The following is a 72,089-nucleotide window of genomic DNA, read 5'->3' on the forward strand; positions in this document are numbered from 1 at the left end:
CTTCTGCCTGGTGGTCTGTCCGTCTGCCGAGGTGACTTTCTCTTTGTTGCCACCGATAACCAGAGCTTGCTCTTTGCCTTTCTGTGGCGTAGAGCCAACGGTTGCAGGCGGTGTAGCGATGCTGCTACTAGCTTTCTCTCTCTGATTAGGCGGTACGTACTTGCTAGAGCCAGATGGCTGGCCAAGAGAACCGAGGAGAGCATTAGGGTCCCCTAAAGCCTTGTTCAGCACTTCTCTTTCTTGGTTCAGCTCGGCTCTCTGCGTGGCCACCTCGGTTGCGAGGCTAGCGCCGTCCTTCCGAAGACCTGCCATATCTGATGGCCGCCAGGATCTCTTTTTGGTGCTGACTATGCTCACTAGCGACACCAGTGACATGAGCCCTTACTGCACTTTCTGATTGTGCGATCTGTTGTTGGGTATCTGCTGCATGTTGGGTGATGCGTTGGTCTAACTCGCGCATGCGCTGGTCCGTCTTCGCTTGTTCCCTTTCAAAATCAGCGAGTATCTTCTTGCGGTGATTTTCAATGTTCTCCATGATGATCGCGAACCTCACCTCCGAGGTCGCTCCTTCTGGAATAGGCTTCGCGACGAAAGCCTCTCTTCCTCCACTTTCCACTGTATTAGGAACAGCGGTAGTGATAACATTGACGGCAGCGCCGGCTTGTTGAGCAGTAACACTCTGGCCCTCAGTAGTGGCCGGGTGATTCTCTTCCCTTTCAGTAGGCATGTCGGATGAGAGAATCGTTGAATCACTTGTTCTTCAGAAAGACCACGACAGTTCGCGCGAGAGTGCGGTCTGTAACTGGAGGTCTTGTGTCTTGAGCAGTTAGCGTAAACCTTTTCGTAAGGGTTTTCGCTCGACTTCCCAATGGCTGCGTTCACGAAGAGACACTATTACAGGTCCCATTGGGCGTGCCAAAATGTTTGACACGAAAATCCTGTAGGTGTGCAAACTATCTCTTTTGAGCGTGTGTGCGCAGGCGTGCCAGCACCGTGGGGTGCAGTCGTCGGGGTAGTCCCTTGACCTGACTTCTTCTTCAAGCGCTGTGGACGAGGAGAGCACCAACCTCGTCACAGGGTTCTTCTCTAGCCTTCCGAGAAAGGACTTCTTGCCTTACGGATAAGGACTTTGGGTGTGATCTCTTCGCTTCACCGAATCGATACTTAGTATTGTAGACTAAGCAGAGCAATCACTGGGAAGTTTGGAGAAAGCACGGGTTTTGCTAAAGCGTGACTTTAGCTTCGCTGGTTTGCGAGGGCGTTACCCTTACTTCGCTGGTTGTATTGGTGGCAGTAGTACTAGCAGTCGACTCGCGAGGAGACTAGGACTGGAAGCACGGTCGCCGGGTTGATCTGGTGATGCTGACAGTCAGCTCGCGAGGAGACTAGGACTGGCGGGCGGTCACCGGGTTTCAACGAGGTTGAAGGTTTGCTCCGGGGAGGCTTTGTAATCGCTGGGATTAGTTGATTCGAGAGAACTCCTTCTTCTGTCCTTGAACCCTAGTATTTATACCTAGGGCTTTGACTGTTCCTTGCTATAGAAGGATTATTGATGAAGTTTCCTATTCAATCTCTGCTACTTGATTCCAATAAGGTTTCATTTTCCCTATGGATTACGGAATGGGCGAAGCTGTAACCCAAACCCAAGCAGGATTATTTTTGGGCCGCAGGTATCGGCCCGCTATGCTAAATCCACTAAAGGATCTTGCCAAAAATACTTTTGGGCTCAAACAGAAACACTAACATAATGTAGTCCTGAATTTTTTATCTCCTTTGGGGTTAGTATTGAACACTAGGACGCCATACCCTGCATGTACCAAGAAAACAGAAAATGGCCTTACTAATGTAAGATCACATGGACCAATTGCGTTGTATGATAATGATACACATAATAGTGATAATACTGTCCAATTTTTCTAAAAAGAATTACAGTATTACAAAAACATGTACAATTGGAAATTGCTACGAAAATTACAGATGATGAGTTGCAGCTGGCTAGTGGGGCTGGGCCCAAATAATTGCTGGCTGGAAAGTTGATGGAAAAGTTGATGAAGGAGGGCCTCAGTTATAACTTTTCACAGTGACATATATAATCCATGTTTCCTAGATGCATTGATTTTTAGGCAGTGTTTCACACTGTTTATGAAGTGTGTTAATTGGAATCTGGAAGATTTGATCATCATTCTTGAAAATGTAGCAGCACATTTTTAGTATTTTACAGGAAAACAAGTGCTGTTAGTAGTCATCATCCAAGATAAATATCTTACAAACTTTTACACGATGCAATAGTTTTTTTTTTTCCTTCTTTTTTTGAAAGAGGATCAAAAGGTTTCTCTCATACCCCCATGATAACTCGAACTCATGACTTCGTACATAATGCGATGCAATAGTTAAAATGCAGGGTTCAATCGAATCAATGGATTATGAATTGGATGCTTAAATTCTTTGATGATATTAATTCGGGCTTTAGTTATTGAGTCATTAAATTTGAGTTTTGCACATGTTATTTTGGATCCTCACATAAGAAAAGGTTTAGAAATAGCTTGGATTTTTATTAAAAATTGCTAAAGATTGTGCTATCTTTTGAAAGTCAACTAACATCGATGGAAGCCTCAAGAAGGGTTTAAATTTCTTTAAAATTACCGAAATTTTTATAATTTTTTATTTTTTTTATTTTTTTAGGAAAGTGACATAAGAGCTAACTCATCGCCCTTAGTCGAAATTTTATTAAAAGAGAAGAAAGGTACAAGAGGAAGGGGGAACTAGCAGGCCAAAACCACTTCCAAGGACATAATTCAACATGGCAAGTACCTATCAAAAGTGCTATTGAAAGGAGCAAAAACAAAAGAGAAAGCAATACAACAACAAAAAACCAATTAATCAAAAGCTCACTATCTGAAACGATACATAATGCCTGAGGACAAATCACGACCATAGAGCCTAGCAATGAAGTTGGGAACTGTAATCCACCAAACAGAACCTAGGTTGGTACGTAGCTCCATACTCAGCTAATTTGTCAGCCAAGCTGTTGCCTTCCCTGTAAATGTGGGTAACCTTAAATTGAATGGACCTAGCATATTGAAGGCTATGTAACCAAGCCACTCTCCATCTCCAAGGAACCAGATTGGGAGACTTGAAATAATGTAAGATTAGAGCCGAATCAGTTTCCAACCATATATGATTCCAATCTCGTACTTTAGCAATAGATAAAGCTTCAACAACCGCTAAAATCTCAGCTTCAACTGCACTCTGAACTCAAATATTATGAGCAAAAGCACCTTGAAAAATCCCATCAAAGTTTCTGAAGACGCCACCATAACCAGCAGTATGGGGGCCTCTAAATGAGCCATCTGTGTTAACTTTTAACCATCCAATTGGCGGAGGTTGCCAAAGGACACGAGTGAACTTTGGGGCCTTAAGCCTCAGAGATGAAACTCCAAGGAAACTAAACATTGGTACAGCAACTGAAGAGTTGGGATAAGGTGAAAAATAAATGGAGGCAGAGTCTTTAAGGGAGAGCAAGAAGAAATGCTTAAAACAAGATAAATCAAAATTACCGCCATTAAATTTCAACTTGTTTCTTTCTTTCCAATTGCTCCAAACTGCATTGCAATAATCGAAATTTTTATAGTTTGATATTTCATTTTATCAATATCAGAAATATACTAAAAACTAGTTTTTAAGTATCATATTCACCAAAAAAACAAAGAATAAGCAAATATTTTTCTTAAAATAATAATTTCTAAAGGCATAGTAGCTAGGGTTTGAGAGAACGCCTCCCATGAGTAGTGTCGTCTTTCCCTTCAAAAAAAAAAAAGTATCATATTCAACAGTATTTATAGAAATTTCAATAGGCACTCAAAATTTCTATTGAAATTCTTCTACATTCAAGTACCAAAATTCTCACTTGCATCGAAATTTTGAACCTCAAGTATCTTTTCTTTTTTGGTAATTGATGATTATTAGGCTCTCCTATCATCTCCAATTGTGGCGATCTAAAACAGATCGATCATGGTCAATTTTTTTTTTTTCAGAGAAATAGTCAACTAATATTGAAGTTCAGCGAAATCACACATAACGATTCGCTCGTTAGACCAGTCAGATAGAGCAGCTATCGAAGCAGTCCAACCCTTTTAACTACTGATGTAGCACATCCAGAAATTACCCTATACTACCCACAAGAGATTAGAATTGTGCAACAGTGTAACTACTCCTAGCGACATTTCTCCAACAGTAGAAATTGTTTTATAGTTAAATTTAGCTAAAGTTGTGAAATATAGCTATTGATTTAGCAATGTTGCTCCAACAATAGTAGATATTTATAAATAATAACTATATTTTACCAAATCGTAAACTAACATGTGGACAAAAGAAGGGAGAGAAATATAACTTTTGCTTTAGCTATATAGGATACTCTAACTAGATATAGCTAACCATTTTAGCTATAGTTAAATTTAACTTACCTATAGCTAGTCTGTTTGAGCTGAATTTTGCATTAGAAATAGCTATATATAGCTAAAAATTGAGTTTAGCTACTCTGTTGGAGATGGCCCTAACCTACAAACTCCCAACCCCTCCTTCCCAAAAAAAAAAAAACAAAAGAGGAATAATTCAAAAATTATCAAATTGAGTCCAAGCCCAGATGCCCAATTCTCCAACCCAATGACTAATAGGAAACCCTAACCCTGATCGTGTTGGTTGCAGTGCTGCAGTCACCACCACTCCGTCGCAGCTCCATCCACCAGTCCTACCAGCCATCCTCCACTGCGAAGTTAGCCACCAACTCGTCGTATGCTACTGTCTTCAATTTGAGCCACCAGCAGAGCAACCCCTGCCTGCTGATGTTAGCTCAGTGGTTAGAGCATCCACTATCTAAGATCAAGGTCCTGGGTTTGAGTCACCATGGGAGTAGGAGTGAAATCCTTTTATCCTCTTTAAAAAATAAAAACCATTCTCCAACAACAAATAACTTAAATCTAGGATCCATTACTTAAAGACAATGCATAATTATTTTCATAATGAAAAAAGTATGCATGTAATTTCAATAGTGGACTTTTAGAGACAAACAAAAAAAAGAGATAGAGACTATAAGAACTCATTTTTTTTATAATATTTTCAGAGGAGAAATGAAATCGCCACTAACTAGTTTTTCCGACGAAGTCGTGACCATTAGATGTGATTAAGGCAGGGGAAATATGGTTATGGTAAAAAATGTATATATTTTCGTCATCGTTTTAGCCTCGATTCACGTGGTCAACCATAAACCTTAAATACTCATCAAACTAAAATGCTTGTAGCCACTCCCTCGCAATTTATTTACTCAATCCTATCAACCCACGTAAACAATTGGATACGTTTATCTCCCCGTGATTCTGCTCCCCGTAGGGAAGCATAAGCATATATTAGGTTAACCCCTTTGACCAATATGAAAACGAAAGCCGATAGAGTTAGTTTTTTTACACGGTACCTATTTATACGTGTTAGATACATGGGTAATGCCAAATCGATCTATTTTCAGTTTGTATTATTTGGATCACACAAAATTCTTATATGCCTATTAGTGTTGCATAGCATGTTTATTGGTTGTGGAGAAAAGTATACCTTCCAAGAAGAATAAAGTGAAAGAAATAGACTGTGACAAATTTTACCGTTGGATGCGATCAAGGCAGGAAAACATGTATATGGTTAAAAATTGACATGTTTTCGTCATCGTTTCAGCCTCAATCCGCTTGGTCAACCTTATATTCTAAATACTCATCAAACTAAAATGCTTGTAACCACTCCCTCGCAACTCCTTTTCTCGATCTATCAGCACTCACACTCTTGCGAGGACAAGATGTACCAACCCATGTGAAAAGTTTGGGACATTTATCTCCCCGTGAGTTTGCTCTCCTTATGAAAACATAAACGTATATTTGGTTGACCCCTTTGACCAATATGAAAACAAAGGCTGACCGAGTTATTTTTTTACACGGTACCTATTAATACGTGTTAGATACATGGGTAATGCTAAATCGATCGATTTCCAATTTGTATTATTTGGATCACATAAAATTCTTATATGCCTACTAGTGTTGCATAGCATGTTTATTAGTTATAGGGAAAAGTATAACTTCCTAAATGAACAAGATGGACAAAATATAATTCGGCAAATTTGACCTTTGGCTGTGATCAATATGAAGAAATATGGCGATGGTAAAAAATCCACGCGGTCAACTCTAAACTCTAAATACCCATCACACTAAAACGTTAACAACCACTCCCTCGCAACTTCTTTTCTTGATCCTGCAATGCTCACACTCTCGTGGGGATGAGATGTATCAACCCATGTAAAAAGTTCAGGACATTTACCTCCCTATGATTCGGCTCCCCTTAGGGAAGCATAAACATATATTGTGTTGACTAATTTGACCAGTATGAAATGGCAGGTTGACCGGGTTAATCTTTATACACGACACTTATTAATACGTGTTAAATACATGGGTAATGTAAAATTTATCGATTTTTAATTTGGGTTTGCATATCGCTAGAAATACCTATGTGTCTACTATTGTCATATAACTTGTACATTGTTTATATTGTGACAAGGACTTTTCAAAAATGATAGAGTAGGAAGTTGAATTTCGTCAAACCAACCGTTGGATGAGATGATTGAAATATGTTATGTTTGTTGTAAAAAAATCAATCAATTTCATCATCGATTTGACTTCGATCCATATGGTCAACCGAAGACACCTTAATCACACTATTTATTAATTACACTCCTTTAAAGGCATCTAGGGAGATATCTTGGTAGGGTTAGAAGTCTTTTTGCTCCACAAAACTCGGAGTGAAAAGTAGGATTTTTTCGTTGGTTTTCCCTCGTCCAGCCGCGCTACAACGCTGGCAAAGGCTCTTTGCCTCGTCAGAGTATTGTAGTTGCAGCCGGATGGGATCTTAGAGGTTTCTGGTGGTGTAGGATGGTCCCAGGCGGGACTTTTACTTTATCTGTTTATGCTGCTGGGATAGCAATGGCGATGCATCTACATTGGGTGTGGTTGCGGGCTCATGCTTGGCTAGGTCTTCCTAGCCCAGATGTTTTGGGTTTTGACCCGGGTTGGAGGGCTTTTCGCCGGTGGGGTGGCTGGTGGTGTCAATCTCTTGCGCCTTGGCGGGTTAGCCATGGTGGTCTAGATTTGAACTGTGGACCTAGAATGTTGTGTGCAGTGATCTCCATGGGAGAGTGGTGGTGGAGAACTGGTGTTGTTGGTAGTGGAGGGATGGTACTAACATTGTGTTGGTGGCAATCTTCATGCTGGCAGTGGTGGAGGTTTGGTGAAAGGCTGGGATGGGGGGAGACTGATCCTGAACAGTTGGTACGAGGAGGATTTTTGCGGTTCATATCTGATGTGCAAGAGGTTGACGGCGTTCACACTACTCGGACGACGAAATCCAATGGTAGGCCGTTGTTGGTTTCTTGGCAAAAGGATATGGTTTGTGATTGTCTTATTTTGTTTGTTATTAGGTTTTGGTTTTTAGGTAGTTTGGTGTCAATAAGTCCCTACTCTGAGTTTGGGTTGTTCCCTTATTCTCTTGAGCTAGGGTTGGGTTTAGTTGTTATGCCATGTAAATGGTGTCATTCCCGAGGACGATTTGTTTTAAGCTTGGTTTATTTTAGTTGTCAATTTGCTGACGAGCGATCCTTACACGTGGTTTTGTACTTTTTGGACACGATGTGGAAGAGGGCGCAGTCTTCTGTGCGGTTGACTACAAGGTATTTCCGGGAATCTCAGAATTATGTGAAATTTGTAGCCTGGGAAAGGGGCGTAATGTGGTTAGAGTTTGGGCCCTTTGGCTCAATGGTACCTGTAACCGCGATTGTACTTGGGGTTTTGGTCTATGTCTCGCCCAATGTATGCTTTCTGATTGATTAATTGAAGGTTTTTTCTTTTCTAAAAAAAAAAAAAAAAAGGGCAACCCCATCAAGATATAAGACATTTGGAAAACTGACCGTTGGATGCAATGATTGAGATACTTTATGTTCATTTTTAAAATATTATCCGCTTTCGACTTCATCTCAACAACGATCCACTCAGTCAACTACGATATCTTCATATTACTAACACTAAAACACAAATTGCCAATTTGTCATTAATATTATGAGAGCACTCTTCATTACCATTTCTCATATGATATACCTAGATTACCTATGTACAAGAACTTGAGAGACTCAATATTCGCAGTTAGATTTTTTTTTTCTTGAAAATATAGTTAGTTTTTCTAAACACTTAAATTATACTAGCCTTTCTCCACACATGTTCTACATGTGCAAGTATTTTTTTTTTCTGAAAATAAAAAAGTAAATTGTTATTGTAGAGAAGAGATAATGGGAGAGAAAAGTGGGTTGTGAGTTATATATATATATATATATATTTTTAATAAAAATATATTTTATAAATGTCATAATTGTCCTTATGATTTAATTAATTCTCAAAGTTTATTAATTTTCTAGGGTCATTTCTATCAAAATTTTAGATTTTGGCTAACAAACAATCTTCTCTTAATAATAGTATAGATAATTAAAATTCAATCAAGTCAAAAATCCAATAAAAAATTTAATTTAATTTTGTTTTTAATTTTTTAATTTTTTTTTTCTGATTTATTTTTAAGTAACTATTGTCGTTTAAGAACAATAACTAACAAATTTAAATTAACAAACTTAGTTTATTATAAATTGGAAAAAAAAAAAAGGAGGGAATGAGGTGGCTCGATCTTGAGCTTCCACCCTGCACAATTCTTTGTGTCTTAGCCACCGCACCACCGTTGTAATTGTTAATCTGTGTGCTGCCTTCTATAGCTATTAAGCATGTCAGTGGAGGAGCTCTCACCACTCCTTGCTGTCTTCCCTGTAAGCATTGCAACTTATGGAACTTGTCAACACTTAGAATTTATATGATGTGTAAATGCAATACAAGTAAATGTAGTGTGGCCAGAGTCTAAAATACATATGTATAAGCTTTGAATTAATTTTACAGATAAGCTTATGCACTATTTAAATTCAAATAATATTGCAGTTGATTAGCAGTTGAGGGTTTGATAAAGCAGTTGAGAAAAATGACAGTTTCTTTATGGATGGAACTGTCATGTGAAGCTTCTATATTAATGTCAGAATAGTCCCTTCTGAAACACGAGTTTTTTCTCAAAATTAGTCCCATTACTAAGAGAATATCAAGGTGGATTCAGGAGAAGGCTGTCATGGACAATGCAAGTGCATCGAGTAAGTTTTCTAGGTTCATGTTCTTATGTTTAGTTTTATGCAGAAATCAGTTTCCATTGAGGAGGATTAGATCTGTCTCAAAGGGATCCGTTAAGGATTTTCTTCCTCACTTGGATCCATCTCAAGGGGATATTAGCTCTCTAAGATCTGTCTAGAGGAGATTTCACTTCACTTGAATCTTCCTCAAGGAGATTCTTCCTTACTTGGATTTAACTCAAGGAGATTTCCAAACACTGCTAGAATAGAATTCAGTTTTGAATGTACATGATTTGATCTAGTATAGGTTCTAAATTATGTGTTTGTGATTGTTTAAGCATACTGTTTCTAACAATTGGTATCAGAGCCACCATACATAGATCAATTACATGTAGAATGAATTAACTGCATTAAGTTATGAATTCTGGGAATTTTAATTACTTTAATCTGCATCAAGTAATTCATAAAATATTTTACTTGTATATTCTTGATCATAACATACTGATTTAGTAATATACATTAATTTTATGAATTTCATCTGTTCTTATGCTTTAGTTCGACAAAATATCCATATGTGGTTCATATGTGCATGACAAAAACTGTCAAATATTTGAAGATCCACATTCAAGTTCATATCAGATTCATATTATAGGCATATGCATATATATTCATTCATCTGTTATTGCGATTATGTGATGATTGGTGTGTGAATATGCTGATATGATAACTAATGTGAAAATAAATGCATCAAGTGCTGCCAAAGTGGCCTAAGAATGTTTTAAATGGAATTATTTACATCATTATGTTAATCTTTAAGAACATATGTGCTGTCAAAGTGGCTTTATGTCAAAAGAGAAAAACGATGTCAATGTTGATCTATTGCTAAAGTTGCAGGTTTTGAAACTTAAAATTAATTTGCACTGGTTTCCAAAGAAACACAGTTGCAGACATTTGGTTTTGAATCTGATATATATATATATATATATATATTGAGTAAATGAACATTCATATATCAACAGAGATTAGTACACCACAAAGGTTGTCAAAATCTTGAAATTGATAAAGTTTCATATTGTTGCATATATATACAACATTATTTGGGACATACAGTTTATTCTGGTATTGAGTTACACTAGATTAATCTGTTTGATCATTTCACATGCAGCTATGCACTTTCCTATGAGCATCAATCAGATTGAGCTTTTGAATGGCTCAAACTTTAAGAAATGGAAAGGGGACATAGAACTGAATCTGGGGATATTGGATTATGACCATGAGTTGAAAGAAGATCCTCCAGCAGCATTAACTGAAAGTTCTAGCAGAGATGCAAGGGACAAATATGAGAAATGGTATAAGCATAACAAGATGGCATTGATCATGATCAAGAAAAGCATGCGTGAAAATGTGAAGGGCAGTATACCTGATTCAGAATTGGCCAAGGAGTTCTTCAATTCCATTGCAGAAAAGTTTAAAATTTCTGATAAGGCTGAAGTGCAGAATTTGGTGAGGTCTCTTGCAAGGATGAAATACAATGGCAAGACTAGTGTGAGAGAGTACATAATGAGAGGTTCTGATATTGCTGCAAGGCTGAGAGCACTGAATATGGCTATAGATGATTCATTCCTGGTGTACATGATTCTGGACTCACTCCCAAATGAATATTCTCAACTCAAGACATTGTACAAGACTCAGAAAGAAAAATGGAGCATCAATGAGTTGATTTCACTGTGTGTGGAAGTTGAAGATGAAATGCAGAAGCAAGAAGGACACGAGGTGGCTGTGAATTTGATGTCCAAAATCAAGTACAAGAAGAAATTTGGCAACAACAAGAACTTTAAACCTGGAACCGCTGTAAGCACCTCTAAATCCATTGTGAAATCTGATCATGATAAAATGAAAAACAAACCTGCAGGTGGCATTAAGTGTTTCTTTTGCAAGAAACTTGGTCACTTTAAGAAAGATTGTGAAGGTTTCAAAGCTTGGCCGAAAAAGAAAGGTAGTTTTCTTTTAAAATCTGTTTTCAATTTTGAGTCAAATGCTTTTGTAAATGACAACTCTTGGTGGTTTGACACTGGTTCCCCTATTCATATTGTCAATTCATTACAGGGATTGTCAGAGATTTCAATCCCAAGAAAGAATGAGACAAGGGTGTGTACTGGAAATGGCCAAAGAGTGGCTGTGAAGGCTGTAGGGATTGTCAAACTCAAGTTTAGGAATAATTATGTATTAGTATTGAACAATGTGTACTGTATTCCAAGTATTAGTAGGAACTTAATTTCTGGTTCTCAATTTGTAGCAAACAATGGTTTCAGCTTTTCAAGTAATAATAAAGTTATGTATTTCTATCATGGTTCAAATTGTTTTGGAGATGCTGATTTGGTAAATGGTTATTGGTGTGTAAATTGTGAAAATATTGTAGCTGAAACTGATGACAGCAAGAAAATTTTTCTTTTAAGCAAATCAGGTTCAAAGAGAAAATTTTGTGATGCATCGTCTTTCCTGTGGCATAAAAGATTAGGTCATATCTCAAAACAAAGATTGCAAGAACTTGTGAAACAAGATATTTTACCTGCCTTGGACTTTACAGATTTTGAAACTTGTGTAGATTGCTTGAAAGGCAAGATGACAAATGCTAGGAACATAGGTTCAAAGAGAAGTGAACAAATGCTTGATTTAATTCACACAGATATTTGTGGTCCTTTTCCAGTTAGTACAATCTGTGGGAATTGTTATTTCATCACTTTCATTGATGATTTTTCAAGATTTTGTTACATTTACTTAATTTCATAAAAGTCACAAGCTTTGGAATTTTTCAAAATCTATAAGGCTGAGGTTGAAAAACAAACTGGAAAATTGATTAAGTGTATCAGATCAAATAGGGGAGGTGAATACTTTGGCAGGTATACAGAACAAGGACAACACAAGGGTCCTTTCGCATTGTACTTGCAAGAATGTGGGATAGTGGCTCAATACACTACTCCTTATAACCCACAGCAGAATGGAGTATCAGAAAAGAGGAATAGAACCTTGATTAGCATGGTGAGAAGCATGATTGTAAGGTCTGCACTGCCAAAATTTCTGTGGGGAGAACCTTTGAAAACAACAAATTATATTTGCAATAGAACTCCAAGCAAGGCTGTGCTGAAAACTCCTTTTGAATTATGGTGTGGTTACAAGCCTAGTTTAAACCATTTCCATGTGTGGGGCTGTAATGCAGAAGTAAGAGTGCATAATGTGGCAGATGGCAAACTTGATTCTCAATCAGTAAGTGGTTATTTTATTGGCTACTGTGAAAAATCAAAAGGTTTCAAATTCTATTGTCCAAACAGAAGCACAAGGATTGTGGAGTCGCATAGAGCCACATTCTATGATGAAATGTTTGACAACAATTCAAGAAAAGACGCAGAAAAGGAGATGGTGGCAATGCAAAATAGCAACAAAGCTTTTGAAGAATGGTTTGTGTACCAAGATTGCAATGCCTCATCAATCCTGGACCAGGAATGCAACAACAATTCAGTTTCAGAAAATGAAGTATTTTTGAATCCTGTTCCAGAAAATGAAGAGGATGACATTGCAGCACATCAAGTTGAAAATGAAGTGCAAAATGGTACTGGAAATGATAATGCAGTAGCAGCTGTTCAAAATGGACAAAGTATGAATAATGATGTGCAAGTACAGCAAGTTGATCAACAAGATGAGACAAATGCAGCACCAAATGTAGAAGTATCTCAACCTGTAGCCTTGAGAAAATCTACAAGAACCAGAAAATGTGCCATATCAGATGATTACAAGCTGTACCTGACTATTGAAGAATCTAATCTAGGAGATGAAGATGATCCCATATCAGTTGCAGAAGCTATGAAATCTGTAAATAGTGCAAAATGGAGGTTAGCAATGGAGGATGAGCTTCATAGCATGGCACAAAATGGAGTGTGGACTTTAGTTGATAAACCATGCAATGCTAAGCCTATAGGATGTAAATGGGTGTTTAAGACCAAAAAGGATGCAGATGGCAAAGTAGAAAGGTATAAAGCCAGGTTAGTGGCTAAGGGCTATAATCAAAAGGAAGGAATTGATTATAATGAGACTTTCTCTCCTGTCTCAACCAAAGATGCATTTAGAGTTGTCATGGCCCTAGTAGCACATTTTGACCTTGAGTTGCACCAAATGGATGTCAAGACTGCATTTTTGAATGGAGATTTGCATGAGGAAATTTATATGTTGCAGCCAGAGGGTTTTGCAGAAGATTAAAGCAAGGTTTGCAAGCTCAAGAAGTCAATATATGGTCTTAAGCAAGCTTCCAGGCAATGGTACCTCAAGTTTGATAAGGTAATCACTCAATTTGGTTTTTTGGAAAATAAATTAGATGAGTGTATTTATCTTAAGACCAGTGGAAGCAATTTTATTTTGCTCATTTTGTATGTTGATGACATTTTACTTGCAAGCAGTAATATTTGTTTGTTGAAAGAAACAAAGGCTTTTCTATTAAGTCAGTTTGACATGAAGAACATGGGGGAGGCACATTATGTGCTAGGCATAGAGATAACCAGAAACAGAAAGCAATATGCTTTGGGTTTATCTCAGAAAAATTATGTGGACAAGATATTGCAGAGATTTGGCATGCAGGGTTGTAAGTCAGGTGATGCACCAATATCTAAGGGAGATAGGCTGCACAAGGGTCAGTGTCCTAAGAATGTGTTGGAAGCAGAAAGCATGAAAAATGTGCCTTATGCAAGATTGGTGGGGAGCTTGATGTATGCTCAAATCTGTACAATGCCTGATATATCATTTGCAGTCAATATGCTTTCAAGGTTTCAATCAAATGCAAGCCATGAACATTGGATAGCAGGAAAGAAGGTATTGAGGTACCTGAAAAAGACTAAGGATCACATGTTGGTTTACAGAAAAATTGATGAGCAAGAACTTGAGGTGGAGGCCTACACAGATGCATCCTACAAATCAGACATGGATGACTTGAAATCAACATCTGGATACATATTTCTTCTAGCGGGTGGAGCCATTTCATGGAAAACTGCAAAGCAGACCTTGACAGCAACATCAACTTTTCAAGCTGAATATATTGCCATTTATGAAGCAACAGGACATGCATTATGGTTGAGAAATTTTATTTCTCATTTGAAGCTAATAAGCTCTATAGAAAGGCCTATGGTGATTTACTGTGATAATGCATCAGCAGTGTTCTTTTCAAAGAACAACAAGAGGTCTTCAGGTTCAAGGAACATTGATGTCAAGTACTTTACAGTGAGAGAAAGTGTTAGGGATAAAGAGATCGAGGTTGTAAAGATTGGAACTAAAGATCAGTTAGCAGATCCATTGACAAAAGCTTTACCAGTAGCTAATTTTGTCAAGCATGCTGCACATATGGGAATTAAAGACATCATCTAGAGTTGAATTACATGTCAGAATCATCACCAGTTAGTATGTACTATGACTTTATTATTGTTTAATTGTGATATGATCGATAATGTGCAATTATATTATTAAGTTTTATCCTATTAAGCATCTGCTAAAATCAAGAAGTACATGTACATATTGCAATTCATATGATGGCAATACATATATGCAGATTGTGGTAAAAGTTTCAGAATGAGATATAATTTGCTTTGTTTCTATTAATTTAGAAATTTTGGTAGGACTTCAAGTATACTTGTGATTAAATGCATTTATAGCACAAGTATGCTAGTACTGCTGCGAATAAAATTCATGTGATTATAGTCTGTTACAAGGTGATTTTGGAATACTGGTGTCTATCCTCATTCACCATAATGTTCTTAGGTTCCTTGAAGCAGGCATATAATTGACAGGATTATTAATCAATTGGATTTGAATGACTTCAGTAGATTTTAGACTCACAGTGCACATTTCAGTAGGTCATTCTCATATATTTGTGTTGTAATATATCTATTCAAGTAGTGTCAAGTTCAGTGGGAGATTGTAAGCATTGCAACTTATGGAACTTGTCAACACTTAGAATTTATATGATGTGTAAATGCAATACAAGTAAATGTAGTGTGGCCGGAGTCTAAAATACATATGTATAAGCTTTGAATTAATTTTACAGATAAGCTTATGCACTATTTAAATTCAAATAATATTGCAGTTAATTAGCAGTTGAGGGTTTGATAAAGCAATTGAGAAAAATGACAGTTTCTTTATGGATGGAACTGTCATGTGAAGCTTCTATATTAATGTCAGACTAGTCCCTTCTGAAACACAAGTTTTTTCTCAAAATTAGTCCCATTACTAAGAGAATATCAAGGTGGATTCAGGAGAAGGCTGTCATGGACAATGCAAGTGCATCGAGTAAGTTTTCTGGGTTCATGTTCTTATGTTTAGTTTTATGCAGAAATCAGTTTCCATTGAGGAGGATTAGATCTGTCTCAAAGGGATCCGTTAAGGATTTTCTTCCTCACTTGGATCCATCTCAAGGGGATATTAGCTCTCTAAGATATGTCTAGAGGAGATTTCACTTCACTTGAATCTTCCTCAAGGAGATTCTTCCTTACTTGGATTTAACTCAAGGAGATTTCCAAACACTGCTAGAATAGAATTCAGTTTTGAATGTACATGATTTGATCTAGTATAGGTTCTAAATTATGTGTTTGTGATTGTTTAAGCATATTGTTTCTAACATTCCCCACATGCTTGCTTAGTTCTCGATTCCAGACTCAAACCCCAAGCCAAAGCAAATCACCACATACCCAGAAAAGCTCCAAGCTAGCCGAAGGCACCACATTTATGCTTAAAGCCCAAAACCACTTATGGGCTTTCTTCTTCATTACCCATAACAGAGACCCAAGTCTTTGCATTTTACCATTTTCAATTTCAGTCAAATTATATTATTGGGTTTCTTGTTTGTAATTGTTATTGAAATTTAACAAACACCTCGTAGTTTTGGTGGGCTGGTAATTTCGCAGCACAAATGGAATGGTTGTGATTCAATTCATGGGGAGATTCCTGAAGCTTGTCGTGCTTGAAATGTTTGAAGTATTTGGATCTTGGGATAATTATTTATCTGGCGGTCTTACTGATTTCACCAATCTTTGGTGTTTTTCAATCTTGGATCGAAACAGTTTTCGGGTTTGCCTGGTTTCTCTACTTGTCGGCCGTCTCTTAGAGTTTTGAATCTGGCTAACAATTCTGTGGTCGGAGGCATATTGACATGTTGCTTCACTTCAAGCTTTGCAACATCTAAACCTCTCATTCAATCATTTGACTTATGAGATGTCTCTGACACTTGTATTTTTCGAAGAAGCTTCTTCTCTGAGACTTGAGTAACAATGATATATCCAATGGTCCTTTTTCCGAGCAAGGTTGCAGAGACAACAGATAAATCCGGTCATAGAAGATGAAGCCCATTAATTGAAGGGCACATGAGAGGGAGGTGGCTCAGTTAAAACTCATTTACCATGGACGTAGAATTGACGTAAATGCCCCTCCATTAACAGACGTCTTTGGCATAGCCAAGAATTATGCTTGTCATCAACCTTGTTTCGAGAATTATGATCTTGAGTGAACTAGGATTGACTAGGAGAAGCGACAAATGTCGGAGAAAGTTCTAAAAAAATGGTGTCGTGGTCAAAGGTACTATTGCATTAATGCGTTAGGTTTCATATATGTTCCTTCCTCGCATTGTATTTTTGTATTCTTTTTTATTTCAGAAAACCTCAACAAAGGTTAATTTGAAGTCAAATACCATGCCCAATAAATTTGACCAGCAAAAAAGAGATGCAAAATAATCAATTTTTTTTTTTTTTTAGCAATGGAAGATACGGATCATTAAATCCAACAATACATATCAAAGAAATCAATAAAACAAACGAAAAAGCAAATCAAACAAGGATACTGGGGGTATAATCGGTTGAGGTGTCACCCCTCTAATTCATGGACTTCAGATTAAGTCAAGCTATATCTGAGTTTAGAAAAGGAATAAGTCAATGAAGAGTGATGATCCCTGAATTCCAAGAATGGGAGTAACGGAGTAGATATAATTGAAAGGATCGAAAATTAAGTGACTTATTTATTAGTACACAAAAGAACTTTTATTTGATAATACCAATAGTATAGACTAATACATCAATCCAAGAAACCGCTGATCGAGATTGCATCCTCAAACGTAGAACAGACTGTAAATTGTAAATTACTAGTTGAGGAGCTTATTCATATTCAGATAGCTAGCTAAGCTACATAGTATACCTTGCCTGAAGGATCTCGGCAATCTGTTTTTCTAATATTATTAAGCGCACAACTTATCACATTTGTTGCCTGGTGATCCAGACAAATTATCACTTCCTTTAGTGTGTAACCAAGGGCTGTCCTCCTGCACATGATTAAAGGGGTATTGTTACTCCCAATTTTCTTTTGGATTGCGGTTACAAGCTGAGTCATAGTGTATGATGTTGCAGTACCCGGTTTAATACCACTTTGACGAAGCACTGCAAGGATGTCATATTGGTTCCATAGTTGGTGTCCTTTCTCAAAGTAGGACCTTTGAGTGAAAGGTGGTACACCTGACTCTACTGCACATGCACCGTGCTCTCTATACTCATGCTCCCAGAACTGCATATTGTTGTTTTGTGTTAACACGGACGGCCATGAGTTTCCCAAATCCGTCTGTAGAGGTGTCATCTGAAAACAAAAGGTACAATTAGAAAAACATATTGCTAATTTGTCAAAACAAAAAAAAAAAAAACCTATATATGTCAAATATTTACAAATACACACACACCTGCACCTTATGAAAGGGGTTATTCCTCAGTGCGTGCCCACAACGGACAAGTGTATTGGAGAAGTTAGAAGGCCATATTCCATGTACATGAAACTTGGTTGGGAGAGGTGAGATGCAATGACCTTTTGATTGGTCATAGCAAACTCCAGGTGGGTACTGGAGTACAAATTGCATGTACTCGTAGGGTTCAGCATTTGAAACGTTGAGAACTTGTACAAGTGCATATACTGATAGAAGGATAATGAAGTTTGAATTCTTCATTGCAAGTGGTGTGGAGCTAGGCAAATGATTATGAGATTGATCGGGTTAGCTGGTTCTTTGATCAATGGTGTTTATATAGGACAATTGTAGCTAAAAAAGGTTCTTCAATATGTTTACAACTTTACATAAATGTATTTATATAAATCCATGCATTTTTTTTTTTTTGAAATAATAAATCCATGCATAAAATGACTAGGACTAGTTTTAATCTGAAACATTAATTGTTGTACCTAATTAATTGACTCATTTGTACCCATAATTAAAAGTGTGTATACAAAATTAGTAATAAGCTAATGTAAGAAATCATGCATCGTAAATCAGTATATATAATAAGAGTAATGTCTTTAATTACTCTCTTTTTTTTCATGACTAACTAAAATTTTTTTTTTGTATTTTTGGTTGACTAGCAAAAATGAAGAGAGATGTGCATATATTATTAAAATTAAGAATTTATTTCTTCTTATATGATCAAGCAATTACGGTTATAAAGTTTATAAATTGAAATCCTTGCAATGATCATTAAAATCACTCAAAAACTGACAGGAATACTGACTGCAACCGAGTAATTCTAGCATCTACTGCATGGAAAAAAACATCTTGGACCACTCAAAAACTGTAATATGATCAAGCAAGGTTATAAAGTTTATAAATTGAAATCCTTGCAATCATCATTAGCAGTTACTAATTTATATAGTTCCGGCCTCGTCATCTTCCACTATTGAAATTCCTTCCTTGCAACAGACTTATTGTCCGAGTAAGGTCATCGATTGTGATTAGAATTTCATTTGACAAGGAAACATAGGTATTGCCCTTTTTAGTAATTAGAAGCATCATTTGAGTACCTCAATATGTGTGTGTTAGCTAGTGTGTAGAAATTCATACTTATTAACTTTTTAAATTTTGCTTTTTTGGTGGTTGCCTTGGAGAAATGGCGATGATAGATATGGGAGGCGGGTCACATGAAGGGGGGGGTGAGGGAGGACTTTTTATGCTCTTTTCTGTGTTTTTATTCAGAATTTAGATTCTAAATTTAAAATTAGAACCTAGTGGTTTCTTCTTGCATTGGTAATTACTCAAATTTGAAGCTGATCGATGTGTAATCCATCAGGTCTTTCTCAATTTTCTCTATTTGCATATCCACTTAAGACCGCAAATCTTAATGAGTAGATTTGTGTTTTCTTGCTTTCAGTACTCAAATTTTAAAGTAATTTAGCAGGTAAAACTTATACCAAAATAAGGAAAATCCAATATATAGCAATGGGGTTTAGGGTGTTCCACTTGGTCATCCTCCATTAAGTTTCTCTCTGTGAAAATGACTTGTAAAATGATGGAAACCATGTAGCCAACAACTCATCATGACTAAGGAACCATGACGAGTAGTATAGGATTAGGAAATGCTTTATATATATTTTGTTTCTTTGTATATCAACATTAATTTTAGAAACAAATTTGGATAAATGGCATCCCTTTCAGACATTTAAAACAAGCATATCAGAATATTACTAATGGAAGAATCATCAATTTTACCCTAAGTAATAATATATAGGTCCTTACTACCACTCTTACTCGACTCCAACCGTTATCAGTTCATTCCTTCTCAAACTTGTAATTCTCTCAACTGCTAATTACCAATAAGGTGAAATGCTTTGGTGACAGGACAAGGGGAGGCCTTGAGGCGGCATGGGTGGTGCCTCACACAGTCACACTAGGTCGCCGATTCCGAGAGGCCTCCGAGCTGGTAACTTATGTGTATATAATGTTAGAACTATATTGGGCCTATCATTATCTAAGCTTAAGTAAACAAATTTGATTAAAATCTTATTCCAGTTAATAGGAGATATATAGTAATATAAAACCTAAATACCTAAGTTAAGTATATCAACTCTTTGGTTAGGAATTCATTACTTAGGCTACAAGTTAGGCCTATGAATATATGATACATTAGAGTACTTATTAAGATGACTTGATCCTTAATAGATACCTTTATGGGAGGACTCTTAGGGTTGATATTCTAATAAGTCTTGACTAGGGTCAACTCTAGGGTGTGTATTTTGAGTATGTCTAGGACAAAGTAGAGGCTTGACCCCCTCTAATTCCTATGCTAGAATCCTCAATTTCGTATTTGAGGGATTATAAGCATGGTGATTTACACTTTTGCATGATTGTGCAGGCGGACTGCTTAGTAGTCTAATTCCCGATCTTTACGCCGATTAGAGTGAGTTAGTGACCCTTGAACCGGCGCATTAATACCGAAATGAGAATATATATATATATATATATATATATATATATATATATGGTCATTGAGCCTTGAACTGCCTTGGATACGACTACCGCCAAAGTAGGAAATTTACATCTGCATTAGATTAGCTTCCGACACATAAGGTTTGGGTGAAGGAGCCTCTCTAGGACCTGACATTCTCATTCATATTGCTTACACTTTTATTAGTTACTTTTTATTGGTTGCGCTACATTTCATTACTTTTTTGTTAATTTAAAATCAACTCTAAAATATTGAACTCTTCGATTCATTGTAAATAACTACCACTAGGCTCTTAGTTTTGATTAGGTTTTTGTGAAAACCAAAACTGAGCATTGCTAAGTCTTGGTGCCTTACAGTAGAATTTTTGTTTATTTATTATTATTTTTTGCATGCTAAGTGTCTTTATTTCCAATTAGCCAAGGAGTGTGGTTTAGCCATTAGTCCCCGTGGTACGATAATTTTGGCATAATATTTCCCTATGTTGCCAATAATACGTACACTTACGTAAATGTGTATCAAGTTAGTGGACCCTGCAAGGCCACTTCGGATTTCATTGTGAAATCCAGAGCGGATCATGTCATTGCTTATCTCTATTTTCCCATCGCAACCGCCCAACAGGTACTTCGTATTCAAATCACGAGCGTTGCTCCCCTCCTCTCCATCTGCCCAGGAACCACCCATCAGAGAAAGAAGAAGAAGAAGAATCCAAAGCAAAGGTGCCGCCACCAATTCAAAATCTCTTGATCAAACCCCATGAAAGGGAAAGCATCCACTATCATGGATGAGATGCTAGATTAAAAAATTGGAATTTCAATTCCAACCCTAACAGAGCGGCTACTAGGGTTTTATTAACTAAAATGAAAAAGGTCCCTCTACTATAAGATGTGTGTTTAGAATGCATGTACAAATAAAATGACTAAAATGAAAAAGGTCCCTCTGCTATAAGATGTGTGTTTCAAATCACGAGCGTTCTTCTTCACTTGTAGGAAAAAGTTATTAAGATGTGTGTTTAGCATGCATGTACACAGGGCCAGCTCTGAGGGCTACCCTGAGACGACCGCCTCAAGATCACCAGCTTTCGGGGGCCTCTAAAGAAAAAAAAAAGAAAAGTTTCTTTACATATTTTATGGAAGTTATATAACTCATTTTTTTCATATATATGTGAATCTGTGTGTAACAATCCAACAATGCTGGTAATTTAATTTTTTTCCTGGCATGCAAGGTTCGAGTCTTGCTGCCGCTGCACCTTTTTTTGAAAATATTTTTGTTTTTGTTTTGTTGAAAAAAATCTACATATATTTTCAATAAAAAAGGTACAAAACAACTATAACACTAATCGGAATAGAATTACAATTTGTCAACCTTATATACAAAACTACACTTATCTTAGAAAAAGATTAAGACTACATGGGAAAAAAAAAGACTTGTGAAGCCACATTTTCATTTTCCGCCTCGGGTCTTCATAATCTCATGGTCAGGCCTGCATGTACATTACCTATTAAGATCTCTTAGTCTGTTGTACAAATAAATTTTATTATTCTACTGGAATGCATAATGAATTACCTAACTTTATATTTTGTTATATGTTATATATCTGTTCGTCTTAGCAGTGGCGGATCCAGAAAAATTTCTCACATAGGGCAAGACTATTAAGTAGTAAGATCATTTTTCTTTTTTGAAGCAAACAATTCTTAACTTTTAACTGATGTCAATTAAATTATCTCAAACATGTTTGTTCTTGTTTTTTCTTCTTCTTTTTGAAATTGAGATTTAGAACCCAACAAGTATAAATAAGTAGGAGCTAAACACTAAAACTGAAAATAGAATAGTGAAACTAGAATTAATACAACTTTAAATTGAATTTCAAAAAAGAAAAATATTTCATGAAATGATTAGAGGAGGCGTACTGTTGATAAGAGAGGCGTGTAGTAGAGTTTGTGCTCTAGAGAAACTCTTAAGCTTTTAAATAAATAAAAAATAAAAGATAAACATGTTCTCTCAAATAAAATTTAAAGAAAGAAAAGATAGAGGTATATGCCACTATCAATACTGTGTCGTTTTGATAAGTTCAAGGAGACTAGGAATCAAGAGCAGTATCTCGTCATCTTGAACCTCTTGCCTCTCTTTCATAAATTTTTTTTCTGTAAAATCTTCAAAGCACAAAAGCTTCCATGGCTTGGTAAAAGAATCGAGGTTGGGCAGCTGCCAAACCTCGCCACCCCCTGGATCCGCCCCTGCATCTTAAGGTGTTCGGTATCAAAATTTTAGATGTTTGGATTTTGTATGTATAAACTTATATAGACATAAGCTTGTCATAACAAAATTATAAACAATCCAAAATCTAATTATACATATTCCAGGGCTCGAAGAAAAGAACAAAGATCATATTGAATCTAATTAAAGACATAACTACAGCATGAAGGGACACCGGAACATAGTACTCTTATATCGATCAGAATACAAGTTTTGTAGTAAACATGAATTAAGAGACCGACCTAATGAAATGGGAGGGCATATTCAGCAATTTTTTCCCATGATTTGAGAGTTATATCTCTGTAGTCGATTTTGTACACTGCGAGTTGAGATATGGTGAAACTCAAGCTGGAAATGTTTTTATCTAGAGAACTAACTTTTTCTAGAGCTATTTTCCTCTCTTCTTCTGTCAGATTCCCGTAAAGGAGACTCAAATATGGCCTACCACCTGCAGAGGAGGAGAGACAAATTACATGTTATATGATAAAATAAGCACAACAGCTATGGTCCATTTCAAAACTAGGCACCAACTCTGAAAAACAGTTATCGAGAAAAGCAATTCTACAATGCAGGGAACTTACCGCTATGGAAACCCCAATGTGCAGTGCATATGCGAGTTGTACAGTCTAACTGAAATTAAAAAAAAAATCAATTCATGTATTACTACTCAGTGTATAAGAAAAATCAGAGTAATTGAATACTTAGGCTCTACTAATACATAAAAACAGAAATGTGCATAAATGAAAAGGTGCATGAGATCTCCGAATCAAATATATTGTTTCAAATTAGAGATGTATACCAAACCGGAAACCAACACTTAAAAATTCATATTAATAAAGACAAAACAAAACATCATAGCAAGAAAATTTAAATACCTGATGGGATACTTCTGTTGATGAATCAATGAGTAGGGAAACACATTGGTGATAAAAATTGCTGGTAACCACTAGATTAACTTTTGCTTGGTATGCACGAAAATATTTAGAAGGAAGAGATCTGAATTTGTTGAGCACATCTTCATACGTCATACGAATAGACCCCACAACAGTGATATGTGGTTTGATCTCCGGCCCACCGAACTCAGCCCTGAGACCTTCCATCAACTTCTTGATCCTAAAAGACACATCATTCGGTGGGATGGCCCATATTGAATATGAATGCAATTCTCTGTCCACTATGGAAGGACCGGATGGAAAGTGCGTGAGTGGAGAAAAGTTCACCTGTAAAATAGCATGAAACATCAATAATCTGAATGTAAGGTATTTCCAAACTAAAGATAAAATTTGAATATCCTTATTGGTACAAATTTATTCAGGCATTCGGATAAAAAGGAGAAACTAGAAAGAAAGAAAAAGGTTGAGTAACTATACCGCACTGGAATTATTTCTGCTCTCGAGCTTGTGGGTTCCCAAGACTGAAACTATACTTTTCACATAGACAACAGCTACAATGTCATCTGACTCGTCATATATCTGACGAGTAGAATAAGACGTGTTTTGAATGAGAAAATCTTTTAGGCTTTCGCTACCAAGGTCATAGGAGAGTACAAGTTTCATGAAATCATTTATAAAAATCTCATTGCTATTCAAAAATGCCAATGGTTTCTCTGTGGGATCAAGAGTCAAGTGTTTTGTCCAAGCACCCTTCGGACCACCAAGCTCATCCAGCACCCATATTACAAAAGAATATTCATCTTCAGGTTTATAACCTTGAAGTCCAACAACCAATACAAAAAGAGCAGGGGATTCGTTCCACACTCGAAGTTCCATACCATCAGTGAAGACCCAGGGATGATACAAACACTCAGGTAACATGATATCATGAAATACCTCATTCTCAATATCCAACAAAATGATGACCGGTCCAATGAGGTCCTCGTCTTTATCCAACACATCCAGTTCCTTATGTTGCTCATGTCCTAACCAATAAAACATTTGCTTGAATTGAATCTGGAAACTTTCGGGCCTAAGGACAGTGGTTTCTGTTTCGAAAGCATTGGTGTTGATCTTTCTCCAAGAATCAGTACTCAAAGTGTATATTGCAGCCTTTGGAGGATTATAAATATCATATCCGTCATCCCTCGTTTCTGAAGGAGAAACTAGTCCAATGTTAACAACTTTGTATTCGTTCAATTTAGGATCATATCCAAACCCCTGAACATACCCGGACCATACATCTTCATACCAATGATCATCTGGAAGGTATGGAAAGGGGGAAGAAGCTTGAATTCCTGAGTTGCTGGGTTCCATAAAAGCACCTGAAAAGATTTAACTAGAAGTAGACAGATGATTCCATTGCAATGCCCTACAATATGAACTGCTTCGCCTCTAGTCTTTAGACTCATACAAAAAGGAATTTTGATGTCCTCGACACTAGAGACAATAATGCTGTCCTCACCATTATCAATATCATCATCATTATTGCATAAATTAAGCAACGAAAACACTAGCTCTTCTTCTTCTTCTTCTTCTGCAGTCTCATTAGCAGTGTCTTTGATGTCCTTGGAGACTAAACGCTTCTTCATCAGGAGCAGACGCTTGGAACTGGAATTGTAATAGGAGAGGTGCTTAGCTACGAACCTGGGATCGTTGATCTGCGCATACCACCCTTTAGAGGCGCATTTGAATCGCATCAGAGCCTTGGGAGGCAGAGTTGACAGGATTTTCTCCACCAGATCTTCATCAACCTCTGCCATTTCTGCCACGCCCTATCCTCTTCAACCTCTTCAACTAAAAGTAATAAAAGAACAAATTCATTACAATAGATCACAATGATGATAGAAGTCATAAGAACAATGGTTCACAGAGTATTGTTAAACGAAATCGGATCTAACTATATAGAATTACCTTAGTCCTTAACCTGAGAACTAGAACAAGAGACGGGGAAGATATGATGGCTGCTGGAGCCGGAGATCGAGAGATATTACCGATGGAGACTTGAAACAGCTTGTGAGTTCTGATGTTGTTTGCTACATATTTATTTCCATTAGGTTTTTATTGTACTTTTTCTTTTGCAAAAAAACAAGGGAAAATAAAATAATGCCAACGAAGACATGAGTTGGATAATTCTAAGGATTAATTTCAGTTTACTCCTCTGAAATTTGAGAGGGTGTCATCATTTCACCCCCTTTGCTTTCAATTTTGAATTTTTATCCCATAAACTTTCCAATTTCAATCAGCCGTGTCCAATTTCTACTATTCCGTCTAAATTGGACGTTAAGTTTGACCATTAAGAGTTAAAATGGTCATTTCAACATAAAAAAAATAAAAAAGTAAGTTTTTTATTAATATTTTTTTTCAGTTTTTTATTTTTTTTTTCTTCTGTTTCTTCGTTTTTTTTTTCTTCTTTTTTTAATTTTTTTTTATTTTGTCTTCAACCTATACACCACAGATTATAATAGGTTTATAAAAACAAAAGAAAATACTCTAGGTGGTTGAAAGCTGCTCACTGGTCTATGATATTTGTAACATATCTCCGATAAAGTAAAGAATTTAGGATATATCCCCAATAAAGTGAAGAAATATCTGTAAAAAATAATTTTACACTTTATCTGTAAATAAATATCTGTGTAAAATCATTTTACACAGATATTTCTTCACTTTATTGAGGATATACAGATATTTACTTATAAAGTATAAAATCACTTTTTACAGATATTTCTTTAATTTATTTGGGATATATCCTAAAATTCTTCAATTTATTGGAGATATATCACAAATATCGTAGACCAAAAATGATTTTACATAGATATTTCTTCACTTTATTGGGGATATACAGATATTTATTTACAGATAAAGTGTAAAATTATTTTTTACAAATATTTCTTCACTTTATTGGGGATATATCCTAAAATTTTTACTTTATCGGAGATATATCACAAATATCGTAAACCAGCGAGCGGCTTTCAACCACCTAGAGTATTTTTTTGTTTTTATAAACCTATTATAATTTGTGGTGTATAGGTTAAAGACAAAATAAAATAAAATAAACCGAAGAAACAGAAAAAAAAAAAAAAAAATTATTATTATGTTGAAATGACCATTTTAGCCCTCAAGGGTCAAACTTAACGTCCAATTTGGACGGAATAGTAGAAATTGGACACGGCTTATTAAAATTGGAAAGTTTATGGGGTAAAAATTCAAAATTAAAAGTAGAGGGGGTGAAATGATGACACCCCCAAACTTCATGAGGGTAAACTGAAATTAATCCTAATTCTAAATACAGTATTAGGACAAAAACCTAATGAGTTTCTTTTGAAAAACAACGTGTTGCTATTGACTTTCTCATGTGCTATGGAGTTATAAAACAAACTCTACATATAGAACAATTGGATTATGGGTCAAATACCCAGAATTATAAGCTGTGGGTGTTAAGTAGGCCTAAATAGGCACCATCCAAATACAGTGAGATTTCAAATCCAGCACGAGTCCAGGAGCAAGGAAGAATGTGATCCCATGTTCCATAAACAGCATGGTTTTTGGTGTCGATGGTAGTGAAATCAGTGAGATTTCCTGTATCTGAGTCCCACAAACTCATCCTCTCCATATAGGTGGCCCAACCAACACGGCAAGTAAAAATTGTTTTTGTTAAGCTCAACTGCCCCGTTTGATGATTTTCCATAGTCGACGTTGGTAGTATATATTCATCTCAAAACAGATATTTCTCATAGGATGAGAAGACAAAGCGAGGAAAAGAAGAGATGTAGCACGAACATGATGTAGAAAGATATCTCCATTGTCCTTTCTTTTTGGTTGGGTTGGTTTGGAACTTCATAGAGAGAAAGAGTCGTAACAAGTTAAGGTTATATCATGGAAAGGGCTCAAGACCTGAGTTTCGATCTTTTTTTTTTTTTTTTTTGAGAATAAGAATCCTTTTTTTAAATTAACCAAGATTACATAATATGGGAATGACCGGTGGTGGACATGAACTCCCCACTCTCCTCCCTAAAAACCGAACTAGTTACGGGTCCGTCATCAATAATGACATCCATGAGCCAAAAGAGCCCAACCCCTAACCACCTATTTCACCCAAGCTCACAGGCTACAGATAACCCTGAGAAACTCGATAACACCCCATAGACAACCGCTAGAGAAACCAACGCCATCTTCCACACTGCGTCCCAATGAAACCAGACCACGTGCAAGGATCGCTTGTTAGCACATTGACCATGAGATAAAATCAAAATTAAACCAACTCGTCCCCAGGAAAGACACCACATCCATGGCACCTCAATTTGACCCAACCCTAGCTCAAATGAGTAGGGACCAACTATTGACCAAAGTAACCTAACTAAAAACAAGACTCTAACCAAAAGAAAATAGTCGCCGCCACAGTACTCCTCACCCTTGTCATCAGGTGACCCATCGGCAGGCCACCACCGCAGCCCCATGTCTTCGAGCTCCCCAAGTCGAAGGTGCCTAAACCATACAGCAAACCACACCAAATCTATCACCAAGAACTCGATGAAAGACTCACCGTGCCTTGCTGCGGCCATGTCCACCAACTTGAAAGCCCAGATCCACCGCAGCTGCCACCTCCGTATAGCGACCCACTGTAGATTAGAAGCCAGCGCCATACGATCCATGGTATACCGCCGCCATGATCTGGCCTCTGACCACTTTCTCCACGCCGGCCACCACTCATCCGTCCTCCACACCGACAACACCACCTGAGAGAATCGAAGAAGAATACCCAGCCTTGACCAGCAGATCGAAGAACAGAGCAGGACCCTTGAGATCCCAAGACCCCGTCCGGCAACACCCGCCACTCGTCGATGAAGTAGGGAGCCCTGGCCCAGACAGGCTGACAACTTTCGTTAACTCTCTCCAACCCTAGTTCTGTCCTAGTTTATCGGTGGCCGCACTTAAGTCTCTATCTATTTGTGAGATTGTATAACATTTATTATGTATATCAGCTTGACTAAGAAAGTAAGAAGTCATTTCCTTACTAGGATGAGTTCTGTTAAGTTGTATTAGGGGTGTGCAAAACACGGTACAAACCGGCCAATGATAGGAGCATTTTTATGCGACATTTTAATAATTATTTCCTCATATTTTTCTTAGTTATTTCCTTTACTTAATCATTTTTAATTTAGTTTCTATTTTCTAGGTACCTTGGAATAAATGATAAGGAAATGAGCTGAAATGAAGAAATAAAGTTTTCCTGGTCCAACTAGGAATCCCAGTCAACGCAAGAATCCTGATGGGCTAGGAAACCTAAAGGCATTAGGAGACCACATGGCTTGAAGATGACGTTGGAGATATTATTAGGGAATTAAATCTGATTTTGCATGGGAAATTATGGAGTTAATGTCAAAAATCAAGAGAGGATCAAGGATAATGACGCCATGGAGAGATTTAAGGAAAAAAAGGTCCAAAACAAGTCCAAATTCATTCCTATTTTCACTCAAGATTATTTTGGCCAATAGAGTTAGTTTTTTACACGGTACCTATTTATACGTGTTAGATACATGGGTAATGCCAAATCGATCGATTTTCAATTTGTATTATTTGGATCACACAAAATTCTTAGATGCCTATTAGTGTTGCATAGCATGTTTATTGGTTGTGGAGAAAAGTATACCTTCCAAGAAGAATAAAGTGAAAGAAATAGAATGTGACAAATTTGACCGTTGGATGCGATTAAGGCAGGGAAACATGTATATGGTTAAAAATTGACATATTTTCGTCATCGTTTCAGCCTCAATCAGCTTGGTCAACCTTAGATTCTAAATCAAACTAAAATGCTTGTAACCACTCCCTCGCAACTCCTTTTCTCGATCTATCAGCACTCACACTCTCACGAGGACAAGATGTACCAACCCATGTGAAAATTTTGGGACATTTATCTCCCCGTGAGTCGGCACCCCTTATGAAAACATAAATGTATATTTGGTTGACCCCTTTGACCAATATGAAAACAAAGGCTGACCGAGTTATTTTTTTTACACGGTACCTATTAATACGTGTTAGATACATGAGTAATGCCAAATCGATCGATTTCCAATTTGTATTATTTGGATCACATAAAATTCTTATATGCCCACTAGTGTTGCATAGCATGTTTATTAGTTGGGTAATTATCACAAATGGTACCTGAACTTATCATCTATCTTATCGATGGTACCTGAACTTCAATTTTAATCACAACCAGTACCTGAACTTTTCGATTTTATTTCAAATGGTACCTATCACTAACTTCAGTTAATGTTCCGTTAAAAACTGACATGTGCCAAACAAGTGACTCATTTTTCAAGGATAAATTTGTAAAATTACCATTTTTTTTTTGTAATATCACTTATTTTCACTTATATTGTGGCAATATGGCTATAAAAAAATGAGACTATCAAAAGGAAAAACTTTCAACTTCAATTAAAAATATATATGAATGACAGGAAAAAAAAATTACGAAAGTTTTGATAAGCTTTTGGTTTTAAATATTTTATAGTTTGTCAAAAAAAAAAATGTTTTATAGTTTTATTTGAAATGTTTTGTCTGTATCTATAAAACAATTAATTTTTGTTGAGATATTGTTTTTAAATTTTATTTTCATAAGAGGGTAGAGATATATTTTTAATTGAACTTATATTTTTATGAACGTATTAATTGATCAAAATATCTAGTAAACAAAATTATTTTAATGGGTTTTTTAGTCAAACTACTCTTGAATATAGGTCATGTGTTTTGCACATGTTAGTTTTTAACGGAACATTAACGGAAGTTAGTGATAGGTACCACTTGAAATGAAGTCGAAAAGTTCAGGTACTGGTTGTGATCAAAATTGAAGTTCAGGTACCATCGATAAGATAGAGGATAAGTTCAGGTACCATTTATGATAATAACCCTTATTAGTTATAGGGAAAAGTATAACTTCCTAAATGAACAAGATGAACAAAATATAATTCGGCAAATTTGACTGTTGGCTGTGATCAATATGAAGAAATATGGCGATGGTAAAAAATTTACATGTTTTTGTCATTGTTTTGGCCTCAATCCACGCGATCGACTCTAAACTCTAAATACCCATCACACTAAAACGTTGACAACCACTCCCTCGCAACTTCTTTTCTTGATCCTGCAATGCTCACACTCTCGTGGGGATGAGATGTATCAACCCATGTAAAAAGTTCGGGACATTTACCTCCCTATGATTCGGCTTCCTTTAGGGAAGCATAAACGTATATTGTGTTGACTAATTTGACCAGTATGAAATGGCAGGTTGACCGGGTTAATCTTTATACACGACACTTATTAATACGTGTTAAATACATGGGTAATGTCAAATTTATCGATTTTTAATTTGGGTTTGCATATCATTAGAAATACATATGTGTCTGTTTGCCTCAAAATCGTCTCGACTCAAATTAGTAGCCGAGGGATTTGAAGTCCAATTGTCCTTCTTGATACGCAAGCGTGCCAACTCGCTGCCAATTGGCCAAGAGAGGTTTTGATAAGATTTGCGCTTGATCTGACTTCTTTCAAGTGACTGTGGGCCGAGGAAGGAACCGTCTCAGCCGCTGGGTTCTCTTGCCTTTGTTGCAAGGACTTTTGGCATCTTTACCGATGTTGCTTTTATTTTTTATTTTTTGATGTAGGTTGCGGAAAGTAAAGTGCGAAAAGTGAAAGAACAAGAATCTAAATGTGAATTAATTAAATTGCATGAAATTTAAAGAGACTGAAGAGTAAATTGCAGGAAAGATAAATTGCAGAAGGTAAAGAAAGCGATAAAAATTAAAGTAGGCTAGAGAAAGAATGAAAAGATTGATATTGTAGAGAATTTGATGTATTGATTTTGAGTTGTGTTGGTCGGGGACCTCTTACAATGAGCTAGATGCCTCCTATTTATACAATTACATACATGATATTTAGGAAGGAAAGAAAAATTAGATTATATGAATATTTCAGAAATTAAATTAAATGAATATTTCGGTCTTAATGACCGAAATGAAGATATGTTCCATATTGCTTCACTCCTTAATCGAAGCGTAATAACCTTCTTCTTGTGGCGCCATTAGAATTAATTTGCTCTTAATTGTGCAATACTGTCTCCGATGCCCTCAAACTCAATAAAATCTCGGCATTAATTATTCTAAACAATAAGTATCGCCGTTATTTTCTTTCCTTCTCATTTCTTCTCCAAAAGTTAATATCTAATAAAATCTCATAAATATGAAATTTTATTGAGTATCAACAATAAAAGCACCATATTTTCTTCATTTATCGGCCAAAGATTTAAGGGCCGATTTACCAAAATCAGGTACAAACAGTGTCTACTATTGTCATATAACTTGTACATTGTTTATATTGTGACAAGGACTTTTCAAAAATGATAGAGTAGGAAGTTGAATTTCATCAAACCAACCGTTGGATGAGATGATTGAAATATGTTATGTTTGTTGTAAAAAAATCAATCAATTTCATCATCGATTTGACTTCGATCCATATGGTCAACCGAAGACACCTTAATCACACTATTTATTAATTACATTCCTCTAAAGGCATCTAGGGAGATATCTTGGTAGGGTTAGAAGTCTTTTTGCTCCACAAAACTCGGAGTGAAAAGTAGGATTTTTTTGTTGGTTTTCCCTCGTCCGGCCGCGCTACAACGCTGGCGAAGGCTCTTTGCCTCGTTAGAGTATTGTAGTTGCAGCCGGGCGGGATCTTGGAGGTTTCTGGTGGTGTAGGATAGTCGGAGGCGGGACTTTTACTTCATCCGTTTATGTTGCTGGGATAGCAATGGCGGTGCATCTACATTGGGTATGGTTGCGGAATTGTGCTTGGCTATGTCTTCCTAGCCCATATGTTTTGGGTTTTGACCAGGGTTGGAGGGCTTTTCGCCGGTGGGGTGGCTGGTGGTGTCAATCTCTTGTGCCTTGGCGGGTTAGCCTTGGCGGTCTAGATTTGAACTATGGACCTAGAATGTTGTATGCAGTGATCTCCATGGGAGAGTGGTGGTGGAGAACTGGTGCTGTTGGCAGTGGAGGGATGGTACTAACATTGTGTTGATGGCAGTCTTCATGCTGGCAGTGGTGGAGGTTTGGTGGAAGGCTGGGAGGGGGGAGACTGATCCTGAACAGTTGGTACGAGGAGGTTTTTTGTGGTTCATATCTGATGTGCGAGAGGTTGACGGCGTTCACACTACTCCAAAGACGAAATCCAATGGTAGGCCGGTGTTGGTTTCTTGGCAAAAGGATATGGTTTGTGATTGTCTTATTTTGTTTGTTATTAGGTTTTGGTTTTTAGGTAGTTTGGTGTCAATAAGTCCCTACTCTGAGTTTGGGTTGTTCCCTTATTCTCTTGAGCTAGGGTTGGGTTTAGTTGTTATGCAATGAAAATGGTGTCATTCCCGGGGACAATTTGTTTTAAGCTTGGTTTATTTTAGTTGTCAATTTGCTGACGAGCGATCCTTACACGTGGTCTGGTACTTTTTGGACACAGTATGGAAGAGGGCGCAGTCTTCTGTGCGGTTGACTACAAGGTATTCCGGGAATCTCAGGATTATGTGAAATTTGTAGCCTGGGAAAGGGGCGTAATGTGGTTAGAGTTTAGGCCATTTGGCTCGATGGTACCTGTAACCGCGATTGTACTTGGGGTTTTGGTCTATGTCTCCCCCAATGTATGATTTCTGATTGATTAATTGAAGGTTTTATCTTTTCTTTAAAAAAAAAAAGGGCTAAATACTGTTTACCACCCTGTGGTATGGACCTCGCATCAATTCAGTCCCTCGACTTTCAATTTCATCAAAAACACCCCTGCGGTATTATTTTCTCGTCCAATAGGTCATTCCGATTCAATTCCGTCAGTTTCTAACGTTAACTGCTGACGTGGCATTCCAACTCAGCAAAAGTGGGACCCACACGCATGTGAAATTCCCAAAATGACCCTGGGCAACAGAATATGGAAAAATCCAAAATTAATTCCAGATTTGAGGTTGAGGAGATTCGAACCCCTCCCAAAGCATATGCAAATGAATGGCCCAACCACCAGACCACTTGCATACTTCTAGTATATTGCGAACAAAAATGTATATATATCTACATAATATTGCCCAGCAGCTTCCAGAGCCACAGCAACCTCCTTGAGCTGAGTGGAATTGAAATCGGCCACACTCCCAAAACAGACATACACAACTGAATCTGGTTTCTTTGAATCAAGCCATTTCAAACACTTATGCTCATCAATTGACACTCCTTTTCCTCTTTGTACTTTCTCCTCTGTCTCTTTATTGCATAGAGAAACCAGGCCTATATGCCATGCCTTTCTCCCCAACCCATTTCTGTAATAATCTGCATAAACCGGTTCGAGCTCATAGAAACTGTTAACAACAACTCCATAGCTCTTCAACTCCGATTCCCTAGCCTTTTTCAGCAACTGAGTCAAGTCATTTAAAACATTATCCTTGACAAAATCAGGCAGCTGGGATCTTGTCAATTCAATCCCACCAGGCAAATCGGGGATCACAAAAGGATCAGTTTCACCTGAAACTGTATTGTAAGGCTGATAGAGTCTCACACACTCCAAAGCAGATAGAGAAAAGAAGCCAGTCCCATGAAAAACCAACCTCGGAATACCGAATTTCGCAGCGGCTTCAGTAGTCCAAGGATAGAATATGTCAGCTACAAGGCAAGTTGGTTTGAACTCGTTGAGAAGCTCCTCGAGCGGTGCTTGAAGCAAGCGTGTGGCTATGAAGAACTTGTTGACTAATTCCGGCTGGGGTAATGAGTCGACAGTCTCGAAACCTTTCGGCAGACCAGCCTCTTCACTTGGGAACTTGATGGCCTTGACATGTATGTCAAACCCAGAAGAGTGTTGGCTTCTAAAACCCACCCTTGTCCATCTCTGATCTCATTCCCTCCTTCCCCAACACCCCGCAACCTCCCCAACACCCTCACCTTCTTCCGCCCCAAATGTCCACCGCACTCGCACTCACTCTCAATCAAAGCCCAACACCCGGCTCATACCACTCCAGGTCAGCTCCGGGTCGACATTCTCTCCGAATCCCTACCCTTCATCCAGAAATTCCGAGGCAATTTATTTTTGAGAAAGGGCGGGTTTTCTCACCTATCGTCGGTGAGGAAGAGCTCAATGGTGGCTGGCTTTAGGAGCGCGGGTTGCGGAAGAAGAAGAGGAGAGGAGGAGAGAGGTGGGTGGATATTTTTTTAAAAAAAAAACACTATTATGTAGATATATATACTATTTTTGTTCGCAATATATTAGAAGTATGCAAGTGGTCTGGTGGTTGGGCCATTTATTTGCATATGCTTTGGGAGGGGTTCGAATCTCCTCAACCTCAAATCTGGAATTAATTTTGGATTTTTCCATATTCTGTTGCCAGGGTCATTTTGGGAATTTCACATGCATGTGGGTCCCACTTTTGCTGAGTTGGAATGCCACGTCAGCAGTTAACGTTAGAAACTGACGGAATGGAATCGGAAGGACCTATTGGACGAGAAAATAATACCGCAGGGGTGTTTTTGATGAAATTGAAAGTCGAGGGACTGAATTGATGCGAGGTCCATACCACAGGGTGGTAAACAGTATTTAGCCCAAAAAAAAAAAGGGCAACCCCATCAAGATATAAGACATTTAGAAAACCGACCGTTGGATGCAATGATTGAGATACTTTATGTTCATTTTTAAAATATTATCCGCTTTCGACTTCATCTCAACAACAATCCACTCAGTCTACTACGATGTCTTCATATTACTAACACTAAAACACAAATTGCCAATTTGTCATTAATATTATGAGAGCACTCTTCATTACCATTTCTCATATGGTATACCTAGATCACCCATGTACAAGAACTTGAGAGACTCAATATTCGCAGTTAGATTTTTGTTTTTCTTGAAAATATAGGTAGTTTTTCTAAACACTTAAATTATATTAGCCTTTCTCCACACATGCTAAGCATGTGCAAGTATTTTTTTTCTTCTGAAAATAAAAAAGTAAACGGTTATTGTAGAGAAGAGATAATGGGAGAGAAAAGTGGGTTGTGAGTTATATTTTTATTTATTTTTTTAATAAAAATATATTTTATAAATGTCATAATTGTCCTTATGATTTAATTAATTCTCAAAATTTATTAATTTTCTAGAGTCATTTCTATCAAAATTTTAGATTTTGGCTAACAAACCATCTTCTTTTAATAATAGTATAGATAATTAAAATTCAATCAAGTCAAAAATCCAATAAAAAATTTAATTTAATTTTGTTTTTAATTTTTTAATTTATAATTTTTTTTTCTGATTTATTTTTAAGTAACTATTGTCGTTTAAGAACAGTAACTAACAAATTTAAATTAACAAACTCAGTTTATTATAAATTGGAAAAAAAAAAAAGGGAATGAGGTGGCTCGATCTTGAACTTCCACCCTACACAATTCTTTGTGTCTTAGCCACCGCACCACCGTTGTAATGTGTTAATCTGTGTGCTGCCTTCTATAGCTTTTAAGCATATCAGTGGAGGAGCTCTCACCACTCCTTGCTGTCTTCCCCACATGCTTGCTTAGTTCTCGATTCCAGACTCAAACCCCAAGCCAAAGCAAATCACCACATACCCAGAAAAGCTCCAAGCTAGCCAAAGGCACCACATTTATGCTTAAAGCCCAAAACCACTTCTGGGCTTTCTTCTTCATTACCCATAACAGAGACCCAAGTCTTTGCATCTTACCATTTTCAGTTTCAGTCAAATTATATTATTGGGTTTCTTGTTTGTAATTGTTATTGAAATTTAATAAACACCTCTTAGTTTTGGTGGGCTAGTAATTTCGCAGCACAGATGGAATGGTTTTGATTCAATTCATGGGGAGATTCCTGAAGCTTGTCGTGCTTGAAATGTTTGAAGTATTTGGATCTTGGGATAATTATTTATCTGGCGGTCTTACTGATTTCACCAATCTTTGGTGTTTTTCAATCTTGGATTGAAACAGTTTTCGAGTTTGCATGGTTTCTCTACTTGTCGGCCGTCTCTTAGAGTTTTGAATCTGGCTAACAATTCTGTGGTCGGAGGCATATTGATATGTTGCTTCACTTCAAGCTTTGCAACATCTAAACCTCTCATTCAATCATTTGACTTATGAGATGTCTCCGACACTTGTATTTTTCGGAGAAGCTTCTTCTCTGAGACTTGAGTAACAATGATATATCCAATGGTCCTTTTCTGAGCAAGGTTGCAGAGACAACAGATAAATCCGGTCGTAGAAGATGAAGCCCATTAATTGAAGGGCACATGAGAGGGAGGTGGCTCAGTTAAAACTCATTTACCATGGACGTAGAATTGACGTAAATGCCCCTCCATTAACGGACGTCTTTGGCATAGCCAAGAATAATGCTTGTCATCAACCTTGTTTCGAGAATTATGATCTTGAGTGAACTAGGATTGACTAGGAGAAGCGACAAATGTCGGAGAAAGTTCTAAAAAAATGGTGCCGTGGTCAAAGGTACTATTGCATTAATGCGTTAGGTTTCATATATGTTCCTTCCTCGCATTGTATTTTTGTATTCTTTTTTATTTCAGAAAACCTCAACAAAGGTTAATTTGAAGTCAAATACCATGCCCAATAAATTTGACCAGCAAAAAAGAGATGCAAAATAATCAATTTTTTTTTTTTTTTTTTAGCAATGGAAGATACGGATCATTAAATCCAACAATACATATCAAAGAAATCAATAAAACAAACGAAAAAGCAAATCAAACAAGGATACTGGGGGTATAATCGGTTGAGGTGTCACCCCTCTAATTCATTGACTTCAGATTAATTCAAGCTATATCTGAGTTTAGAAAAGGAATAAGTCAATGAAGAGTGATGATCCCTGAATTCCAAGAATGGGAGTATCGGAGTAGATATAATTGAAAGGATCGAAAATTAAGTGACTTATTTATTAGTACACAAAAGAACTTTTATTTGATAATACCAATAGTATAGACTAATACATCGATCCAAGAAACCGCTGATCGAGATTGCATCCTCAAACGTAGAGCAGACTGTAAATTGTAAATTACTAGTTGAGGAGCTTATTCATATTCAGATAGCTAGCTAAGCTACATAGTATACCTTGCCCGAAGGATCTCGGCAATCTGTTTTTCTAATATTATTGAGCGCGCAACTGATCACATTTGTTGCCTGGTGATCCAGACAGATTATCACTTCCTTTAGTGTGTAACCAAGGGCTGTCCTCCTGCACATGATTAAAGGAGTATTGTTACTCCCGATTTTCTTTTGGATTGCGGTTACAAGCTGAGTCATAGTGTATGATGTTGCAGTACCCGGTTTAATACCACTTTGACGAAGCACTGCAAGGATGTCATATTGGTTCCATAGCTGGTGTCCTTTCTCAAAGTAGGACCTTTGAGTGAAAGGTGGTACACCTGACTCTACTGCACATGCACCGTGCTCTCTATACTCATGCTCCCAGAACTGCATATTGTTTTTTTGTGTTAACACGGACGGCCATGAGTTTCCCAAATCGGTCTGCAGAGGTGTTATCTGAAAATAAAAGGTACAATTAGAAAAACATATTGCTAATTTGTCAAAAAAAAAAAAAAAAACTGTATATGTCAAATATTTACAAATACACACACACCTGCGCCTTATGAAAGGGGTTATTCCTCAGTGCGTGCACACAACGGACAAGTGTATTGGAGAAGTTAGAAGGCCATATTCCATGTACATGAAACTTGGTTGGGAGAGGTGAGATGCAATGACCTTTTGATTGGTCATAGCAAACTCCAGGTGGGTACTGGAGTACAAATTGCATGTACTCGTAGGGTTCAGCATTTGAAACGTTGAGAACTTGTACAAGTGCATATACTGATAGAAGGATAATGAAGTTTGAATTCTTCATTGCAAGTGGTGTGGAGCTAGGCAAATGATTATGAGATTGATCGGGTTAGCTGGTTCTTTGATCAATGGTGTTTATATAGGACAATTGTAGCTAAAAAAGGTTCTTCAATATGTTTACAACTTTACATAAATGTATTTATATAAATCCATGCATTTTTTTTTTTTTGAAATAATAAATCCATGCATAAAATGACTAGGACTAGTTTTAATCTGAAACATTAATTGTTGTACCTAATTAATTGACTCATTTGTACCCATAATTAAAAGTGTGTATACAAAATTAGTAATAAGCTAATGACGTCCTTTCTTACATCATGCATCGTAAATCAGTATATATAATAAGAGTAATGTCTTTAATTACTCTCTTTTTTTTCATGACTAACTAAAATTTTTTTTTTGTATTTTTGGTTGACTAGCAAAAATGGAGAGAGATGTGCATATATTATTAAAATTAAGAATTTATTTCTTCTTATATGATCAAGCAATTACGGTTATAAAGTTTATAAATTGAAATCCTTGCAATGATCATTAAAATCACTCAAAAACTGACAGGAATACTGACTGCAACCGAGTAATTCTAGCATCTACTGCATGGAAAAAAACATCTTGGACCACTCAAAAACTGTAATATGATCAAGCAAGGTTATAAAGTTTATAAATTGAAATCCTTGCAATGATCATTAGCAGTTACTAATTTATATAGTTCCGGCCTCGTCATCTTCCACTATTGAAATTCCTTCCTTGCAACAGACTTATTGTCCGAGTAAGGTCATCGATTGTGATTAGAATTTCATTTGACAAGGAAACATAGGTATTGCCCTTTTTAGTAATTAGAAGCATCATTTGAGTACCTCAATATGTGTGTGTTAGCTAGTGTGTAGAAATTCATACTTATTAACTTTTTAAATTTTGCTTTTTTGGTGGTTGCCTTGGAGAAATGGCGATGATAAATATGGGAGGCGGGTCACATGAAGGGGGGTGAGGGAGGACTTTTTATGCTCTTTTCTGTGTTTTTATTCAGAATTTAGATTCTAAATTTATAATTAGAACCTAGCGGTTCCTTCTTGCATTGGTAATTACTCTAATTTGAAGCTGATCGATGTGTAATCCATCAGGTCTTTCTCAATTTTCTCTATTTGCATATCCACTTAAGACCGCAAATCTTAATGAGTAGATTTGTGTTTTCTTGCTTTCAGTACTCAAATTTTAAAGTAATTTAGCAGGTAAAACTTATACCAAAATAAGGAAAATCCAATATATAGCAATGGGGTTTAGGGTGTTCCACTTGGTCATCCTCCATTAAGTTTCTCTCTGTGAAAATGACTTGTAAAATGATGGAAAGCATGTAGCCAACAACTCATCATGACTAAGGAACCATGACGAGTAGTATAGGATTAGGAAATGCTTTATATATATTTTGTTTCTTTGTATATCAACATTAATTTTAGAAACAAATTTGGATAAATGGCATCCCTTTCAGACATTTAAAACAAGCATATCAGAATATTACTAATGGAAGAATCATCAATTTTACCCTAAGTAATAATATATAGGTCCTTACTACCACTCTTACTCGACTCCAACCGTTATCAGTTCATTCCTTCTCAAACTTGTAATTCTCTCAACTGCTAATTACCAATAAGGTGAAATGCTTTGGTGACAGGACAAGGGGAGGCCTTGAGGCGGCATGGGTGGTGCCTCACACAGTCACACTAGGTCGCCGATTCCGAGAGGCCTCCGAGCTGGTAACTTATGTGTATATAATGTTAGAACTATATTGGGCCTATCATTATCTAAGCTTAAGTAAACAAATTTGATTAAAATCTTATTCCAGTTAATAGGAGATATATAGTAATATAAAACCTAAATACCTAAGTTAAGTATATCAACTCTTTGGTTAGGAATTCATTACTTAGGCTACAAGTTAGGCCTATGAATATATGATACATTAGAGTACTTATTAAGATGACTTGATCCTTAATAGATACCTTTATGGGAGGACTCTTAGGGTTGATATTCTAATAAGTCTAGGATCCTAGTCAACTCTAGGGTGTGTATTTTGATTTTTGAGTATGTCTAGGACAAAGTAGAGGCTTGACCCCCTCTAATTCCTATGCTAGAATCCTCAATTTCGTATTCGAGAGGTTATAAGCATGGTGATTTACACTTGTTGCATGATTGTGCAGGCGGACTGCTTAGTAGTCTAATTCCCGATCTTTACGCCGATTAGAGTGAGTTAGTGACCCTTGAACCGGCTTTAACTCTCTCTAATTGAGTTAGTGTGACCCTTGAACCGGCGCATTAATACCGAAATGAGAATATATCACTACTAGAATTTACCCAATTGGTGTCAAACCACTTTTGTCACCTATTTTGAAAATTTCGTCACCCAAAAGTATGAGTGACAAAATAAGTTCGTCACCAGTTTCGTCACCTATAGTGCGTGACCAATTCCTTTGGGTGACGAAATGATAAGTTCGTCACCAAAATACGTTTAGGTGACGAAATGCATTTGTCACCTAATCCATAATATTCCGTCACCTATTCTATTTCAGAATTGGACTGATTTCAAAAATTGGAGCCAAGTTTTTTATAACCGCCAAATTTCACTCAATGGGTGACGAAATGAATTCATTTCGTCACTATTTTTAGTTCCACTGATTATTTGAAAATTTATTTCATATTCATCAATTTATAGCTTATTGCATGTCCTGGCATAAATTTCAATTCAACTGTCATATATTGCATTTCAAAGTTAATACAAACTAAGTATTCATATATAAAAATTAAATATCTGTAAGTACTGGACAGTACTTTACATCCAAAATTTGAAACTCCTAGTACACATTCCAATCCTTTCTAATCCTCTCTTGCTCATTTCATCAATATTATCATCCTCATCGCGACTAGGAAGGTGCCTTTGAGTCTCGACCTTGTAACAATACAATGTAGCTCAAAAAGTTTGCCAATTGTTGTATAAGAAGTTGATGCAAAGCCAAAGAAGATTATACATGCACTACACCAAAAATGGTCTTTTACCGCCCACAATGTGCGCTGTAAAAGGGTATTTACTGCGTAAAATAGCAGGCTGTAAATGCCCGAGCCGTAAAAGACATACCTCAGTTACGGCACACTAAAATGCGCCGTTAAAGTGCTTCCAAAAACGCCGTCAAAGTAATATCACAAATGTCACTCACGTTATTTACGGCACATGCTGCACGCCGTAAAAGACTTTCTTTTTAAGGCGTATAATGCGTGCCGTAAAAAGCTATGGAGATCCTATTTAAGGCTTACTTTGCATGCCGTAAATAAGGTTTCAAAAACAAAAAAAAATTAATAAATTTTAGCTGTACCAATTTCACATTAGTATCACCACTGATCACTCATGCATCCATGACAAATTAAATGAATGAGAAACAATTTAATCAAATTATAATTAATTTCTTTTACAAAATGCATGACAATATTTGAAAATGTATAAGTAGCAAATTACATTACATCAAACTTCAACTCTACAACTTAAACCCACATAATTTGAAAATATATACCAAATCATCTAGGTCTCTTTACAGCTCAATCACCTGATGTACAAGGGCAACGACACTAGGAACTACCCCATCAGGAACTCGCAGATACTTGGTAGTATTTCCATGGATGTAGCACTCACGCATCCTCCAAAACCTGTCTCCATTACTATGAAATCACTGGGAATGGCATTAACATCAGCGCTAGGAATTCCCAGGTTTCCAGCTGGAACTGAAACCCCATTACTATGACCAGCATGGCCACTTGAAAGGTGGTGGTTGATACAATCATCACAAATTCCATAACGTAGAGGACTCTCTGTTGGTTCGGATACTTCAGAAGGGCCATTCGGGCACATTCATTTTTGCTGCAAGAACGAAGGCACCTTTCTGTATTTCAACCAGCGGCGGATCCAGGAATAAAACTTCGGGTGGGCTTGGGTTTATTAATAGAAAGAAAAAAAAATTACGGAGAATCTCGACGGTTGAAACCATGTAGTAATGTATTTTGACTGCTTCAATTTTGGCTCATGATTTGACATTTTGGCTTAACACCTATAAATTAAGAAACTAACTTTCAAAAACCACAATAAAAGCCACAATATTACATGCACTGCAGTAAGAGAAAATAAAAAGAAAGAGAATTCCTTGAAAGCTGTAGTTTTGCTCAATTACTAGGTTGATTTTAGCCTTTAAACAATGCTCTCCAAATAGGCTTCGACGGCATCATCTAGATAGCTATAGCTCTCTGCATCTCTGACAAAAAAAAACAACAGAAGTAAAATCTAGATTAGCTCTCCGCCCGTGAGATCATCATAGATTCATAGTGTAAACTATTTGCAAAATTAACAGCAAAGATCCATTCCTTCCAACCAAAACTAACATGAATATTAAAGACTTGCAACGACAAGTCAACAACCTCGAAAAGTCGAAATAGATGCAGCATATCATTGATATCACCATGACAATAACAACTATCACTCATTTACTTTATTAGGATTAGAAATAAGCCTTCTTCTAAACCGTTGTTCCTCACATCGAATTGGAAGGAAGAAGCCATACCAATTTCTTCCTAAGCAAGTTCCAAGGTTCCACACTTCCACAGCAAAGCACATAAAAAGATCTTCAATCCACTGCTAAATGCCTAAAGCAAAACCCACGAAATTGAAATTGACATCAATTCTTAACCCTAAAACTTGCCCCAAATTGAACTGAATAAATAGAACAAAATTGAATCCTACTTACATTCAATTGATTGATTGCCCAAATTGAAGAAGAAGAAGAGTAGAAGAGAAACTGACTTCGATCTCTGAGAGAAGAAGAGAAGATGAGACTGTCTGACTGTGAGAAACTGAGAAGGACTGAAGGAGTGAAGCTGCAAAGCAACGAAAGGAACGCAGCAGAGAGACGATCGTGGTCGGGACTCGGGGTTTGGGAGTTGGGACTTTGGGTGGGCTTGCCCAAGCCTATACCCATAAGACAAAGAAGAAGAAGAAGAAGAAGAAGTATACAGAGAGAGAGACCCATAATGGGATTTGATTCCCCGAATCGAAACACACTCCAACTGAAGTCCCACTAAACCCAAGATTGATCAAAATAAGCAGTCAAACCAACAAACTAGGCAAACCAAGCAGACAAGAAACCTTCCCACAATTGAAAAACCCTTAATAGATCAAGCAGAAGATGAAAACTGAAACAATAAGTGAAAAAAAAAATTGTACCTTGATTTGGCCAGAGAAAAAAACCAATGAGCAAAGCAAGGCCAAAGTTCTCAACTTTCTCCAATTCAGAAACTTCAAGACCCTGAAACCGGTGGCCCCAATCTCCGAGAGCGGCAACCACTTCAATATTCTTTAATTCGTAGCTCAATCGATCCACGACATCTCGATGAGAGGAGCAGAGAAAGTGGTGGTGGTGGGAGGGATACGCGGCCAGTGACTCGGCGGTGGAGCAAATCCAGTGAACGGCGACTTGGCGGTGGGAAGAGATGTGGAAGGAAGAGATGGCGAAAATTGAGGTATGTGTCAGGGACAGAGAAAAGTTTTTGTGTTATGAAATGAAAAAAATAAAAATGAAACGTGTGAAAAGATGGAGGGAAATAAAAATTTTGGTGAAAATTTTTGCGCCTTTTACTTTTACGGCACACATCAATGCATGCCATAAAAGACCATATTAAAAAAGACATTAACAGCGCACTATTCTTGCACGTTGTAAAAGATAATACTATTACGGCGTGTATCTATGCATGCCATAAAAGACCAAACGAAAAATGACATTAACGGCGTGCATTAGATGCACGCCGTAAAAGACCATATATCAGAAAGGGTATTAACGGCCTGCGTGAAAATGAGCCGTAAATGTGTGTCTATTACAGCACACATTAGATGCACGCCGTAAAAGACCATATCAGAAAGGGTATTAACGGCCTGCGTGAAAATGCGCCGTAAATGTGTGCCTATTACGGCCCGCATTAATGCACGCCGTAAAATGTGCGCGGTAAAACAGTCATTTTCTTGTAGTGATGTACCTATAATATCCCAAAGAAGAGGGTATGTCAAGTAACATGAAACACAAAACACTCCCATATCAATCTCAAAAGATGAAACTTGAAGCTTCCAACAATTTAATACCTTTACTGCATGTGATACAAATTACAAGGAAATATATCACAATTGACCTTAAATGGAGGAAAATACTTCATAAGTGATAAAAATAAATATGTTCAAAATCATTTTGATAATTTGCAGGAAGAGAGAAATTATCAACTAATAATGAGTTTGTATTGAAATGTCATTTAGTGTATATAATAGATATATACTCTATGTCTATAGAACTAGTGCCATGGCAATTAATAAGTATATGCACATATTCTTTTTAACCAATGATATAGAAAATGATAGGAAAAGGAGCGAAAGAGAAACACTGAGCAAAGTACTTGTAACATAAGCACACTCAGACCTATTTTATTCCCCACTTTTTTTCTTTTGAGGAGATAAAGGAGTCTTTAGCCAAGTGGAAAATGAAAAGCAGTACTATATATAATACAAAGAAGCTGTAAACTTGTTATGCATAGAGTAAAATACACACTAACCTTCAAAAAAGAAAATAAAGCACACAATGAACTTGATAAACAGATATGCTACTTTGTTATATTGAAAATGCAACAAGAGCGGTACCCACTTTGAGGTTCCATGCATAAAGATAACTAAGATTATTGGCCCATGATTGAAAAAATATTACAGGCATTTGCTTCAAGAAAGATAGAATTCTGTTTATACCAGGACAGAGCACTCAAAGAGACACTTGACATACCCTAACCTCCTTAGAACTGTAACCATGGAGATGCTCGCCATTCTACACCCAAGCATGACATAACTTGACGTTTTTTTTTAATTCTTGAGCATGGATTACCATCTGACTTATACATGACATATGCAGAATCGTAAGACTAATTGAACCATTATCATTGGAAAACTTATTAAAACTCACACCAAAACTGAACCTCATAACAGAATAAATTCAAAAACTTTAACAAAAACCCAGTGGGAGTTTTGGCCTCAATACCTGAACCATGACCGGCATATCAGTCTCCACAGCCCTATTCGTAAGTTCTCCATAGAAACTCATCTCTCACCTATACAGAAAGCTACAATAAAACTCAGAATTAGACCCAAAAATTATGAAACTTACTCACAGAGAAAGTAAAAGCCTTCTATTTTTATTCTTGCAAGGAGAAGATCTCCACCTACCCTACAAATCCCAAATAGCCAAAAAATGAAATCAGAAAACCATGCCAACAAAACATTAAAAAAAGACACAAATTGTCAGATACCGAAAGCCAAAAATTTCAACGACAAAACCCAATAACCTGGGAAATATTGATTTCCCAAAAGCACAATCAATGAGACTGCATGTTTCAAAAAGCAGAGTTCAATGATCATAAGGTCCAAACACGACAAACACATTAGTTCTATATCAAAATCATGTAAAGAACAATACAGAGTTTATACCTGAATAAGTAAAGGAGGCTGAGATAATTCAAAACTCCATAATTGAACTCAATGCAAGCTACAGCAGCATGAAGCAGTTACAAAATGATAACCCACAAATTAATTCAACCCTATGATTAGATATCACAGAAGATGAAAAAGAGTCAGCCCTCTGTTCGATGAAAATCCCAGTTCAAATTTCAACAGCACCAGATACCGATCAGTCTCCTTTTCATCTATCTCCATGGGTACCATGACAGGACCCTCCCCGGATTTCACCTTGAAATCCAGAGTGGCCCTGCGGGGTCCACCTTAGAAGAAATTCTACTAAAAATTTGGCGGAACTCCCTCTAAAAGTGGACAACCCAAAAACCTGTAGAAAGACATTTACACTTCCAAAATATTCCATCCTTAATCTTCTGGAGCCACCATGCTCCCTAAATCACAACATCTCCCATTTCACAACAATTCTGAAACTTAAGAATATTAATATCATGGGTTATCAGAGCAATCTAATGTACAGACGTACAAGATGATAAAATATAAGATAAAGAACCGATACTTTTATAAGGCGGAAGCTACGACAGCTATGCCTCAACTCCATGTATGCTCGACCTCCTGCTAAACTGGCCTGCAAACTGGGCATTTAAAACCGAAGGGCCCAGGGGAAAGCATTTAAAATCCGTTAGAGTGAGTGGACGAAAATCAAGTAATTTCGAATGAATAAGTAAAACTTAATGCTTTCCCAAGTTATTCTCTAAAACCTCGCATGCAGTAACAATCTTGAAAAATACTTTTAAATCATCATGTTTACTGTAATCTCTTAAGATCTCATCCTCAATCCTTTCTGAAACATCTTTTTTCAAGAGGTTCGTTTGATGACTAGAAAGGACTGCTGTCTAGTCATCTCATGTCATCTGGGAGGGACTGCCACCCAGATGACGCATCGGAAGGGACTGCCAACCGGAATAGGAGGCGGTGGATAGAAGGGACTGCCAACTAACCACAGATAGTTAGAAGGGACTGCCAACTAACTACCTCATGTCATCTGGAAGGGACTGCCAACCAGGTGACGCATCAGAAGGGACTGCCAACCGGGATGTAGTCTAGAAGGGACTGCCAACCGGGATGTAGTCTAGAAGGGACTGCCAACCAGACTATTACCTAGAAGGGACTGCGAACTAGGTAATGCATGCATGCGCTGACTGATAGCCTCCTCAATAAACTGGAAACAACCTCTTACAATTACTTGCTTTTGGAAAGAAACTCGATATTACTACAATAAATCATTAATAATTCACCGAAAGCATAACTCAGGATTATCTCGCTAACTCAAACCTCAATATCTCAATAAATCCTCGAGAGCATAAATCAAATACTCTGTAAATCAATAAATGCTTTCGGAAAGAAATCTCAATCTAACTTCAAGGCTGATAAGTGCGGAGCTCAAAGCTCAATAAATCTCGATAATTCAATCATGCTCAAATATTCGATGAAACATTCATACTCGTGAATCCTCATAAAAACCGATATTCGAAATCCATAATTCTCATAATATTTTTTTAATCAGTCACTTCCCGAAAATCATTTCCCAACTCAATAACTCATAAATAAATAGCTTGAAAAAAAATCTATTGAAAGCCCTCGGGAAGGAAATCCACTAAAAATCCCGTAACTCATAGAGCATAATAAATCTCAAGAAATCAAGCTCAAAAAAATCATAATACTCAATAATCCAAATAATAAATTAAACCTCAATCGGAAAAATAATAATATACTGCATGCACATTTAATTTAAAATAAATGTCCACTCACAGTACTATTTAGGCGATCACGCATATGAGTTCCTTCATCGAGCAATAGCTCGGTATATCCCCCTGTATACAATTATAATTCATGAATAACGATTCGGCAATTAAATAAGATTCTAATATCTTATTCTCCTAAATCAAACTTCCAATTTCTTTTCCAATTTAATCCAACTTCACCCTTAATACCCACTCATTAGTTTAAAGGTTCTAGGGCAGAACCGAGAGAAATCCGAAGGTCGGATTCTCGTAAATCGATAATCGAAATCCTAAATATTTGGAAATTAGAAATCGATTCAAAACTTCTTCAATTCCAACCAAATTCACATTTACGAGCTCTACCTCAATTATAGGATTTAACTGGCTAAAAATCGAAACAACAAAACTACCCTACGTGCCTCCACGCGCCACCTACCCACGCGCCGGCGGCTACCACCTCTGATGGTCACCAAATTTTGGCAACAGCAACATCACAACAGACCCAACAAGTTTCTCAACTACAGCACATTCCAATTTTACCTTTAAGTGCTCGAAATTGGCGGGTGAAGAAAACCCAAAAAATCCCAGAAAATCCAAGAACCCTAGGATCGGGTTTTGATCGATTCTCCTTCTACACTGCAAATCGTGGCTCAAGGCTAGGGGAAAATGTTCCTTGGCGAAAACCCCACCTTCGACGCCGATTAGGTGGCCGGAGACGGTCGGAATCGCCGGAAATCGACTGAACTTCCAAACTGCTACAGTGAGCTTCAAGGCTCAAATCTGAGCTCCTCTGGCCGATTCGTCGAAAAACACCACCGCAGGTGTGACAAGGAGGAGGAGGCGAGCTTGCCGGTGCCCGGATTCCGTAGTGGGGTGGCCGGAGGAGGAAGAAATCGATGGAGGAAAAATCGGGCCGAAGAGGAGGAAGGGATCGGGGGAGAGGAGAGAGAAAACTCGGTAAGTTTCCGAAAATGGAAACTTACCACAGTATTTTCCACCTTTTATAGAAACTTACTATGAACAGTAACTTCGTATTTCGCTCATAACTTTCGCATACGAACTTCAATTTTTACGTACCACATATGCACGCGCTCGGTTTAACGTCCACTACAACTTTCATAAAGAACATTTTCTTAAATTTTGACCCGACCAAAAAGTCAACTTTTAGGGCCACTAAAAGTACTGAAACGACAGTAAAAGTGAAAGTAAATGTCGTTTACCGTCTACATGACTAGTAAACCGGTGAATTCAGGTTTGGGACGTTACATACCATTTCTGCGAGGCAGAGGAAAAGAGAGACATCTGTGAAGTCAAGAATTAGGTGGTGGCTCAGTAGACCAACATGTGGAAGGGGAAAAATTAAAAGTTACCCTTTTTTTAAACATGCATGTTGTGTGCATTTCAAAACTGAGAACGTGACACTATTTGACATAACAATGAGTCAAAAACCAAATTAAAGATATAACTTTGGAACTAACTGCCAGCTATTCCTATGTACCCTTAACAATATGTTTCCTGTTCCATGGTTTCTCTTAGGGAAAGTCAAGGACAGATATGAAGCTGAGTAGTTATAGTATGAAGCATCTCAATTCAAAGCAGGCAAATACTATTACCCAAGAAAAGTTTAGAATTTCAGGAGATCAACCTTAACAGAAATAATGGCATGATCAAGAAGTGGAAGCAAGATTAGGATGAGTGAAAAGTGATGAAACTCGGATCTCCTCCTTCACCAACTCCAACTGTTCGCTATTCTGAATGAGAACTTATTTCATGGCATGAGTTCCATCGTCTGCAAGAGAATAGTAAAAACAAGTTGAGCCCATCAAACCAGTAAATGAAGCAATAATCATCTCAAATGTCTAATGTAATACAATATCCTGATTGAAAATCCAATACCACACAAGAACAACAAAGCCAAACTCGACAAGTTATACAGCCCAAACCATGGATCTATAAAATAAAGTAAGAACCTTCAGCTGAATGGCTAAGGCCACCAGATTGATTCTATGGAGTTAACGTAAGACAATCTCATAGTTTCACAAATATTCACATATCAAGCATTCATAATCACCAATGAATCACATTTTAAACTCAGTTTAGCAATTCCAATGTCAGCTCAGGCTCAAAACAAATGCTTCAAATCACAAATTCCCAAACCAAAACCAATCCGGCGCTATAAAGAATAAAGCTCTAACGAATTCAGATTCATACAATACAAATTAACCATTTCAGATTCACACCTACACGAACCAGATCGCAGAATCGAAAAGCAAAGCAGAGAAATTGAGATGAGGAGAGAGGAAGCAGACCAGAAAGGTGAGAAGGGTGGGAGTAGTTGGAGTTGAAGAAAAGTTAGTGATGCGATGCAATCGATTTCCTTACCTCACTTCGTCGACTCAATCAAGCCTCAGGAGGAGTCCAATGAGAAACCACACACCAACGACCCGAATCAGAAATTGTTCGAGTGATGGGCGATTTGATTAGGAGGAAGGCGGCGATTTGATTAGGGCTCGGTTACGGGTGGTGGCGGTATCGAGAGAGAGACCTAGAAAGTGGATGGATGAGAAGTTGTTGACTAGAGAGAGAGCCAGACTTGGTGGATAACTTCATAACATTTACCAAAACGACACAGTTTTTCATTTGTTCCACTTTGACTAACGGAAACATCCGTCACTAATTTTATGTTGTTCGTCACCAAAATACACACAGCGTGGCTTCTTCAAAGAGCGAAAAATTTAGTGACGAATTCGAAATTTTGTCACCAAAACCCGTATGGGTGACATATTTTTGGTTTGTCACTAATACTTTCGTGACTAATTGGGTAATTTCTTGTAGTGATATATATATATGGTCATTGAGCCTTGAACTGCCTTGGATACGACTACCGCCAAAGTAGGAAATTTACATCTGCATTAGATTAGCTTCTGACACATAAGGTTTGGGTGAAGGAGCCTCTCTAGGACCTGACATTCTCATTCATATTGTTTACACTTTTATTAGTTACTTTTTATTGGTTCCGTTACATTTCATTACTTTTTTGTTAATTTAAAATCAACTCTAAAATATTGAACTCTTCGATTCATTGTAAATAACTACCACTAGGCTCTTAGTTTTGATTAGGTTTTTGTGAAAACCAAAGCTGAGCATTGCTAAGCTTTGGTGCCTTACAGTAGAATTTTGTTTATTTATTATTATTTTTTGCATGCTAAGTGTCTTTATTTCCGATTAGCCAAGGAGTGTGGTTTAGCCACTAGTCCCCGTGATACGATAATTTTGGCATAATATTTTCCTATGTTGCCAATAATACGTACACTAACGTAAATGTGTATCAAGTTAGTGGACCCTGCAAGGCCACTTCGGATTTCATTGTGAAATCCAGAGCGGATCATGTCATTGCTTATCTCTATTTTCCCATCGCAACCGCCCAACAGGTACTTCGTATTCAAATCACGAGCGTTGCTCCCCTCCTCTCCATCTGCCCAGGAACCACCCATCAGAGAAAGAAGAAGAAGAAGAATCCAAAGCAAAGGTGCCGCCACCAATTCAAAATCTCTTGATCAAACCCCATGAAAGGGAAAGCATCACCCATCAGAGAAAGAAGAAGAAGAAGAATCCAAAGCAAAGGTGCCGCCACCAATTCAAAATCTCTTCATCAAACCCCATGAAAGGGAAAGCATCCACTATCATGGATGAGATGCTAGATTAAAAAATTGGAATTTCAATTCCAACCCTAACAGAGCGGCTACTAGGGTTTTATTAACTAAAATGAAAAAGGTCCCTCTACTATAAGATGTGTGTTTAGAATGCATGTACAAATAAAATGACTAAAATGAAAAAGGTCCCTCTGCTATAAGATGTGTGTTTCAAATCACGAGCGTTCTTCTTCACTTGTAGGAAAAAGTTATTAAGATGTGTGTTTAGCATGCATGTACACAGGGCCAGCTCTGAGGGCTACCCTGAGACGACCGCCTCAAGATCACCAGCTTTCGGGGGCCTCTAAAGAAAAGAAAAAAAAGTTTCTTTACATATTTTATGGAAGTTATATAACACATTTTTTTCATATATATGTGAATCTGTGTGTAACAATCCAACAATGCTGGTAATTTAATTTTTTCCTGGCATGCAAGGTTCGAGTCTTGCTGCCGCTGCACCTTTTTTTGAAAATATTTTTGTTTTTGTTTTGTTGAAAAAAATCTACATATATTTTCAATAAAAAAGGTACAAAACAACTATAACACTAATCGGAATAGAATTACAATTTGTCAACCTTATATACAAAACTACACTTATCTTAGAAAAAGATTAAGACTACATGGGGAAAAAAAGACTTGTGAAGCCACATTTTCATTTTCCGCCTCGGGTCTTCATAATCTCAGGGTCAGGCCTGCATGTACATTACCTATTAAGATCTCTTAGTCTGTTGTACAAATAAATTTTATTATTCTATTGGAATGCATAATGAATTACCTAACTTTATATTTTGTTATATGTTATATATCCGTTCGTCTTAGCAGTGACGGATCCAGAAAAATTTCTCACATAGGGCAAGACTATTAAGTAGTAAGATCATTTTTCTTTTTTGAAGCAAAAAATTCTTAACTTTTAACTGATGTCAATTAAATTATCTCAAACATGTTTGTTCTTGTTTTTTCTTCTTCTTTTTGAAATTGAGATTTAGAACCCAACAAGTATAAATAAGTAGGAGCTAAACACTAAAACTGAAAATAGAATAGTGAAACTAGAATTAATACAAATTTAAATTGAATTTCAAAAAAGAAAAATATTTCATGAAATGATTAGAGGAGGCGTATTGTTGATAAGAGAGGCGTGTAGTAGAGTTTGTGCTCTAGAGAAACTCTTAAGCTTTTAAATAAATAAAAAATAAAAGATAAACATGTTCTCTCAAATAAAATTTAAAGAAAGAAAAGATAGAGGTATATGCCACTATCAATACTGTGTCATTTTGATAAGTTCAAGGAGACCAGGAATCAAGAGCAGTATCTCGTCATCTTGAACCTCTTGCCTCTCTTTCATAAATTTTTTTTCTGTAAAATCTTCAAAGCACAAAAGCTTCCATGGCTTGGTAAAAGAATCGAGGTTGGGCAGCTGCCAAACCTCGCCACCCCCTGGATCCGCCCCTGCATCTTAAGGTGTTCGGTATCAAAATTTTAGATGTTTGGATTTTGTATGTATAAACTTATATAGACATAAGCTTGTCATAACAAAAATATAAACAATCCAAAATCTAATTATACATATTCCAGGGCTCGAAGAAAAGAACAAAGATCATATTGAATCTAATTAAAGACATAACTACAGCATGAAGGGACACCGGAACATAGTACTCTTATATCGATCAGAAAACAAGTTTTGTAGTAAACATGAATTAAGAGACCGACCTAATGAAATGGGAGGGCATATTCAGCAATTTTTTCCCATGATTTGAGAGTTATATCTCTGTAGTCGATTTTGTACACTGCGAGTTGAGATATGGTGAAACTCAAGCTGGAAATGTTTTTATCTAGAGAACTAACTTTTTCTAGAGCTATTTTCCTCTCTTCTTCTGTCAGATTCCCGTAAAGGAGACTCAAATATGGCCTACCACCTGCAGAGGAGGAGAGACAAATTACATGTTATATGATAAAATAAGCACAACAGCTATGGTCCATTTCAAAACTAGGCACCAACTCTGAAAAACAGTTATCGAGAAAAGCAATTCTACAATGCAGGGAACTTACCGCTATGGAAACCCCAATGTGCAGTGCATATGCGAGTTGTACAGTCTAACTGAAATTAAAAAAAAAATCAATTCATGTATTACTACTCAGTGTATAAGAAAAATCAGAGTAATTGAATACTTAGGCTCTACTAATACATAAAAACAGAAATGTGCATAAATGAAAAGGTGCATGAGATCTCCGAATCAAATATATTGTTTCAAATTAGAGATGTATACCAAACCGGAAACCAACACTTAAAAATTCATATTAATAAAGACAAAACAAAACATCATAGCAAGAAAATTTAAATACCTGATGGGATACTTCTGTTGATGAATCAATGAGTAGGGAAACACATTGGTGATAAAAATTGCTGGTAACCACTAGATTAACTTTTGCTTGGTATGCACGAAAATATTTAGAAGGAAGAGATCTGAATTTGTTGAGCACATCTTCATACGTCATACGAATAGACCCCACAACAGTGATATGTGGTTTGATCTCCGGCCCACCGAACTCAGCCCTGAGACCTTCCATCAACTTCTTGATCCTAAAAGACACATCATTCGGTGGGATGGCCCATATTGAATATGAATGCAATTCTCTGTCCACTATGGAAGGACCGGATGGAAAGTGCGTGAGTGGAGAAAAGTTCACCTGTAAAATAGCATGAAACATCAATAATCTGAATGTAAGGTATTTCCAAACTAAAGATAAAATTTGAATATCCTTATTGGTACAAATTTATTCAGGCATTCGGATAAAAAGGAGAAAGAAAGAAAAAGGTTGAGTAACTATACCGCACTGGAATTATTTCTGCTCTCGAGCTTGTGGGCTCCCAAGACTGAAACTATACTTTTCACATAGACAACAGCTACAATGTCATCTGACTCGTCACATATCTGACGAGTAGAATAAGGCGTGTTTTGAATGAGAAAATCTTTTAAGCTTTCGCTACCAAGGTCATAGGAGAGTACAAGTTTCATGAAATCATTTATAAAAATCTCATTGCTATTCAAAAATGCCAATGGTTTCTCTGTGGGATCAAGAGTCAAGTGTTTTGTCCAAGCACCCTTCGGACCACCAAGCTCATCCAGCACCCATATTACAAAAGAATATTCATCTTCAGGTTTATAACCTTGAAGTCCAACAACCAATACAAAAAGAGCAGGGGATTCGTTCCACACTCGAAGTTCCATACCATCAGTGAAGACCCAGGGATGATACAAACACTCAGGTAACATGATATCATGAAATACCTCATTCTCAATATCCAACAAAATGATGACCGGCCCAGTGAGGTCCTCGTATCTATCAAACGCAATCAGTTCCTTATGTTGCTCATGTCCTAACCAATAAAATATTTGCTTGAATTGAATCTGGAAACTTTCGGGCCTAAGGACAGTGGTTTCTGTTTCGAAAGCATTGGTGTTGATCTTTCTCCAAGAATCAGTACTCAAAGTGTATATTGCAGCCTTTGGAGGATTATAAATATCATATCCATCATCCCTCATTTCTGAAGGAGAAACTAGTCCAATGTTAACAACTTTGTATTCGTTCAATTTAGGATCATATCCAAACCCCTGAACATACCTGGACCACACATCTTCATACCAATCATCATCTGGAAGGTATGGAAAGGGGGGAAGAAGCTTGAATTCCTGAATTGCTGGGTTCCATAAAAGCACCTGAAAAGATTTAACTAGAAGCAGACAGATGATTCCATTGCAATGCCCTACGATATGAACTGCTTCGCCTCTAGTCTTTAGACTCATACAAAAAGGAATTTTGATGTCCTCGACACTAGAGACAATAATGCTGTCCTCACCATTATCAATATCATCATCATTATTGCATAAATTAAGCAACGAAAACACTAGCTCTTCTTCTTCTTCTTCTGCAGTCTCATTAGCAGTGTCTTTGTTGTCCTTGGAGACTAAACGCTTCTTCATCAGGAGCAGACGCTTGGAATTGGAATTGTAATAGGAGAGGTGGTTAGCTACGAACCTGGGATCGTTGATCAGCGCATACCACCCTTTAGAGGCGCATTTGAATCGCATCAGAGCCTTGGGAGGCAGAGTTGACAGGATTTTCTCCACCAGATCTTCATCAACCTCTGCCATTTCTGCCACGCCCTATCCTCTTCAACCTCTTCAACTAAAAGTAATAAAAGAACAAATTCATTACAATAGATCACAATGATGATAGAAGTCATAAGAACAATGGTTCACAGAGTATTGTTAAACGAAATCGGATCTAACTATATAGAATTACCTTAGTCCTTAACCTGAGAACTAGAACAAGAGACGGGGAAGATATGATGGCTGCTGGAGCCGGAGATCGAGAGATATTACCGATGGAGACTTGAAACAGCTTGTGAGTTCTGATGTTGTTTGCTACATATTTATTTCCATTAGGTTTTTATTGTACTTTTTCTTTTGCAAAAAAAACAAGGAAAATAAAATAATGCCAACGAAGACATGAGTTGGATAATTCTAAATACAGTATTAGGACAAAAACCTAATGAGTTTCTTTTGAAAAACAACGTGTTGCTATTGACTTTCTCATGTGCTATGGGATTATAAAACAAACTCTACATACTAGAACAATTGGATTCTGGGTCAAATACCCAGAATTATAAGTTGTGGGTGTTAAGTAGGCCTAAATAGGCACCATCCAAATACAGTGGGATTTCAAATCCAGCAGGAGTCCAGGAGCAAGGAAGAATGTGATCCCATGTTCCATAAACAGCATGGTTTTTGGTGTCGATGGCAGTAAAATCAGTGAGATTTCCAGTATCTGAGTCCCACAAACTCATCCTCTCCCCATAGGTGGCCCAACCAACACGGCAAGTAAAAATTGTTCTTGTTAAGCTCAACTGCCCCGTTTGATGATTTTCCATAGTCGACGATGGTAGTATATATTCATCTCAAAACAGATAATCTCTCATAGGATGAGAAGACAAAGCGAGGAAAAGAAGAGATGTAGCACGAACATGACGTAGAAAGATATCGATCTCCATTGTCCTTTCTTTTTGGTTGGGTTGGTTTGGAACTTCAGAGAGAGAAAGAGTCGTAACAAGTTGATGTTATATCATGGAAGGGGCTCAAGACCTGAGTCTCTATCTATTTGTGAGATTGTATAACATTTATTTTGTATATCAGCTTGACTAAGAAAGTAAGAAGTCATTTCCTTACTAGGATGAGTTCTGTTAGATTGTATAATTTGTATCTGTTATGAATTGTATAGTAATCTATATATTATTTTGGTAATGATAGTTTTTCACTTTCAGAATGGGTAGAGCTTAGTAGTTACTCTTTTCTGTTTAAGTATAATGTATTTGAGAGAGATTGATGAGAGAGATGTGTTCTTATTATTGAGAATAGGAGCCCTATATATAGGGATTACAAAGTACTAGTTCTAATGTTACAAGGAATACCAATCCGTGTAGGATTGGGAAATCTAGAACCTTCTCTCCTATTGCTACTCCTAGTTTGATAAGGCACACTAAATCGATATTCCTTCAACACTCCCCTTGTGCCGCTTCAAACTTGGTGGTGACGCTTCATCCGTTGCCTCGTTAAAAACCTTGCCAGGTAACAAAAACCCTGTGGGATAAAAATAACCCTGGTCGAAGGACAAAAAGAGCACAACACGTCCTTCACTCTTCGAGATCGAACATGTAGACATCATAACTCCCCCTGATGTCGATATCTCCCCCTGATTGCTATAATCGTGGGAGTTCGGATAACTTTCTCAATCCGATGCTCTTCACATGTTTCTCGAAGGTGGATTTAGGTAACGACTTAGTGAATAAGTCCGCTACATTATCCTCTGATCGGATTTGATTCACTTCAATCTTTAGGAGTGATTGTTGTTGCTGATTATAAAAGAACTTAGGCGATATATGCTTGGTGTTGTCGCCCTTGATGAAACCTAACTTCATTTGTTCAATACAAGCTGCATTATCCTCATAAATGCATGTAGGTTCATTTGTGGTAGACTTCAAACCACAACTTCCTTGAATGTGTCGAATTACGGACCTTAGCCATACACATTCACGTACAGCTTCATGTAGAGCAATAATCTCTGCATGATTTGAGGAAGTAGCAACAAGGGTCTGTTTTGTAGACCTCCAAGATATCGCAGTGCTTCCCATGGTAAAGACATAACCAGTTTGGGAGCGACCTTTGTGAGGGTCAGAGAGGTACCCTGCATCAGCAAAACCCATCAAGACATCATTGTCGTTTTGATGGAGGGAGATAGGAGAATGCCGGCCACCATGAGCGGTGGCGGCGCCGGCGGCGGCAACATGGCCGGCAGCCATTCCATGGACGGGGGCGTTTTGCCTCTTGGGGTCCAATCCCAATTTTCCGTCATTCCTTTTCTCTCTGTAGGGATAGAATAGGCCCATATCAATCGTACCTCTTAGGTATCGAAAGATTGTCTTTATACCAATCCAATGGCGGTGTGTTGGCGCAGAGCTATGTCGAGCTAACAAGTTCACTGCGAATGAGATATCCAGTCTTGTGCATTGAGCTAAGTACAATAATGCGCCTATTGCACTCAAATAGGGCACCTCGGCCTCTAATGGTTCTTCGTCCTCATCCCTTGGACGAAACGGATCTTTTCCGGGCTCAAGACTACGGCCGATCATGGGAGTACTCGTAGGCTTTGCTTTATCTTCATTAAAGCGCCTTAGGATTTTCTGAGTATATGCAGACTGATGGATCAAGATTCCATCACTACGGTGCTCGAGTTCTAAACCGAGACAAAACCGTGTTTTCCCAAGATCTTTCATCTCAAATTCGGATTTCAAGTATTTAGCAGTTACCTTCAACTCATCTAGAGTTCCAATTAGGTTCATGTCATCGACATAAACTGCTACGATTGCAAATCCGGAACTTGTTCTTTTAATGAACACGCATGGGCATATTTCATTGTTAATATATCCCTTCCCAATCAAGTAGTCACTTAGACGGTTATACCACATCCGTCCGGATTGTTTTAATCCATATAGTGAGCGTTTTAATCTTATTGAAAACGCGCTCCGTGGTTTAGAGCCACTTGATTTGGGTAATTGAAGTCCATCTGGAACCTTCATATATATCTCTGAATCTAGATCCCCATAGAGATATGTTGTAACCACATCCATAAGCTGCATGTCAAGTTTTTCGGAAACTACCAAACTGACAAGGTAGCGGAACGTTATAACGTCCATTACGGGAGAATATGTCTCCTCGTAGTCAATTCCAGGGCGTTGTGAGAAACCTTGCGCCACAAGGCGGGCTTTGTATCTAACAACCTCGTTTTTCTCATTACGCTTTCTAACAAAGACCCATTTATGGCCAACAGGCTTTACACTTGGGGGTGTCTGCGTTACAGGCCCAAATACCTGTCTCTTTGTTAGTGAATCCAATTCAACCTGGATTGCATCTTTCCATTTAGGCCAATCCGCTCTTTGTTGACATTCTTCAACAGAGCGAGGTTCGATATCATCATATTCTATAATTCCTTTTGCAATATGATATGCAAATGCATCATCAATCGCCATAGAATTTCTATCCATCATCTCATGTACACTAGTGTAATTTATGGAGATCTCTCTATTCTCTGGAGTTGGTTCTGACATTGGAGCGTCCCCCAATGATGTCTCTTGGACATAACCATAATCCGGAATATTCTCATAAGATGGATTATTTACATCGATGATTAATGGATTATTTTGTGCCGAACTCGCTTTCTTTCTTGGGCGAGAATCCATCGAACCTATGGGCCTCCCGCGCTTCTTGGCGGGAGCCGTGGGCCTAGCCACAACGTCACCATCATTGAGAGATGGGACGTTGGCGTCGTGCTCATGCATTCTTGAGTTGGCGTCATGTCCTCTACTTTTAGGGACATCAATCCTTGCAGGCACGTTTGCAGCAGGTATGTGTGATCTCGTCACTTTAGCGATATCAGAAAACGCATCAGGCATCGAATCTGCTACGTTCTGAAGATCGAGAATTCTCCGCACTTCAATTTCTGACTGTGCGGTTCGGGGATCAAGATGAGACAGAGTGGGGACAGACCACGACAATTCCTGTCGTTCCTGTTGAACATTGATGTTCTTATCTCCCCCTAACGACGGGAAGACTGTCTCATCGAAGTGACAATCCGCAAATCTAGCGGTAAAGAGATCGCCTGTCAAGGGTTCTATGTAGCGGATAATTGTTGGAGAATCATATCCAACATAAAGGCCTAATCGTCTTTGAGGACCCATTTTGGTGCGCTGTGGCGGCGCAATAGGCACATAGACTGCACACCCAAATATGCGTAAGTGTGAGACATCAGGCTCATACCCAGTAACCATCTGGGACGCAGAGAAGGGTTGAGTGGCAGTGGGCCTCAGACGAATAAGCACAGCTGCATGCAATATTGCATAGCCCCAAGCAGAAATAGGGAGATTGGTGCGCATCACCAATGCTCGAGCAACCATTTGTAGTCCTTTAATGGTGGCTTCTGCGAGACCATTTTGGGTATGAACATGAGGAACAGGATGTTCAACATCAATCCCAATGGACATGCAATAATCATCAAAAGTCTTTGATGTAAACTCCCCAGCATTGTCTAATCTTATAGACTTAATGGGATGATCAGGGTGGTGAGCCCGTAACTTAATTATTTGTGCTAGGAGTTTAGCAAATGCAGCGTTCCTTGTGGACAATAGCATGACATGTGACCAGCGTGTCGATGCATCAACCAACACCATAAAATATCTAAATGGTCCGCATGGTGGTTGAATAGGTCCACAAATATCACCTTGGATTCTTTGCAAGAATGGTATATTTTCTTTGGTGTCCTTTGCATAGGATGGTCTCGATCCTAACTTTGCTAAAGAGCAGGCTTTGCAGAACGAATGATGGGCTTTGGAAACAACCAATGAGGATTTTGGTTGAGCCATGAAGTCACAATGGACTTTAGAAGTCGAAATTTGAGTCAGAGGAGCAGAGGTGGCGTCAAAGCCACCCTTGAGCCGCAGGGGGATGGCGGCGCCGGCTAGTGGTGGCCGGACTTGAAGGGGGAAGGCACCGTGAGGCGCAGGTGCTCCTCCTTGATCCAAATTTCGAGTTTTACTTCCTTTCGTTCTGAAAAAGGGATGTCCGGGTGAAGTCTTTAATATACGGATCATCATGTCACGACCTGGGTGTCCCAAACGGTCGTGCCAAAGCCTATACGTGTCGGAATCCCATAAATCATCTCTCATGACATGGTTGGATTCAATGACTCGAATAGTGGTTGCATACAACCCACTAGAGCGACACATAAGTTTCTCTAATACTCGTTTATGTCCGTAGTCATTAGAGGTGATGCAAAGGAACTCTTGTCCATTCTCACAATGTGTTTCCACATAAAAACCATTGGCTCTTATATCTTTGAAATAATAAAGTTCGAAAAACATGTCTACGACATGAGATAAAATAAATCGATACTTTATTAATAATATCCAATGATGACACCAAAGTTTCGTGACCATAATCTAATCCAATATAAAAATCAAATCGTAGACAAATCGTAGTCACTCTATCCGTTCGGCAATTTCAATTTAGTTGTGACCAGGTAAGGTAAGGCGAGATTTTGGTGGAGCGTTGCTCACTTTTAAAACCGTTCTCTCAGATCAAACCTTGCCTAGACATCACAAGTACTCTTGAGTACGCTTAGAGGGAAAGAGTTAATACAATAAGTCATTTTATTGATATAAGGCATAATTGCCATGACATAATTCTTGAAAAAATAAAAGACTATAAATAAAAATCTGCGGTATTTTGTCTTCATCGCCAGATTTAAAGTCTTTGTGAACTCGAAGTCTTGATCACCATGATGCGACTACCTTCGTAGGTACATTGCAAATTCAGGTCCATTGATCAGACGTTCCATATCAGAAATAGACACCATAAAGAGGATTCTCCCTTGATTGAGGCGCATTGGCGCAATATGCATAGTCCCTAGGACTGGTGGCGTTGGAAAGTGGTGCCCATGGCCAACGTTGGCTCCATGGTTTCCAACCCTATTTCCCTCAAAATCACTCCTCCTACGGTCGTGGGATTGTCGCCTTGAGCGATTACCTTCTTGAGCATTTCGATCGTATGGATCATGACGTCGATGGCGACTTTCTCTAGCCATAGGACGATGCTCTTGATAGCTATCTTGAAGCCTATCAAATCTTCTTTTCACAAGTTCATTGCCATGTCTTTCAGTAGTGACCATAGCTTCAATAAGCTGTTGAAAACTTGTGATTCGCCTTGCATTTACATGAGTCCGGAATAAGTCAGAGGACCTCATAGCATAGATGGGGAAGGTATTGAGGGTTTTCTCAATCAATTGGTCTTCTGTGATTGTTTTTCCACAGAGACGCATCATTGCTTTGATGCTGAGAGCTTCCGAATAAAATTGCATGACAGTGTCAAATTCATAGAAGCGAAGATCGTTCCATTCTGCTTCTGTATTCGGAAGAATGGAGTCACGAACATTGCCATATCGTTCGCGAAGCGCATGCCAAAGCTTTATGGCGCTATCCTCATTTATGAACTCAAACTGGAGGTCACTATCCATGTGACGTTTCATAAAGGCAAGTGCCTTGGAATTATCTTTCTCAGTTTGAGGGTCTGGAGCTGTTTCTATAAGACAAAGCTCTTGGATTGTATGCAATAAATCACGGGCAATGAGGTGGATCTCGACATCAGTGACCCAAATTAAGTACCTTTTGCCTGCATAATCCAATGGAACAAAATCGAGTTTGTTTGTGTTTGACATCCTGAAAGATGAAACAAAAACAAGTTAGTTTCGGAGTCAATGCTTCCACGAAAACTAAATAAGATTTCCGAGCTATGCTACCAAGAAATCGATTTCCAAGAATAATTGGATTAGACCGAAACAATGATGTTTAAATGGTCAAAATCTATGCTCACGAACGCTCTTAGTCCGTAGCTTACGAACGCTCTTAGTTCGTTAAATCGATGCTTACGGACGCTCTTAGTCCGAAGTCTTACGAACGCTCTTAGTTCGTTAATTGCGTGAATCCCCACGATTCCGCTTTTCTCAAAAATCGAACCCACGTTATAAGAAAGGTGGGATGTAGAAGAAGGGAGGTTTTCAAGTCCCCGAGAAAAGAAGAAGAAATATAAATTCTGAAATTATAGGAACTTCAAAACTTACTCTTTGAATACTTACTTGTATTTGGATCACGCGCGTGTCGATGCAGGCGTGATGGAGCGAAGCAATCCGAGTAGATTCTGTTCTGAACAGCTTGTACCTCGATTGGTGTACAGATCTCAATATGACTCCGATAAGGCTGAAATTCGGAGGTTAGATGGAAGAGACAGAGACGAACAACTTTGATGAAGAAAGTTTTTCGATCTGAGCTTCCGAACTAGACGTTTCGAGGCTTTCAATAAGACGGATGTGCACAGGAACGGGAAAAAGATGCAGTGGGTGTGCGTTGGCTTGTTTGCGCAGCAGGGATGCTTCGGTGGCAGCAGGCTGGAACGCAGGGCTGCAGGGAGGGGGCAGCAGGGGCTGCTGTGCAAGGTTGCAAGCGCACGGGCGCTCGGGCTGCAGCGAAGGCTCGGCTAGCTCGGGCTAGGGGCTGATTTGTGAATGAGTTTTGGTTTTCTGTTTTGTGGTTAGAGTCGTGCTGATAACGTGTTTAAGTATAATGTATTTGAGAGAGATTGATGAGAGAGATGTGTTCTTATTATTGAGAATAGGAGCCCTATATATAGGGATTACAAAGTGCTAGTTCTAATGTTACAAGGAATACCAATCCGTGTAGGATTGGGAAATCTAGAACCTTCTCTCCTATTGCTACTCCTAGTTTGATAAGGCACACTAAATCGATATTCCTTCAACATTTTCCTTTTTATTTTTCTTATTTTACTTGTTTATATTGTAGTGTTCAGTGGTCACTACTCACTTGCATCTTATCTGTCAAGTATATTCTGTAATGTCCCCTGGCCTGGATGCAGTACAGAATAGAATTATGTGATTCTTTGGTAGATAGAAAAGGAGTTGATCATAGAGATTCATTGGTAGTTTGGAATTTACTCGGAGGTTATTTAGTAAGAAAGAGTCTCATCGTGATTCTTGGCTTTTACATTGAAATAATAGAAACAGAGTAGATAGAATCACCTCAGTTACATAAATCAATAAACAACTTGACTATAATTAACACAAACTTGCCATCTACAAGTGAAAGGTTGTTCTAACAAATGTTGTTGTTATCTGGTTGCATGATCACCTTGATAGTGCATCCTAAGTAATTTCTGATATATATATATATATATATATATATATATTATATAATCATTTGAGGTTTGCAACAAGACAAAGCTTGTTCTTGGCAACCTGCTTGGGATTTTGGAAAGTCTTTTGGCAGTTTTTATAGAAGATATTGGTATCCCAATTTTAATAGGAAAAGCAGATCACTAAAATACTTCTTGTTAGAGTAAAATCACAAGGTACAGTTGTACAAATTATCCCAGTATTGTGTTGTCAAATAACAGAAGAAGAGAGGGAAATAGCTCTAGAAAAAGTTAGCCTTCTAGATAAAAGCATTTCCAGCTTGAGCTTCACCATAGCTTAACTCACAGTGTACAAAATCGACTACAGAGATATAAGTCTCAAATCATGGGAAAAAATTGCTGAATATACCCTCCCATTCCATTAGGTTGGTCTCTTGATTCATGCGTACTACGTAGCTTATATTTTTATTGATATAAGAGTACTATGTTTCAGTGTCCCTGAATGCTGCACATATGTCTTTAGTTACAGCTAATATGATCTCTGTTCTTTTCTTCAAGTCCCCGTAATATGTATAATTAGATTCTGGATTGCTACAGGGGCACGCACTCATCTTTTCCAGGCATCAGCACAGCTTAAAACTTTAGGCAGTATTCGACCACAATTTTATACGTACGTATTATTCTTGATCAAATGAAGAAACACTATATCAATGATCAAATTAATGATGATCAGATCTCATTTCTGGTATATTTGATTACATGGTTACAAGTGTAATGCTTATATTCCTCTCAACAGAAATAGGAATATGGAGGGCCTGAGGCTGCTATACAGATGAGCACACCACAAGCCAACAATCATCAAACACTCTGCCTGTTTTTGGTCAAAAGCCATATACAATCTTTCATCAACAGCTGAGAGAAGCCACTCTAGCAGATTGCCTTCTTTCCAGTAGCAATTTCTAATGAAACCATCCCAAAGCTGAAAACATTTGTCTAGCTCTTTGCTTGCACGACTGGAATATATGTATTCTGGTGACATATAGCCTAAAGTTCCTGCAAACCCGGTTGTACGAGACTACGAAGACCTAGATCATAATCCTTGAGCTGAGCTAACTCAAAATAACCACTACTACCAGTGGAAGCTGAAAATCCTACTGTGATCGACTGTGGCAAAACAGTAGTCAGATCACCTTGGTAAGAAAGACTACTTTTTCCTTTAGAGTTGGAGGTTGTTTGATGAGTCCAAGAAACACTCAAGTTCTTAGTAGTTCCATTATAAGATATCAATACATCAGCAGTATCTGCACCATGCAGGCTAGTTGACGATACCCCATTTGAACTTGTATCGATCAGCTACAAAAGAACTGCTATGATGAAGAAACAACGATGCCAGCAAGTTTCAAAATGCCATACTCACATTCATGCTTGGTAGTACAAAAAGCAATATGTAATTATATGGGTGGAGGATGTATGTAACTAGCTACTACGAAATGCTTATTCACTTACTACTAACGGCATGCCCATTTGTTGTCATGGTTTTTGTGTGCGTATTGAGCTTGGAACCACCTTTGATATTTAGATGAATTTGTACTTCCATTTTCCGGGTACAAATCACTCAAAATAATAGTGTGTTTCTGCACTAGTTTATCGCTTGGTTGCTAGAATCAAAGATTACCTACTTGATAACTGGAAAAGAAAACACAAATATTCTCTAGGTAGGTCATATTGATCATCTCAATATGCAGGGTACGGATACAACATGGAAAATATCACCAAAGTACCAGACTAATTTAAACAGATCAACAAGCACAATCATCAATCATCCATGATGTAGGTACTGGATTCGTATGACCATCAGCTGCTTTTTTGTTAAAAAATAAAATAAAATAAGAAAAACTGAAGCCTACACTTGAATATGTATCAAAAGGTACCAAGTCACACTAATGCAATTCTCAACTAGAAAAATAGTTATTAATCAAACCGAATTCAAATAGAACCAACTGCAACTGCAATACAGTGCTGCATTTTTATAAGAAGTCGATCAGAACTTCACAAAGAACATCGGGTTCTGCTCAGGGGAAAAAAAAAAGTGATTTCGCTTCTCAAATTAAACTATTTTTTTTTTTGAGAAAAGGAGATACTTTCATTCATATATCCATGGCCAGAAGGCACGTACATCGAATGCTGTCTTACACCAAAATCATACATGATATAAGCTACCAGGCAAAGGACAGGTGACCCTCACTGTTAACACATGCGCTCACTTATTGAGCCTACATACAGAGATAAATCCTCACTACAAAACCTCTCTTTGAAAAGTAAACCTAGTCGCCTAGAGACCTCAATTGGTGTACAACTAGAGAGAACTAAGAAGCAAGTAGTAAAAGACTCAACGTCAAGTACTAGGCAGGGAGACCCGGGAACCAAAAGCTTCCCAAGCCCCTGTCTCGAGAATCCTCCGTCATAACTACTCCAGAGGATTTGCTAGAGGCACGAAAGTGCGTAGTTCCCTAACAAAATTAGAGAGTAATACAAACCTAGGATTCCCAAAGCAACGAAATAGTAAAATAAAATAAATCATCTTGAACCCCGAGTAAAACCCCAGGCCCAAGATACTTCAGGTCCAGACCAGGCCCATCACCGGATTAGGGCTCAAGAGCTCCAGCCACTGAGCCCGGCCCACGAAATGTGCTGCACAGACAGCCCAACCACCACCATCGTGCTTCCAATCCCATCACGCCGTTGCTTGCAGATCCCAACCTCCGGCGAAGTCACGTCATCGATCAGCACCGCAAACTGCCCTCCACTGCACGCACCGAAGCCCGTCCATCCCTGCTCGTCGCCCTCCTCCGCTGAAAGCACTGAGATCGATCCATGAGCCTCCAACGATTTCATGGCTAGATCCGAATGGATCAAACCATAGAAACCACCAAAACAGATACGTAGCCCAGCCACAAACCCAGCGATAGCAGCGAGATCCAAAACGGATCCGATCAGGCTCCACCCTCTGCCGCGTACCTTCTGCCTGTGTCGACACTGCCGCCAGCCAAAGCCATGGCCTAAGGAGCCCATACAGCCCCAACCGTCGCTAGCTTACATCGTCAACCCATCCGGCCGCACTCGACGACCGCCGGCGAGGCCAGAAGACATCGTCAGCGTCGAGGCGCAGCCGGACAGGCACAGTCGGCAACTTTTCTCTCAAAGTTCTCTCTAGGTTTTCCTCCGAGTTTCTAGGTGGTCTGAAATCTGTTTACCACATCTTGTTTTCTCAAATTAAACTATAGCTACCAAGAACTTTGAAATATGGAACAACCTAGAATGTCATGTATTACATACTTGGCCAGGCTTTTGCAGAATACTGAAGCCACATTGAGAAATTTAAGACTTATGTGAGGACAGCTTCTATGAAATGATTTTACAATCACTGCCTAATGCCTGCAGCGCTTTCGATCCTTTTATTTTTCTGCCTTCATCCTCATGATCTCCATATGAACGTGACATCTCATATCAGCCACTTCTCTAACATTCTGCTCTGCTACATCTAAAGACTCTTTAAGCTTTGCAAAATTATCAATGTTGATGATGACAAAAGTCTCAGCTTTATTGAAGCGCTGCCTGAACCACGGATCATTATTTTCATCGTAGTAAGTGGTTGTGGTAGATTTTGAAGGCAGGAAAATCTCCGTCAGAGCCACCATATCTGCTACTTATAGACCCACCGGCGGATCCACATAGTTGATGGGAGGCCTCAAGCCCGCCCGAAAGTTTTGAAGAAAAAACATTTTCTATATATAGTATCATCAAAATGTTGTCGTCTTGATATTGAAACCCACTCGAAAATAATTAGGGATCCGTCTCTAGTCTCCTCTTCGTCCATTCCATTACTCATTAGAAATTGGGCCCTCGTTTTCTTATTCTCTCAGGTTTCTCACTCTCGTTTCTATAGCCTATCAGTCACTGCTTGTTCTCTTTTAAATACTCTCGCCTCCCACCATCCGTCGACGTCAATACATCCTTCTTACATTTGTACATAGTTGTACTGGAAAAAAAAAATTTGGGCTTTGCCAAAAAAAAAAAAAAAACACTTGAATATGTAGCCCACTCCATTTTCGAATCCTAAATCCGCCACTGTATAGACCTACACATAGAGAATAACCAAATTGACCAGCCAGTACAAAGATTTTGCCCACCTCTCTCACCCAAGAGATCAAAAACTCACTAATGATTACATATAGTGCCACGTACGGTAATCCAATTGGTTATATGAAAGGAGTCCTTCTCATACAAGAGATCGTATTTACTTATACCGAATTCAACTATAACTCATATATATATATATATATATATATATATATATATATGAATAGACAAAGGAAAATGCTTAAGACCCCAAAAAATTATACAAAAAATCTATACCAAATGATGTGGCATCATCATCTTAATCCTAATAATTTCCAACATGTCTTTCAATTAAATTCTTTTTTATCAAAAATAAAAACCAACAATTAAAATGAAATAAAAATTATTTTGTGTTGTAGAGAAACTGAATTTGAGAGGAATTTGCTGTGTATTCTCATTGATAATAGGGGTCTCTTTATATAGACGATCACAATGCATAGAATCTCAATCATACAAGGAAAGTAATCGTACATTGAATTAGGAATCTAGATCCTCCCAATTTAACCCTATTACCACTAGAGCAAGTAACCTAGAGTTTGGGTCAAACACAAATTAGGGTTTACTTGAACACTCCCCCTTGTGTTGCCTAAACACGGTGTTTCTCTCGTTGCCTCGTTAAAAACCTTGCCGAGTAACAAAAACCCAGTGGAACAAAAATAACCTCGGTAGAAGGGGAAAAAGAGCACAACACACCATTCACGATTTGAGAAGAACATGTAGACATCTCCCCCTGATGACTACGATCATGGGAGTTCAAATAATTTCCGCAAGCCAATTCTTGCCACATGTTTCTCGAACATGGATTTGGGCAATGACTTAGTAAACAAGTCTGCCACATTGTCCTCAGATCGAACTTGGTTTACTTTGATCTTGAGGAGCTTCTGTTGTTGCTGATTGTAGAAGAATTTAGGCAATATGTGCTTGGTGTTGTCGCCTTTGATGTAGCCTTGCTTCATTTGTTCAATGCAAGCAGCATTATCCTCATAAATGCTTGTTGGCTCATCTGTGGTAGACTTCAGTCCACAATTACTTCGAACATGCATAACTATGGACCTCAGCCATATACATTCACGAACTGCTTCATGAAGAGCAATAATCTCTGCATGATTCGAAGAGGTAGCGACTAAGGTCTGCTTTGTAGACCTCCAAGATATCACGGTCTTTCCCATGGTGAAAACGTAACCAGTTTGGGAGCGACATTTGTGTGGGTCAGAGAGGTACCCAACATCAGCAAAACCTTCCAAAACACTTATATCGTTTTGGGGTGGGGAGAGGGAACGCGGTCCACCATATGTGGCATCCCTGACACTAGATGGGTCCAAATCCATCTTCTCTCTGTAGGGATAGAACAAGCCCATATCGATCGTACCACTTATGTATAGAAAGATATCTTTAACACCAGTCTAATGGTGTCGTGTTGGCGCAGAGCTATATCTAGCTAGCAAGTTCACAGCGAATGAGATATCTGGTCTTGTGCATTGTGCTAAGTACAATAATGCGCCTATTGCACTTAGATAGGGCACTTCTGCCTCTAGTACTTCTTCATCGTCATCTTTTGGATGGAATGGATCCTTCTTTAGATCAAAACTACGGACGACCATTAGGGTGCGTGAAGGCTTAATCTTGTCAGTGTTGAAGCGCCTAAGCATCTTTTGGGTATAAGCTGATTGATGAATCAGGATACCATCTCTACGGTGCTCAAGTTCCAAACCGAGGCAAAACCGTGTTTTCCCAAGATCTTTCATCTCACACTCGAATTTCAAGTGTTCAGCGGTTTCCTTTAACTCTTTAAGGGTGCCAATTATGTTCATGTCATCAACATAAACCGATACTATTGCAAATTCGGAACTTGTCCTTTTTATGAACACACATGGGCATAGTTCATCGTTGACATATCCCTTTCCAATCAAGTAGTCACTTAGACGGTTATACCACATCCGTCCGGATTGTTTCAATCCATATAGTGAGCGTTTCAACCTTATAGTAAACGCGCTTCGTGGTTTAGAGCCACTTGATTTGGGTAACTGAATTCCATCTGGAATCTTCATGTATATCTCCGTATCGAGATCCCCATATAGATACGCTGTAACCACATCCATAAGCTGCATGTTCAGTTTTTCAGAAACTACCAAACTGACAAGGTAGCGGAACGTTATGATGTCCATTACCGGAGAATAGGTCTCTTCGTAGTCGATTCCAGGGCGTTGTGAGAAGCCTTGCGCCACAAGGCGAGCTTTGTATCTTACAATCTCGTTTTTCTCATTACGCTTTCTAACGAATCCCCATTTATGACCAACTGGTTTGGTGTTGGGCAGTATTGGTATAACATTGCCAAATACCTTTCTTTTCGCTAGAGAATCAAGTTCTGCCTGGATCTCATCTTTCCATTTTGGTCAGTCAGCTCTATGTTGGCATTTATCAACAGAGCGTGGTTCGATGTCATCGGTCTCAATAATCTTACGCGCCACTTAATATGCGAGTACATTATCAATGATGATGGAGTTTCTTTCCCACGTCCCTTGTACACTAGTGTAGTTTACAGAGATCTCTACATTCTCAAGGATAGGTTCTGACATTGAGGTGTCCCCCAATGATATCTCTTGGACATAATAACCATAATCCGGAACATTCTCATGGGACGGATTTTGAGTATCGATGATCAAAGGATTTGTTTGTGCATTATTCTCTCTCTTTCTAGGGCGAGTATCCTTCGAACCAATTGGTCTACCGCGCTTCCTTGCGGGACCTGTGGCCATAGATGCCATATCATTGCCATGCTGGGCAATAGAGCCATCTCCTGGTGTCACAGGAGTGGCGTGATGTCCAGTATTCGGAACATCAATCCTTGCAGGCACATTTGCAGCAGGTATGTGTGATCTCGTCACTTTGGCAACATTAGCAAACGCATCAAGCAGAGTGTATGCTACGTTATAGAGCTCGATAATTCGTCGCACTTCAAGTTCGGACTGTGCGGTACTGGGATCAAGATGAGACATAGTGGGGACAGACCACGACAATTCCTATCGATCCTGTTGAACATCTGTGTTCTTATCTCCCCCTAACGATGGGAAAACTGTCTCATCAAAGTGACAATCCGCAAATCTAGCGATAAAGAGATCGCCTGTCAAGGGTTTAAGATAGCAGACGATAGTTGGAGATTCATATCCAACATAAATACCCATTCGTCGTTGTGGACCCATCTTAATACGCTATGGCGGAGTAATAGGCACATAAATGGCACACCCAAAAATGCGTAAGTGTGAGACATCAGGCTCATATCCAGTCACTAGCTGTAACGCAGAGTAAGATTGGGTTGCAGTGGGCCGTAGACGAATTAGCGTCGCTGCATGCAATATTGCATATCCCCAAGCAGAAACAGGGAGATTGGTGCGCATAACCAATGTCAGTGCTGTCATCTGTAGTCGTTTGATAGCAGCCTCTGCGAGACCATTTTGGGTATGAACATGGAGAACTGGATGCTCTACATCAATCCCCTGTGACATGCAATAGTCATCGAACATTTTCGATGTAAACTCCCCAGCATTATCAAGTCGAATTGACTTAATAGGATGATCTGGGTAGTGAGCCCGTAGACGGATAATCTGGGCGAGGAGTTTAGCATAAGCAGCATTTCGAGTGGACAACAGCGCGACATGTGACCAGCGTGTCGACGCATCAACCAATACCATAAAGTATTTAAAAGGTCCGCATGATGGTTGAATCGGTCCACAGATATCCCCTTAGATTCTCTGTAAGAACAGAATGAGTATTGTACGATCCTTTGCATAGGACGGTCTCGGTCCTAATTTCCCGAAAGAGCAGTTGCAAAATGAGCGAGGGGCCTTAGAAGCAACCAATGAAGATTTTGGTTGGGCCTGAGCGTACGTAGCGCAATTAGAAGCAAAATGTGTGACTACATCTCCCATCATGGCATTAGAGCCATGGAAATTTGTGTTTGTGGCGTCATGGTCACAAGGAGAGGCAATCATAGGGTCATCACATGGGACT

At 38.1% G+C, this 72,089-nt stretch overlaps 4 protein-coding genes and 1 long non-coding RNA gene across 7 annotated transcripts; all 5 read right to left on the bottom strand.

The window, feature by feature from the left end:
• Positions 1-17,417: 17,417 nt before the first annotated feature.
• LOC112183941 (ribonuclease MC) lies at positions 17,418-18,271 on the bottom strand. Its single transcript, XM_040513744.1, has 3 exons — positions 17,982-18,271; positions 17,662-17,881; positions 17,418-17,573 (listed from the first exon to the last, which is right to left on the bottom strand). Exons 1-3 carry the CDS (start codon positions 18,240-18,242, stop codon positions 17,548-17,550), a joined length of 507 nt encoding a protein of 168 aa, XP_040369678.1. The 5' UTR covers positions 18,243-18,271; the 3' UTR covers positions 17,418-17,547.
• Positions 18,272-22,189: 3,918 nt separating this feature from the next.
• On the bottom strand, positions 22,190-25,739 carry LOC112190057 (putative F-box protein At3g17480). Its single transcript, XM_024329482.2, is given in 7 exon segments — positions 22,190-22,745; positions 23,001-23,206; positions 23,340-23,388; positions 23,634-23,978; positions 24,129-24,920; positions 24,923-25,487; positions 25,605-25,739. Coding segments are annotated over 5 exon segments (1,923 nt in total). The 5' UTR covers positions 25,454-25,487; positions 25,605-25,739; the 3' UTR covers positions 22,190-22,745.
• Positions 25,740-37,625: 11,886 nt separating this feature from the next.
• On the bottom strand, positions 37,626-38,632 carry LOC121051389 (ribonuclease MC-like). The gene is made up of 3 exons (XM_040513691.1): positions 38,343-38,632; positions 38,026-38,245; positions 37,626-37,937 (listed from the first exon to the last, which is right to left on the bottom strand). The coding sequence occupies exons 1-3, from the start codon at positions 38,601-38,603 to the stop codon at positions 37,912-37,914; spliced, it is 507 nt and encodes a 168-aa protein (XP_040369625.1). The 5' UTR covers positions 38,604-38,632; the 3' UTR covers positions 37,626-37,911.
• Positions 38,633-45,796: 7,164 nt separating this feature from the next.
• LOC121051821 lies at positions 45,797-50,390 on the bottom strand. Its single transcript, XR_005807118.1, has 3 exons — positions 50,285-50,390; positions 49,548-49,653; positions 45,797-46,246 (listed from the first exon to the last, which is right to left on the bottom strand). It is a non-coding gene; the product is annotated as an uncharacterized LOC121051821 (long non-coding RNA).
• A 2,287-nt stretch (positions 50,391-52,677) lies between these two features.
• On the bottom strand, positions 52,678-56,031 carry LOC112189785 (putative F-box protein At3g17480). Of its 3 annotated transcripts, none has more exons than XM_024329139.2 (6): positions 55,897-55,996; positions 54,423-55,773; positions 53,935-54,279; positions 53,641-53,689; positions 53,302-53,507; positions 52,678-53,046 (listed from the first exon to the last, which is right to left on the bottom strand). In XM_024329139.2, the coding sequence occupies exons 2-5, from the start codon at positions 55,743-55,745 to the stop codon at positions 53,302-53,304; spliced, it is 1,923 nt and encodes a 640-aa protein (XP_024184907.1). In that variant the 5' UTR covers positions 55,746-55,773; positions 55,897-55,996; the 3' UTR covers positions 52,678-53,046. The 3 variants fall into 3 exon arrangements, with proteins under 3 accessions (XP_024184907.1, XP_024184903.1, XP_024184905.1); XM_024329135.2 differs by having other exon boundaries at positions 52,688-53,046; positions 54,423-55,779; positions 55,897-56,031; XM_024329137.2 differs by having other exon boundaries at positions 52,689-53,040; positions 54,423-55,779; positions 55,897-56,031.
• Between the last annotated feature and the right edge of the window lie 16,058 nt (positions 56,032-72,089).

The sequence above is a fragment of the Rosa chinensis genome, chromosome 2 (genome assembly GCF_002994745.2).
Source record: "Rosa chinensis cultivar Old Blush chromosome 2, RchiOBHm-V2, whole genome shotgun sequence".
Classification (NCBI taxonomy): Eukaryota; Viridiplantae; Streptophyta; class Magnoliopsida; order Rosales; family Rosaceae; genus Rosa; species Rosa chinensis.

What these genes read in the sequence shown, in the direction of transcription:
- LOC112183941 (XM_040513744.1), bottom strand. Translation starts at nt 18,242, where the DNA reads ATGAAGAATTCAAACTTCATTATCCTTCTATCAGTATATGCACTTGTA. An exon ending in ACCCCTTTCATAAGGTGCAG is followed by an intron (nt 17,882 to 17,981) that starts GTGTGTGTGTAT and finishes TTTTGTTTTCAG; the next exon opens with ATGACACCTCTACAGACGGA. An exon ending in TCAAAGTGGTATTAAACCGG is followed by an intron (nt 17,574 to 17,661) that starts GTACTGCAACAT and finishes AATCATGTGCAG; the next exon opens with GAGGACAGCCCTTGGTTACA.
- LOC121051389 (XM_040513691.1), bottom strand. Translation starts at nt 38,603, where the DNA reads ATGAAGAATTCAAACTTCATTATCCTTCTATCAGTATATGCACTTGTA. An exon ending in ACCCCTTTCATAAGGCGCAG is followed by an intron (nt 38,246 to 38,342) that starts GTGTGTGTGTAT and finishes TTTTATTTTCAG; the next exon opens with ATAACACCTCTGCAGACCGA. An exon ending in TCAAAGTGGTATTAAACCGG is followed by an intron (nt 37,938 to 38,025) that starts GTACTGCAACAT and finishes AATCATGTGCAG; the next exon opens with GAGGACAGCCCTTGGTTACA.
- LOC112189785 (XM_024329139.2), bottom strand. Translation starts at nt 55,745, where the DNA reads ATGGCAGAGGTTGATGAAGATCTGGTGGAGAAAATCCTGTCAACTCTG. An exon ending in GCAGAAATAATTCCAGTGCG is followed by an intron (nt 54,280 to 54,422) that starts GTATAGTTACTC and finishes GCTATTTTACAG; the next exon opens with GTGAACTTTTCTCCACTCAC. An exon ending in CAACAGAAGTATCCCATCAG is followed by an intron (nt 53,690 to 53,934) that starts GTATTTAAATTT and finishes TTTTAATTTCAG; the next exon opens with TTAGACTGTACAACTCGCAT.